Source organism: Lissotriton vulgaris, chromosome 11 (genome assembly GCF_964263255.1).
Source record: "Lissotriton vulgaris chromosome 11, aLisVul1.2, whole genome shotgun sequence".
Lineage (NCBI taxonomy): Eukaryota > Metazoa > Chordata > Amphibia > Caudata > Salamandridae > Lissotriton > Lissotriton vulgaris.
Genome location: NC_141699.1, coordinates 992937030 through 993009118, shown reverse-complemented (window position 1 = coordinate 993009118; position 72089 = coordinate 992937030). Strand labels below are relative to the sequence as shown.

The 72089-nt window shown below is 44.1% G+C and overlaps 1 protein-coding gene across 1 annotated transcript; it reads left to right on the top strand.

Moving 5' to 3' along the window:
* The first annotated feature begins 29745 nt into the window (after positions 1-29745).
* On the top strand, positions 29746-71239 carry LOC147683835 (uncharacterized). Its single transcript, XM_086944234.1, has 7 exons — positions 29746-30065; positions 39060-39167; positions 52094-52181; positions 52517-52680; positions 55414-55521; positions 64537-64632; positions 70316-71239. Exons 1-7 carry the CDS (start codon positions 29835-29837, stop codon positions 71063-71065), a joined length of 1545 nt encoding a protein of 514 aa, XP_086800360.1. The 5' UTR covers positions 29746-29834; the 3' UTR covers positions 71066-71239.
* Positions 71240-72089: the final 850 nt, after the last annotated feature.

Below are 72089 nucleotides of genomic sequence, written 5' to 3'. Positions count from 1 at the left end.
GTAAACGTATGGTCTTTATGAATGATGGCGGCAACACCTCCCCCAACTTTTCCTGATTTTCTATTTGCTGACAGGATGTAATAATCTGATGGTAGGGCCGTGAGTATATCTGGCAAGGAGTCTGTAGTGAGCCATGTCTCAGTGACAAATAGTATGTCAGGACTATCCGACTTCAGGAGCAGGAATATATCTAGTTGGTGTTTAACCAGAGATCTGGTGTTAAGATAGAGACATCGGAGGGTCCGGAGATTGGGTTTAGGGGGGGGCTTATTGGTTTTAGATCTTTGAGATAAGATAGGGGTCGGTTCTTGTATGTGATGGTGAGAAAGGATATTGCTTGCCTTTAGGCGAGCGTGTGTGGTCGGGTCGAGGGGTTGAAGAGCGGGATTATGAAGAGAATGGAAATCGAGGGAGGAATACCTGATGAGTTCTTCATTCTGCCTGGTCCCTGGGCCCGTGCAGGCGCGGACGGGCGCAGACGGGCTTGCCCTAGGCGCGCCTTCAGCGCGCAAACCGCGCTCCCGCTGCGCTCGTCCGCTGCGCTTCCTGCCCAGGCACATGATGAAGGGAAAGGAAGGGGCGTGGCCTCAAGGGGGCGTGGCTAGCGAGCACACCTGCGATGGCGGCCACTGAATGACAACAAACAATTACCGCAGCAGCGCTCAATCGGCTGCGTGGTATGAGGGTGGAATAGAGTGGTCAGGTAAGCTTTTAGAGGTTATCTATTCAACAAATTAAAAGCAGTTTGCACAATTTTAAAACAATATAGCGTACCTCCAGAACCCGGCTTCCGCCTCAGGTCTGGGAATCTGGTTTCTGTTGAGGCTTCGGATACGGCGCCTTATAACGGGGCAGGGGGCGTGACCTCAAGGGGGCGTGGCTAGCGAGCACGCCTGCGATGGCGGCCGCTGAATGACAACAAACAATTACCGCAGCAGCGCTCAATCGGCTGCGTGGTATGAGGGCGGAATAGAGTGGTCAGGTAAGCTTTTAGAGGTTATCTATTCAACAAATTAAAAGCAGTTTGCACAATTTTAAAACAATATAGCGTACCCCCAGAACCCGGCTTCCGCCTCAGGTCTGGGAATCTGGTATCAATTCTGTTGCCTCCTCCAAGGGTATAAGAATAGCCCTGGGGTGTTCTCAGCTAGGGTACAGAGTTACTTCAAAACTTTGATGAAGAGGCATTGTCCTATGTAGATGATATTTATCTGGCAGACGATGATTTAATGGAGCATTTGACCAGGGTGAGAAACATCATTTTGGGGTTCGCCTCTGAGGACTACAAATTCAATTTAAAAAAATCAAAAAAAGCCCACCTCAATGTCCTATTTTATGGATATGAGCTTTCAAGTGAAGGGAAAAGCCTGGCAGCTAATTTTTTAGAAAACTGTGCACTGCTCCAACCTCCTAAATCTTTACAAAACGTACAATCCACATTGGGATTCTTAAATTTTGGCAGAACTTACATTTTGGATTAAGCAAAAAAAGTGAAACCTTTCTAGGACTAAGACCTGATTTTTCAGTTAAGAAGTTAGGAATTGGACACTGGAACACACAGATATCCTTTGTTCCCTAAAAGCTGATACAATTGCTTCCAAACACTTACACACACATAAATACCACAAATTTGGTGATCCGTGTTAGAGCGGGTCAATCTGGGTACACTTACCTAACCTTCAATGAAGGCGAAATAACACCTATAGCATATAAATCACACTTGTACACAAACACGGAAATGAGTTTTGCTTCTACAGAAAAAATCCTGACAGCAGTACAAACTGCTGTAGTGAGAGAAAGAGCACTGGCTCAGGGAAAACAAATAATTGTCTTGACTCCAGTACGAATATGACTCATTACAACGAATGCTTTTTTCATGCATTCCATTACAACACAGTCGTTACAACTTCAAGCCTTAAGCTCGACTGTTGAACTGGAGCCGCGCCGACCGTGCCTCTACCTATAACTAGAACCTTAACCATAGAGATTCTTGACAAAACTCCCAATGAACTCCATCCTGGTTGCTCAGATTTGCTTGCCTTGATCTCCTGCAAAGAGAATAGTAGCCGTAATAATTCATAATCCATATGTCTTCCATAATAATCATGTTATTCAATAATCGTAACATTTATTATTCCAATATGAAAACGGTGGGAATCAAATCAAATCATCATAGTTAAAAGTACATGAAAACTTTACCAATCTTGCACTGAGTAATATATCACATAGTATACCATCATCATATTGCTAGGGCGGTATAATCCTCGCCTCCGTGTCCTTAATAGAATTGAAAATTCTTGTTGTGTCAACTAGAATTTCTTTATTCTATGTCAGTCCACGGAAGCTCAGATTATGCTAGTTTAAAGTTGTTCCATCACCGTCGAGGCCACATCAACAATTGGATTATGATAAAATGTCTTAAACGTTGAGTCAGAGGACCAGTCCGCCGCAGTCATAATATCTTGTAATCGGGAGCCAGTGGAAAAGGCCTTGGAAGCCATCGCTCCTCTAACAGAATGTGCTCCAAACATTGCAGTATCAATACCTGCTAGTCTTAATAGCCAAGTAACCCACCTGGCTAAAGTTGCTGCAGTGACTGGATGGAAAAGTCTCTGTAATGAAATCAACAATTGCCCTGCTACATCATTCCTGAACTCTCTAGTACAATCCTCATAGCATTTTAAACTTTGTACCACACATAACTTGCTCTGTTGAGGAAAAGCAGGGTATGAAATACATCTGGAATTTGTCTTTGTCCTCCTTGAAATTGGGAAAGATACTCCAGAAGGAATAAATACTCTACCTGCTATATCCAAAGCTCTCAAATCCGAAACACGTCTGCAGGATACAAGGCATAATAACACTGTACGTTTTGCTGACAATTGCCTACGTGATAATCCCTCCTTAGATGCCCAAGTCTTAAGGAAATGTAACACTACATTAACGTCCCACAAAGCAGAATACCTGGGTCTCGGAGGGTTAACCAAACAATGCCCCTCACCACTTTACACACAAGGGGATGTTCCCCCACTGGTTTACCATCCACGTGTGGATGTCCTGCTGAAATTGCTGACCGAAAATTGTTTATTGTCCGATAAGCCATGCCTGAATTTGCCAGTTCTGAAAGGATGTATACCGGATCCCAAGGGATCTCCTTGCCATTCAGAACACCAACTAACCCAACTACGCCAAGCTGATTCATATAGTTCGTGCGTAGCTGGTGCCCAAGATTGCGATAGGAAGAACAGAGACTCTGGTGAAACTCCAGGCACTTGCCATCATCGCCTGAAAGTCTCCACTCCATGAGTGATAATTGGCCTTGCAGTACCAACAGTTGAGTTAATCCCAGAGTGTCCTCCAGAATCTCTGGAAACAACCATAGATGCACTGGAAGTGCACTGGATAAGGCTAGAGCTACCGGAAACCACGCTTGCGCTTTCCAACATGGTAAGACCAGAATTACCTCCGCATTCTGTCGATGGATCTGTGCCAATACCCTCGGAATTATGGCAAATGGTGGAAAGGCATACATAATGCCCATCGTCCATGACTGTAGGAATGCGCCCAGCTGATCGCTAGAGGATCTGGGCGCCAACTGTAAAACTGAGATAGTTGTGCGTTGAGTCTGAATGCAAAAAGATCCATTGAACATGGACCCCACTTGTTCAGTTGCCTGAATATTCTGGGATGCAGCCCCCAAATCGCTGGCATCCCATAGAAACCGGGAGTTATAATCCGCTACCACATTGGAGGAGCCCAGGATTAATTCCGCCGTTACAGCTATATGATGTTCCAGGCAATAATGGCAAAAGTCTTTGGCTATCTCTACCAGAAGACGAGACCTTGTGCCGCCCAGACGATTGATGTATTGTACTGCTGACACAGTGTCCATTCACAGTAGAATACGGCAACTCACCCATTGCGGTGAGAGTGTCCGAATCGTAAATGAGCCTGCAAGAAGCTCCAGGCAGATGATATGGAGTTTCAGTTCCTCCTGGAACCACAGACCCACAGTCTCCGCCGAGCTGTATTGTGCTCCCCAGCCCACTCGCTGGCTTCTGATTCTATGACTATTCCGGACTGGCTGCAAAAATGGCCATGCGTCCATTTGGTCCAACCACCAAGTTACTGGGGACTTCAGCATATCAAGGGTAGCCCTTTAGTCAAACGTCCGTCAAGGGTCCTGCCCCGTAACAGCATCTACTTGATCTGTATCCCCTGGCCATATTTTTCTAAGAGCTCCCTGGAATACGGTTGACCCCACCGTGACCTTTAGGAGTCAGGGTGATCCAGTAATGAAGTATGACACTACTAGAGTGTGTGAGGGTAATACTAACAAAAGGAGTTGTTTCCTTCCCCACAATCTAGTGGGAAACAACTAGAGTGCTTCAAAAGAACCTTCCCATGCCTAACTAACCAGGGTTAGCTTTAAAAACTTGTGAACGTGATTCACAAGACCATGGGATGCATGTTGTGGAATAGAGTTTAGGACAGGAGGACGTACTCCCAATAGAGATCACCTCTTGGCCCTTACGGCAGAGAAGTTTCCCTTCTCTGAGTGCCATAGTTTTCTTGATAATGGTATGACCTCATTAACATCCAGGATTTATTCACTGGACAACACTGTATCTTTGGCAATACATTAAGTAGAACAGGATCTGTCCATACTACAGCACGGACAGTCTCAGTTACGTTCTATTATGTTATTAAGCTGGACTCTACAATCATTTTGCTCTGGTTATTTGTCTTGGCAATTTATCAACAGTACGTCCCTGTTCTTGGCGTACAATCTAACAAAAAAGCAGATAACAATGGCACAAAGAGGTGCAAAATATACAATGCTGCGTATTGAAAAACTGGACCAATTATCTTTTATTGTGGCAAACTCACCATCCACAGAATGGTTCATTCATGGCCATACAACGTTACCGATCACAACTTTCCAGTTTCAGTATTGTCTAGAACAACAACAGGCAAGCAGATATGAAGAAATGGGTAAGGAATTCATCAATGAGTCTTGGGAATTACTGTATAGATTTCAATGCAAGAGTGGGGACATGGTAATATTTTTAAGCGATACATACTGTGAGAACTCTTTAAGTAGAACACTCCTCTGCCAGGATATCATGCTTCACGGGGCCTGTAACGGTTACGTTGCAAACTTATTCTGTCATTTGAAAGGTTCCATAGCTGCAGTGATTAATCCAGCGTTCAAGTTGCTCTTGAATGGGAGTTACTTGATGCTGAATGATCAAGGCTGTCGTGGAATGCTTCCCGGCATCGCATATCTTGTCACTGTAAACTTCAAGGTTACTTGCTGTATGCAAGTACTGTTTTCACCGACCCACACAGTCAGGGAGGCGCGGTTATGGCATTCTTTGAATGTTTCCTTTGTCTTCCTAGCCATCTTGTATCCATACCCAGTGGGAGGGTGAAGCTACCCCAGATCTTGTTTGGAGTGACCGCAAAAGAGAGTTTGCCCATTATCGTACCCACACCACTGGGTGGGTACAGGGAGCGCTCATCAGGGGAGGAAGGGATCTGCCAATGCTGGCTTTAATTGGAGAAGTGCACTATGCGATAGCTTACACCAGAACACACAGGAAGTGCTGCAAAAGTGGGTAAAGTCACCAATTGGAACTTTTCTGCCATTGGTCAGAAAGTGGCTAGGAATTTCCCTCACCCACAGGTTGGCACTGGGCATAAAAGTGTTATCCCCAGTAATACCCTCAGAACAGACCTGGGCCTGTGAAAAATCAGAAGAAGGACTGCTTTGCTGTATGGAGAACCTTGGAGAAGACTAGTCTTGCTTGCCTTGAAACTAGGATCTCAGAATTTACTCCAAGTTTCAAGTTTCAAGTTTTTATTTTATGATTTGGAACTCGTGAGAGGTCCACATAAAAAGTGCAACAGCAAAACAGTACAAATATATAAAATCATTCAGTTGTTACAAAGTAAAGATGACCGACCTGATTAATATAAATTCAAAAAGCATTTAAAAAAGTTAAATATTCTAGAACAAAACATTTCATTAGGGGGGCTTATGATTGCTTCAGAAAATGCATTGGCAGATAGAATACCTAATTTCAAACAAATTGGTCTGATCCACTTACGCCGCGAATTTGACAAAACTGGGCAAATAAACAGAACATGGGAGAGGTCTTGGATCGAATGGTTACACAAAGTACATATGTTGGAAGAACCATACCATTTGGATAGGAGATTATTCAAGGGTAACAAGTCTTGTCTTAGCAAGAACCAAAAACGCCGAATGCCATGTGGAAGATTCCAAGATACATAGTATTGCATGGATTTAAAAACATAGGAATTAATCACCGGCAGACTGCTTTTCTTTGATACAATAGAATCTCTATCCAACATAAAGCTTAACCTCCACGTTGCTGATTTTAGTAATGCCTTTAATTGATAGGAAGAAAGTGAAAACAAAGAGGATTCTTCCAATCGCAGCAAAGAGACCGCCTTTCTAAAGTTTTTTACGATTGGAGAAAGTTCTTTTAAAGGACCCAGTAATTCCTTTTGAATGAGATGTCTTAACGTGGAGGGTTCCGATTTAGCTAGATAGAAGACCCATCTGACTATCCCAGCTAGTCCTTGGACCCAGCTACTTCTTATGCCAAACTCAAGCCTAAGAGAGGCCACAGAACAGGCGGAATTAACGGAGGATAGTTGTCGCAAGAGTCTACCTTCAATAATATGGAGGAAACCCCAGTTGCTCACATCAATAAGTTCAGTACCGTACAATAATGAGGCAGGGATTTTTGCTCGGAAAGCTTCTAACAAGTAGGGGAAATGACGTTTTCCTGTGGCTTTGTAGAGAGCGTTTAGACCCTTGCCCTGCATCAGAGCCTTGCGCATATTATTCTCAATATGGGCCTTGTCACTCATATTACCACAAATTATTTTCCCCAAAAATACGTATGAATTTACGATTTCTAACTTATGGCCACCTAATGTCCATACGAAACTCCCATGAGCAGATTTTTTCTTCCCCGACATGCACATAACTTTACTTTTAGAGATGTTTATCTCTAGAAAGTGCGACTCTGCGAAAACATGTAATGCCTGTAGACGCTTGTTCAACCCTTTCGGTGTCAAATCTAACAACAATATGTCATCGGCATACATTAAACACACAATAGCTTTATCCCCCAATACAGGAGCAATTCCACTGCTCAAAGATAGAACTTGAGGGAGATCATGAACGTAAAGGGAGAACAATAAAGGAGCCAGCAAACAGCCCTGTTTGAGTCCATTGGCAGAGGGAATGGATTCTGACAGGCCTCTTTCTCCTCCCAACAATATTCTGCACCAGGTACACGTGTGGAGATCCCGAATTAAATCTAACAGTAAAGGTGGGATGCCTAAAGACAATAGTTTCCTCCACAGCAGGTGGCGGTCAACTTTATCAAATGCTGTGGAAAAATCTATGAAGGCAGCATATACCTTTCCACCCCGGACTCTGATGTATTTGTCCATAATCACTTGTAAAGCTGTTAGATTATCCATAGTGCCATGTCCTTTACGGAAACCAGTTTGTTCAAAGGGGAGAATATTGTTCTGATCTACCCATTCAGATAACAGTTTCAAAAGGCATTTGGCAAAGACCTTGCCAACGGCATCCAGAAGGGCAATCTGGCGGTAATTTTGAGACGAAAGTCGATCACCCTTCTTGAAAAGGGGAACCAAAATACTCCCCTTCCAAGATGGGAGAACAGCCCTATTCAAAAAGCAGCAAGCAAATACAGGAAATAGAATTTTACTCCATTTTGTGCTACTCTGCTGTAAGACAGAGATAGGCAACTCATCTGGACCCATGGCCGCTGATGTACGCATTTCACGGATGGCCAACTCAATGGACTTTTCCGATGGGGGTTCCTCATGAGCCAAATGCACCACGTTGTAACTTCCCCGAAGTGAGTGTTCCCCATTGCTTGCATATAGATTTTTAATATGCTCAACCCAGATTCGTTCCTCAATAGGAATTGGGGAGGGGCTCGACCTTACACCACAACCCTTACCAATTAAAGACCAACAGACTTGGACCTGTGCAGAATCAGAAGAAGGACTGCTTTGCTGTGTGGAGAACCTTAGAGAAGACTGGTCTTGCTAGCCTTGAAACTAGGATCTCAGCAGTGACTCCAAGAGTCAGTTAGCTGACCCCCTGTTTGAGCTGCTGGGACACAACATGCTTCCAGAGGCCTTGTGCTGCAGCTGACCAGTTCCAACGAGACCCTGCTGCCGGCTTCTGCTGGAACAATTATTGACCCCCAAGTGCTGTCCTGGAACCTTGGCTGTTGTCAAAGTATACTCCTCCTAAAATTTCCTTGGACTTGGACATTTTTTGCCAACTTTTTGCCCAGAGAACAGATGAGGGGCGAGGACCAGCTTACCAAGCTGATCCAATGAAGGTGCATAAACGCTGGGCCAAAGATTCAGGTTGGTTTTTACATGTTCTTTTACGCATCAGCAAATCCGATCTAGCAGGACTTAGAGGAGAATATGTGTGGCCTTGTGGAGCCCTCTTTGACTAAAGCCTGCAGTCTTGCTCCACTGGAATAATCTGAGCTCCAAAAAAGTACCTAATTTGGATGGTAGAAACCTCTACCGGTAAAGGTGGGAAAAGTATCTGGCAGGCAAGGGGACTTCTCTGGGCAAGAAATGGTTAAGTTGCAAACTTATCCGGTGTCAAGGTATACTCCTCCTAAAATTTCCTGGGACTTGGAAATATTTTACCAACTTTTTGCCCAGAGAACAGATGAGGGACCGTGACCAACTTCCCAAGCTGATCCAATGAAGAAGCATCACCACTGGGCCAAGGCTGGGGGGCGTGGCTTGGATGCCGAGGAGGTAGGCAGCGTGAGCTCGGAGCTCCGCGCCCGATCCCGGAAAATATCCTGAAAATCTGATCGGACCCCGACGTAATTGATATCATCCGACACTGGAAGATACCACGGAGGATCCGGTGCCCACGGAGGACGACGTCGGGCCATTCCTGACCCGTTATTCGACTTCGAAAGTTGGACTCAGGCGCGAAGTCTTCGACCTAAGATGGCGGCGGTGGCATGAGACACGGAGACGACGGAGTCGCCGGACCGGAGCCCCACCGAGAGCTGCTGCCTCTACAGTTAGGAGGTGTTCGCGGTTGCATCGCACTCCTCCCTGGGTGGTGGACTGGACCTCGGGCGCACCTCGGGCGGTGGCTGGGATCCGCCCCTTGGTAGTGGAGGCGACAACATGGCTATGGCCCTGGGCCTCTGAGCACGACTGGCGCCATCCGATCTAGCAGCTGATCGGAGACTCTGCTCCCTAGAGACAGCCTTGGATCCGGAGCCCTGAACGGCGCCCAAGGCACGGAAGGGACAGGTCTTCCCGCTGCAGCTGCAGGGGACCTCCCTGAGGACGAAGTCCGGCAACGTGCGGAGAGAGAGCAAGGACAGAGTTGGAGGCCATCGCTCGTGCCGGCCCAGATGGGGAAGCCAAAAGGGAAGGGAGATGGTGCGACTGATACAGAGGCCGCGGAAGGAGCGGATCGAGACCAATCGGCACTGCAGCGGATGCAGGATCGTATCCTGGAGGCCATCGCCACCACAAGGGACGCTTTGCAACAAGATATAGCTCAGGTGGCGACAGGCTTGGGCCTCCTGAAGGCCGACCATGATAAACTTAAGGACCGAGTGACATCCGTGGAAATCACGGTTAAGGAATTAGCCCCGGGCCATGCAGCGGTGAAGGCGCAGATGTCGGAGGTGATGGACCGCTTGAAGGTGCTGGAACGGAGGGCCGAAGATGCGGAAAACCGGAATAGGCGCAACAACGTACGCCTTGTGGGCCTGCCGGAAAAAATTGAAGGCGACGATATGGTGGGCTACCTCGATAACTGGTTGCGAACGGAGGTGGCACCGGAGGGACTGTCCCCCTTCTTCTCCCTGGAGCGAGCGCATAGGGTTCCGGCGCGCCCACCAGCCTCAGGTCTCCCTCCTCGCCCAGTGGTGTTCAAATTGCTCCATTACCGGGACAGAGACTGGCTTTTGCAGAGGGCGAGAGAGGCAGGGCCCTTTCAAGTGGACAATAGCAGGGTCACTATGTTCCCGGATTATACGTTTGAAACGCAGCGGCTCAGAGCGAACTTTCTGTCCCTTAAGCGGGAGCTCCGTGCTGAAGGCATCAAGTACTCCCTGTTGTTCCCGGCGAAGCTGAGAGTGGTGGTGGATGAACAATCACTTTTCTTCACGTCCTCTGCGGACGCTTGGACCTGGTGGGACACTTATAAAGCGGGAACGGACGGTGCTAAGGCCAGGGAGGAGGAGGCTAAGGTGGCACAACCGGTCAGGAAATCCCAACGGATCAGAAGGAACCGCAGGAGAACCGGCAAACCTTCGGTGTCGCAGACGGAGGCGGAGAGACAGGCGGCTCTACAGGCGGTAGCGGACTTATCCAGGACCACCAGAAGTCAGTCCGGGAAGGGCACGGACTCAGAGGGCCCGGACACAGGCTCGGAGACGGGTCAATCGTAATTTGGCGGGGCCCGGGGCCCTATTGTGACACTGCAGACTTCGGAGGAGATACTCGAGGCGTGCTGACCTGGACTAGTGGAATGGACTCGTTGGTTGGACACCGGGGCATTGGGCCCGCGGCAGTGGACCGCTGTGATTTGAGGTTTTGGGGCGCTATAATGTGGGGATTGTGGGGTGGAGTGCGCGGGGTGGATTTGCTTTGAGGATCTATTGCATCGAGCCACGCCTTACTGGCCCCTAAGGTCACCGCAGTGGAGACTGCGGCCATTTCTGCCTTTCTTTGAGGGGTGGTTGGGAGTGTTAGTTTGGATGGGGGTACTTCCAGTTGCGGGGGGGCCTGTCCTGGGGGGGTGGGTGTTGCGAGCAGTTGGGGTTGCTCGGGGGGCGGTTGTTGTTGGAGGGGTTTGGCTTCCTGTTGGGAGAGGGAGGGTGGGTTGGCCCGTGGTCGCGGAGCACATGAGGACATTGTTCTTTATCATCTGGTCCGGTTGTGTGGGGGGGGATGGCTAGTACCGGGGCATTGAAATGTGTTTCCTGGAATGTGCGGGGTATGCAGTCCATGACACGCAGGCATAAAGTTCAGGCATACCTCAAGCGTAGGGGGGTCCATATAGCGTTCCTGCAAGAAACGCATCTTAATAAGCAAGAGGGGGCTGCTCTGCAGAGACGCTGGAGGGGGCAGCTGTTTCACACGACGTTCTCGGCCTTTGCGAGGGGGACACTGATTTGGGTACGGGCGGGGGTCCCCCTCCAGGTAACAAAAACGTTGGTGGACCCGGAGGGCAGGTATGTGGCGGTGGAGGGGAGGCTGAGAGGCAGGGTGATATCTCTTTGTAATGTGTACGCTCCTAATGTAGATCTGCCCGCATTTTTATCTACAATCTCGGGCAAACTGGCGGGTTATTTGGCAGGGCCGGTCCTTTTGGGGGGAGATTTCAACTCGGTCGAGGATGTGTTATTGGATAGATCCCATCCCCCACTGCGCGCGTCCCCAGTGCATAGAGTCGCCAAGCGCAGGTTGGAATGGCAGGAGAGCTGGGCCCTCACTGATGCATGGAGGGCGTTACACCCAACTACTAGGGACTACTCCTTTCACTCACACTTGCATGACCTACACGTGCGGCTAGATGCATTTCTTTGTTCACCATGCGTGCTCACTGCGGTGGGAGGGGCGGAATACTTGGCCAAGACGATATCGGACCACAACCCGTTGTTGATTTCCCTGAACTGGATGGTGACTGCTAACAGCGTGCCAACATGGCGCCTACAACCCGACACCCTGGATGACCTGTTGTTCAGGGAGGCTCTGGGGGAACGTATTGAGAGTTACTTTGAGGAGAACAGTGGCACGGCCTCCACGAGGGCGGTAGAGTGGGATGCGTTTAAGGTGGTGGTGCGGGGACACTGTATTGGGCACACAGCTGGGGCCCGCAAGACTTTGCTGGACGACTTGGATAAGGCTGAAACGCGGCTGAGGGAACTGGAGAAAAGGCGCCCGAATCACCCTGAGTTGCAGGAGGGGCTTAGTGGGGCACGGGAGGGGCTGGCTGTAGAGTTGGAACGGCTGCGCAGCTTTGACCATAAGGCGTACATGACGAGGGCGCATGCGGAAGGCGATAAGGCGGGGTCTATGCTGGCATGGCTCGCTAACCCAGTCAGGAGGGGCATGCCGATCATGATGATCCAAGAGATAGGGGAGGAGCCCTGCCATACTCAACCCGGGATCCTGAATAAGTTTCGTACTTATTACGAGGGGCTCTATGAGAGTGGTGAAACAGGAGGGGCGGATGAGCTAGGGGAGTTCTTGGACGGCCTCCAACTGCCGAGAGTGGAGGAATCGGAGGCAGAAGAGCTGGGTCGGCCCATCACTCTTGGAGAGATAGGGTGTGCAGTAAAGCAAATGGCCAGAAACAAGACCCCGGGACTTGACGGACTCCCGATCGAATTCTACAGTAAATATCTAGAGTACCTTGCTCCTCGGCTGTGTGAGGTGTACAATGAAGCGCAAACGAAGGGCCGGCTCCCGGGCTCCATGAGTGAGGCCCTCATGATACCGCTCTTAAAACCGGGCAGAGAGGGTGCGGCCTTGTCCTCGTACCGTCCGTTGTCCATGTTGACGGCGGACTACAAGATCCTGAGTAAAATTCTTGCCAACAGACTGCTGGTGCACATGACGGGCCTTGTTCACAAGGACCAGTGCGGTTTTATTCCGACACGCAACACTACCCATAATATCCGTAGGCTTACGAGACTGATGTGTGCGGACTGGCCGAGCGCCGTTTCCCCATTTGTCCTTTCCATTGACATAGAGAAGGCCTTTGACAGCCTTGAGTGGGGATACCTGTATGAGGTGATGCGACGCTTCGGATTGGGGGACGGATACATAAACTGGACCAAGGTCCTTTATACTGATGCGGTAGCGAGGGTCCGAGTGGGTACTCTGATCGCGAGGCAATACCCGGTCAGGCGTGGTACCAGACAGGGATGTTCCCTTTCTCCGCTCCTGTTCGCATTGGCTATGGAACCCTTCGCTGTGGAGGCCAGGCTGGGCCGCCACTATGCCGGTTTATCATTTAGGGGCAGGCCGCACCTAATTTCCTTGTACGCAGATGACCTGCTGATGTTTCTGGCCGACGCGGGCCCCGAGCTCGAGGGGGCACGGCGGCTACTGGAGTGGTTCGGCCGGTTGTCGGGCCTGAGGGTCAATTGGCCTAAATCCTGCCTGTTCCCCCTGAGACCAGGAGAACCGTGTCCACTCACCGCGCAAGAACTTCGGTGGGAGCCGCGCTGCCTGCATTATTTGGGGGTCTATATTTGTCACACCCCGGCTGATTTGCTGGAAGGCAACATCACCCGCTGTATTACTGCCCTACGGGGGTCCATGGACTTCTGGTCGACCCTGCCGTTATCCCTGGCTGGTAGGATTTCCCTGCTCAAAATGGTGGCCCTACCCAGGCTTCTGTATTATTTTAGGACACTCCCGGTGTGGGTCCCGAGCTCTATTTTTAAACGCCTGAGGTCTCTGGTCATAGCGTTCTTATGGGGCACGGGCAGAAGACGCATAGCGCTCGATACTTTGCTGCGCCCCAAGGATGAAGGAGGAATGGCGGTGCCGGATTTTGAAGGGTATTACCTGGCTGCGCAGCTGCAGATTTTTACTCAGGAGGTTGCGAGAGTATATAGAGGCCCTGAGGACGCGAGAGTAGAAGGTACCCCGCGGCATGTCCTGGCGTACATCTCGCTGCACCAGAAGCTCCGGGCGGGAGATTTGACGGTCGAGGAGCAGACGTTCCGACTCTGCTGGGACCGGGCCCGTAAGCGGGCAGGAGTCCGCCTTATGTATGCCCCTGAAATTCCGCTGGGTATGATCACGGCCCTCCCGCATGGAGGTGACTGGTCGCGCTTGCTAGGTTGGGAGGAGGCGGGGATACAAATGCTGGGTGATCTGTACGAGGATGGAGTACTGCTGCCGTTTCAGGCTTTGCAAGAGCGTTTCGACCTGCCGAGAGGCGACTACTTGTTGCATGCAGCGGTCACGGGTGCAATGCAGGCCCACTGGGGGGAAGGCTTGCAGGAGCCGGGCACCTCCATGGCCTGTCAGTACACGATGATGGCTGCGGGGTCCTTTAGGGCTGTCACTTGCTTGTACTCCAGGATGCAGAGGGAGGCCTTGCAACCATTGACGGCCCTAAAGGCCAGGTGGGAGCTGGACCTTCAAGTGGAAATACCTGATGCGACCTGGGGCCAGTTACTGAGGCGGGCAAGGAAGAGCTCGAGAAACGCCAGGTTTCAATTAATCCACTTCTATGTCATCCACAGGGGCATACCTCACACCGGGGAAAATACAACAGTATTTTGGGGTAGACAACGCTGCTTGCCCTAGATGTAATAAGGTCGGGGCGGATCTGGGTCACATGCTATGGGATTGCCCCGCTCTGGGAGACTATTGGCAGGAAGTGGGGCGGCCCCTTAACAGCGCGACGGACAGAGACATCCAGTATACAAAAGCGGTTGGCATCCTCCACTGGTTCCCACACACGCCTAGAAACAAGACCACTAGCAAATTTATAGACTTGGGACTTATTCTGGCCAAGCGGGAGATAACGAGGAACTGGAAGTCGAGAGTGGGGCCCACGTATAAGAGATGGTATGGGGAATGCCTGAGGTGGGCCGCATGTGAAAGCACCCTGAGGTACCAGGTGGCCTGGAGGATGAATGACGAGAAGGCTCTGGAGAGGGCTACTGCATGGGAAATGATGGTGCAGGCGCTCCGAGATATGGACGCTGAGGAGCTAGAAGGTGAGGGTGAGCTAGATGGGGCAGGCCCTGTCACTTTGCAGGAGAGCACACCTTAGCGAATGTTTGTTCCTCCTACAACGCGCCAGACACTCTTACACTGCTGATTCAACGCAGAGCGACCACGGGGGGGGTGGGAAGGAAGTCGGAATTGGCGAGCTGTTGGGGCACCGAAATTAGGGGAGGGGGAGGGGTGAAAATCACAAAAGCAACCCAGCAATACTTGACTACTACTACTGTCAGACATTGTAAGGTGTTACGAGAGACATTTATGGACAAGGCCACCCGCACCAGAGGAAAAGGCGGGCCCCCCGGATAATGTAGGAATGAATAACACCACTCTTGTACACTGTGAATGTATACTGCTGATTGTCTTGTCTGTACATTTATATTGGAGATGCAATAAAAATGATGTTAAAAAAAAAAAAAATCACCACTGGGCCAAAGATTCACGTTGGTTCCACCATGCTCTTCTCCGCATCAGCAAATCCGATCCAGCAGGACTTAGAGGAGAATATGGGTGACCTTGTGGAGCCCTCTTCAACTACAACGTGCAGTCTTGCTCCACTGGAATAATCTGAGCTCCCAAAAAGTTTCTAATTTTGATGGTAGAAATCTCTACCGGCAAAGGTGGTAAACGTATCTGGCAGGCAAGGGGACTTCTCTGGGCATGAGATTTTAATTTCTCCCACTTAGAGCTTTCCAGCTAAAAGTCAACAGCTTCACCGAGACCCTGTCCTGAGGCTATCCAACGACATGGAGCCCTCTATTGCCACAGCCTACTACCATGCCCCTCTGAGGATTTTCAACTTCCATCCCAGAGTCTAAGTCAGACGGTAACATTTTTCATCAAGACGAACCAGGTCTCTGTTTCCGACCAATGCTCAGTTGCGCTTGGCCTTAACTTTAAACTTTGAGTTGGTCAAGCATGACCAGGTAACCACTGTTGGCACCTAAGGCATTTTGGTGCAATTTTGAACCTTGAACGTTATAAATTCATAACTCTGGTTCTACTAATTGGATTTTTATATTTTTGGTGTCCTTTTTTTTGTAATTCTTTTTATTAAACATATTCGACAAAACGCACCATTTAAAATCATGAGCAAGTGACATTACCAATTTCACATTTCTGACCAAGCACACATTATACCAACTCACAGTTACAATAGAGGACCTTTCAAGGGGTCTCAAGAGTCTCAGGTCTGTCCTGGGAGAAGGTGGTGCACAGATATTGCCCCTGTACTGGTTCCAAGTCCCCCACACCCTGCTCCATTTACCAGGGCACCCTCTTGCTACATAGACCGATCTCTCCCTGAACATACACCAGTCTAGGTTCTCCTCCCACTTTCCTGGCATTGGCGGCTGATGTGCCCCCCACTGCTGTGCTATATTCCTCTTAGCTATCATAAAGGCCAGAGTCGCTCACTGAGTGGTGTACGAGTTGAGATCCGTAGGCTCCCAAATGTTTAAGAGACACCTGTGCTCCTCGGGCTGAAGGTCAATATGAAGCACCTCTCTCAGTGTGTGGTGTATGGCTTGCCAATATGACTGTACGTGCACACAGTTCCATAAGATGAGTATGAATGTCCTGTCCTCCCCACACCTTCTCCTGCATTCCCTGCTTTCTGCTCTACCCATCCGTACCAGTCCAGGCCCTGTGATGTGAATCCTGTGCAATTTTTTAAGCTGCACCAGTCGCAGGCTTGCCTGGATTGCTACCTCTCTCGGGGAGGTAACCGCCTCCTGCCAATCTTCTTCGTCTAGTTCCAAGCCATCACTTATCCATTTCTCATTCAGGGATTTTAGGGGATCTTCCATGTTATTAATCAATTTTTTATAAAACAGGAAGATGGTTTTCTCCCGTATATGCCGGTCAAGTATTCTGTCCTCCAGGGGGGAGGCCTCCGGAAGTGTAGATTTGTCGCCCACCTGGGTGAGTAATGCATGCCAAATTTGAAGATACCGAAATTATTCAGTTTCCGCCAGTCGGTACTGCTGTTGGAGGGAGGCGAAAGAAAGAATCGCCCCCCCGTCCCAGGCATCTTTAATCTGTGAAATTCCGATGAGATTCCATTTATTGAAGCCCTTGGTTTTCCATAATCCCCCCAGCTTCTCTGAGTTCCACAATGGAGTGGCCATGGTGAGTCTACCGCCCCATCCCAATCACTTGATGGCCTCATGCCAAACATGAATTGAATGTGCAGTTGGACCAGTGAGAGGAAATCTGCGATACCTGGCATACAATGCTCTACCGTATTCCCCCCTGGGAGCAGTCATCTATCCATGGCATAGCCGGGGTCGTCCAAACGATCGTAGACCCCATGGTTAATGGCTGTGAGATGGGACACCCAATGGTATTTCTGAATATCCGGAAGACTTATGCCCCCGTCGTACCAATTGAGGGTCAACTTGGTTAGGGCAATTCGGGGCCCGCCATCCCATAGGAGATCTCTTTGTAGAGTCTCTATTTCTTTAAAAAAAGACAACGGGACCGGGTCCATCTCATTTTGGAGAGCATACAGAAAGCGGGGCAGGGCCATCATTTTGAAAAGGACCGCCTTGCCCACTAGGGAGAGAGGTAGGAATTTCCAATGCTTGACATCGCTTTTCAGCCTCCGTATAGGCAGCTCTATATTGCGGGCAAAGCGGAGCTCCGGGCTCAGCGTGCTGCAGATGCCAAGATAGCGGAAACCGTTTGTCGCAATTTGAATCTGACAGTTCCTTTGTGGGTGGCTCTCCCTGTAAAACATAGACCACAGATTTCGACCAGTTTATGGTAAACCCAGAGAACTTCCCAAATATAGTAAGAATGTCAAGGAGGCAAATCAAGGAGGCTCTGGGAGAGGTCAGATAGAGGAGAATATCATCCGCGTATAACAATATCTTATCTTCCCACCCTGGGGACCACCTCATCTAGTGAATTACTTGGTCGGCTCGGATCCAAGTCACCAGAGGCTCCAGGGCCAACGCAAAGAGGAGGGGAGACAGAGGGCAACCCTGGCTCGTGCCACGGCTCAGTTGGAAAGCAGGAGAACTACGGTTATTCACTACAACCTGGGCCATGGGGCTGGAATACAACAAGCAGATCCAGCCCACAAAGACAGGACCAAACCCCAGTTTAGCCATTACCGCAAATAGATACGACCATTCAACCATAGCAAAAGCCATGGCAGCGTCAAGGGATTATAACAACAAAATGGTGGGGTGGGGTCCTAGGGAATTAAGTTTAAAGACCAGCGAGGAGAACTTATCCTATACATAATCATAAACACTATACTACCTCGGGTCTATATATTTGGCACGTGGATTCTGTATGGGAAACAGATAAATTCCCTCTATAAGAAAAGTGTAGAAAATGGGGGTATTATCCCTTGAGGACTAGAACTCTCACTCACCCGTGGGTAGATGCTTCATCATTTGGGTTCCTCTTCCCAGCAATAAATCCTAGTCCTGCTGAGGGCTACAACTCCCTCACTGTGAGGGAGTAGCTCAGGGATGTTTTCAAATGATGTTACCTAGTGTAACTAGGTTGCTAAAATCCCATACGTGAAAGTATAGTGTGGTGAGGGCACAGTGCAAAAAAAGTGGGGGGAAGGAGTAAAAGTGATCTAAAACTGACTAGGAAGATGCAAAAAATGATTTCTTTCTATTGGGTTGCTCTCACTGGCAGAGTTAAAAATGCAGTGCGTGGAACAGTATAGATTTAAAACTGTTCACTAAATAAGGTCAACATGATTCAGCCAATTGATCAACAATATGTATCAGTGGCTTTCTTCAGGACCGAATAGGTGTTGAAAAGCGCTGCTGCTATTCATGAACTAGTGCTCAAATTATAAGAAACAATGAAAAGTATATACAACACCAGTAATCCTGCGAGGCTGTATCAGGATCTACTGGGATCATCCTCAAATGTAGGATAGGAAACCTCACCTCTACCTGGCAACAGCTCAGGGGAGGAGGCCCCGCTTTGTCAGTCGGCACCTCGTCTCGGTACTGAGCTGTCCCTGGGGATTTTGACTGCTTTTGTCTCAAGATAGTAGAAGGTTAAAACAAGTTTATCTAGTGACTTGTGCGGTACACCCTGAGAAAGATTGTGGATATTCTTTGAAGTGTTCTGATTCTGATTCCCTTCAACAAATAATTTCGGGGCATATTATCAAGGCCCCGCAATAAAATTATTGCCGCTTTAGCGTCCGTTTTTGGGTGAAAAGCAACGCTAATTTTATTGCACTAGCTAGTGCGTGTTCCTATGCCTCTGTGTCCATTCCCTAAACACCCAGCTTTGCAACGTTAATGACATGTAAAGTGGGCGTAACTGTATAAAATAACATGGAAAATGTCGCTAACAGACATTTCTCCAATTATCAAGCTGCACGCTAACCTGCATAGGGATGATAAAAGTAGAGCTAACCGCGCTTATCGCAGGTTTCATTACGCCTGCAGGTTTCATTATGCGTAATGAAACCTGCGATAAGCGCGGTTAGCGCTACTTTTAAAACTGACTAATCATATGAACAACACAGGGTCTTGACTCTTAATCCAGCAAGGCTAAGTCAGATATAAGGAATAAACAACACAAATGCCAATACTGGAATAGACGTACAAATTTTTTCAGTAGCCCCTATATGAATGAAACACATCGGTCCGGTTTTTTTCAAACGTCACTAGTTTGTTTATTTATTTATTTCACTAGTCACTTTTAACTTTTTTGTTTCTGAGAAAAACTTTTTAGGTGCATATACAAAAACATACAATAAGAAGACAATCAATTACACTAAGATATAATCACTGTACATATTTACAACACATCCCACCCACACTATTGACTAGTCCATTCACCACACATTCACACACACTTGTATATAACAAAAAAACAAATAATGTGACCCTTTGCCAAAACAAATATATCAACGTACAATTTTTGTATCCTATTTGCTATCCTAATGTGACTATATTACAAAAATATACAGATCTTCCTCTTTATGTTTTTCTGATAACCAATGTTGGACCAAAGGTGCGTTGGGCACTTCTCTTCTTATGCGTGATTTGTGCTGCGTGATCCGCTGGCGTGCCTCCTGCGTAGTTTTCCCAATATATAATTTTGGGCACGGGCACATAATCCCGTATACCACATTCCTTGTCTGGCAATTGGTGAATTTATCATGTTTCCAATGGATTCCATCAAAACTGAAGACTGCGCCCTCCTCTGTTTGTGCACAACAGGTACAATTTCCGCACTTGTGATGTCCTGTAATCGGGGGTAGCCCCAACATTCCTCTTAGTGTCGGTTTAGTCTCACGAGGTAAATGTCTCTATGTAATTGTTTTTTTGTCTAGAACCTTGTGACTACAATACAAGACTTTCCAAGGGACTTCAATTCCTTAGACACAAGGTAGGCTGTTTTGAGCCAGCTGGTGGCTGCTTATTGATACACAAAGAGGCACTTTTTGCAATAGGTGACTTAATCTGGCACTTTTTTGGTCTTTTGTAGAACTTTATGGTCCTGAGGAGAACCCTACAACCAGGGAGTTCGAAACGCGTCGACCTTAATTGGCCCTGAGTCAATAATAAGGCTAGAAGGACTTTGTTAGGATAATAAGAAATTTTGTTCTAATCTGTATATTTTTGTAATATAGTCACATTAGGATAGCAAATAGGATACAAAAATTGTACGTTGATATATTTGTTTTGGCAAAGGGTCACATTATTTGTTTTTTGTTATATACAAGTGTGTGTGAATGTGTGGTGAATGGACTAGTCAATAGTGTGGGTGGGATGTGTTGTAAATATGTACAGTGATTATATCTTAGTGTAGTTGATTGTCTTCTTATTGTATATGTTTTTGTATATGCACCTAAAAAGTTTTTCTCAGAAACAAAATAGTTAAAAGTGACTAGTGAAATAAATAAATAAACAAACTAGTGACGTTTGAAAAAAAACGGGACCGATATTTTTCATTCATATAGGGGCTACTGAAAAAATTTGTAAGTCTATTCCAGTATTGGCATTTGTGTTGTTAATTCCTTAAAACTGACTAAACCATAATAGCCTATGGGTGGTGGATTATAAGGATGAGACTACCCTACCCTATCTACAAGGGTTTGCTTATCGCATTGGAGATGGAGATAAGCTTGGCTGATAGCGCGCTATCTCTGCGATAAAATCCATCGATAGCCGGCAATAATTATCCTCGCGCTAAGCGCGCTTAGCGATAATTATCGCCGGCTGTTGCTGATATGCCCCATAGTTTCTTACAAAACCACTTCTAACTTTTCAATTTGACCCTGCTGAAACCTTGGGCATGCTATGAGAAAACTGCTACTTTCACATCATGTTGGTGCCTGTTGCAGAAAGCCACATATTCAACTTGCATAATTTAGAATTGAATCACATACTTGCCACTTTGGAAAGCCCAAACAAGGAAGCTAAGTTGATGAATGCTGGGAGGGGGCTCCAGTATCTTATATCTGCCTATCCAACTTTCATGGAATCATTAGATTAAAAGGTCAACCAGAGCACATTTTGTATTATCATTGCGGGGGGAAACATGACAGACAGCCTTCTTTTTTTATGGACTCTGGTAAGATTGAGGTGGTAGACTTGTTCCCCTATTTAGGAGTCCTTTTTTTATAGAAGTTAATCATGGTCTAAATTATTAGAGGAAAGAGCATTGGGCATGCAGAGAAACCTCATGGCACTGAAAACATTCTCTAAAAGGCTGGGAGTAAAACCTCTGATCCCAATGAAAAAAAATTATCATCCCAAAACTAAGGTGGCAGCAGTATATGGTGCAGCGATATGGGGGATGGCTCCCTGTGAAACTCTGCAGTCCATAGAGAACAATTTTTTTTAGTCTTTTACTTCCGTTCCACAGTCATACTCAAACTATGTTTTACATATGGAATTGGCTTTACCATACATCATTGACACAATTAAAATGGCACCACTCCTACTGTGGCACTCTATCTGGTGCAGGGTGACAGTCCCCCACACACAAAACTTGATAACACTCATTCTAAAGTCAAACAATTAGAGTAGGTTTAAGTGGCTACAGTATGTGGAGTCGGAATTATCTGCCATTGGTTAAGGCGCCTTTTTAAAGATCCCTCTACTTGTAAGTCCATGTCTAAGCAAAAACTGGTTGAGATATCATTTTGAGGGCACAATATCTGAGAAAGGAAAAAACTCAACCACCCAGACGGCTCGTCTGTATGAACTAACACCAGTGTTGATGGAGGGAACTTTTCTGAATCTGAAGGATGTCACACTCTGACACCACAAATACATTTTACTGAGATTTCGCTTAAATATGATCCCATTGATGATAGGATTTCCAGGAAAGCAATATAAACATTCTGATCTCTCAGTATGTCCTTGTGACAAGTCCCCACAAAATAATCTCCACGTTTTGTTTTTTTGTGGTTTTTATTGTCAAGAATGATACAAATTTATTGTACCAATGTGTAAGAGTCACAATTTTAAATTTTGCCATGTAGCTCTGTTCTTCCTCAAATCCTTGCAGAACTCTTATGTTTGTTTTTCTCTAGCCTCATTTCTCTGGGCATGTCTGAAAAAGAGAAAGCAGTTGGGCCCTTAAGATATAGCAGGATGGCTTATCATGTTTTTATTGTATTCATATTCATATTGATGAATTAGAATGTATGATATAATTAATGTATGCATTATTTGTATACCTGGGTTTATGATAATTTTACTGTGCCTTTTATAAACTGTGATTGTAAACACTTTTATGATCTTATGAGTAAGATCAAATAAAGGACTTTGAGTTGAGTTGACACCATGAGAAAATATTGCTACAATAACTAATGAGAAATATTGAACACATCAGCACTATCAGCAAAAAGCTAGAAAAGTAGTTGCTGTTGAGATGATGCATGTGAAGTCCCATGATGGTGTTTGATTAGATATTAAGGGTCAGACACTCAAAGGCACATGGACATAAGATGTTTACTGAACATGTAAGATATGCTCTTGTGAATGCTTCATAAATATATTTGCTAATTTATACACAGAAGCACAGGACATTTTGTTGGAGGCACTGCTGGTTCATGGAAGTAATTTACTAATGAGAAGCATTGGAGCAAATCCCATGCTTCTGTTTTGGGAATCATCAAATCTACTATAGGATTTTCTACTATGTCACTGTAGAGAAGATTATCCTTTGCTAATCCTGCCTGGGTCAATCCTTGGACTATGCTTTATTGTTCCCTCAGGTGTTACTACTGCCGATGTTAGGCATTTGGAGCTTGGATTTCATATCTTATAACACAACTAACATTAAGTATATAGCTTTCAATCCATACAAACCGTCCAAGCAGGCAATATGTCTCAGAATCTGTATAATTCGGAGTCTGCTTAAGTGGTGATAGGATGTGGTGAAAGTAAACCGACAAAATATTTCTTTTAATTGTCTAAATCAGGCCCGTATGCATTCTACCCCTCCTGCATCTGTTAGTCATGTCTCTCAATCTAAACATGGCTATCTGATCAATGCTCGCTCTTTGATCAGACATGGGATTGAATTCCATGACTTTGTTAGTATGAGGCATCCGGACTGGGTCTTTGTTACCGAGACGTGGGCCTCTGACTCTTCTGGCCATGATCTTCTTTTGGCCATACCTGAAGGATACACCCTCCTGAGGTTAGATAGAGAACGCTGTAGAGGTGGTGGAATAGCTATTCTTTTTAAATCCACTCTCTCCTGCACCATAAAACCCCTATCAGTTCCTACTGACCCCTTTGAGGCCCTATACTTTTGTATTGTGCAAGCTCCTTCGAGCTCCTTTTCTGGTATTTTATTGTATAGGCCCCCCGGGTCCAGAACTAATTTTTGCCCAGAACTCTTTAGAATTTTGGAACCCTATTTTGGTAGACCACATCTAACCATTTTGGGGGACATCAATTTCCACTTAGAGGATATGGCCTCGAAAGATACTTCCTCTTTGCTTAACTCTTTGGAGGCGTGCGACTTTGTCCAAAAAGTTCTCCACCCTACCCATAAAGCGGGGCATATTCTTGATGGGATCTTTTCTAACGACCTCAGACTAGAAGTTGGAACGCCGGTACCGATTACCTGGTCCGACCACCTAGCTGTCCCACTGTCCCTTTACATCCCCCGCTCTGATGTTGATCTGAGCACTGGCAAAAAGGTCTCTAAAAGGAGCTTCAGAAATTTTACTAACGAGGCTCTTGCCCCTTTCATTTTTAACACCAATATCACAACTCAGCGGCAGGTTGACGATTCGGCTCAAGAACTTACTGATGCTATCACCAGAGCCGCTGATGAATTAGCCCCTTCCACCCTGAAATCTGTAGCTCGACAGAAGCCTACTGCCCCTTGGTTCTCAACTGACCTGAGGCTTCTCAGACAAAAATGCAGACAGAAGGAACGTGGTTGGCGTAAATCCTGGGATCCCAAAGACCGAGAAGTCTATAAGAGCATATTACGAGAGTACAAAAATAGAGTGATTAAGGAAAAACAGGACTATTTTACCAACCTAACTTGTTCTTTAACTTCCTCTAAAGAGCTCTTTAAAATAGTCGATTCGCTGTGCTCTCTCCAGGTACCTGATCCTGTGGTTGCCTCACAGGAGCTTTGCAACAATATATCAGATTTCTTCTATAAAAAGATAGATGATATCTACATAGCTCTCCAATCACAGAGGAACTCTTTGAGTTCTGAGGACACTTCTCGAATTAAACTACTTGAATCCTGGAGCAGAGACACCCCCCCGGCCCTTGAACATTTCCCTGCCCTTTCTCTGGAGGGACTTAATAGCCTGTTGGACACATTGAAATCGTCTTCCCCACTTGATCCAGTTCCTTTGAAACAACTAAAGAACTTTAGGGATATCATTCTTCCTCCGATGCTGGAAGTAATGAATGGAGCCTTGGAACAAGGCATTTTTCCTTCACTCTGGAAGAAAGCCATTGTAAAGCCGCTACTGAAAAAGACCACCTTAGACCCCGGAGTACTGAAAAACTTCAGACCCATCTCCCTTCTGCCGGCCCCTGCCAAGATGTTGGAGACCCATTTGAACCTTCATCTTTCTAACTTCCTTGATACCTCAGGTTTCCTGGACGGGTCCCAACATGGCTTTAGAAAGCTACATAGCACGGAGTCTGCCTTGACTAAAGTCATGGATAACATCCGCAGAAAAGTGGATTTGGGTCAAACCACCGTGCTGGTACTGCTGGACCTCACAGCAGCATTCGACACCCTGTCTCCCCTCACTTTAACATCCAGGTTAAGGGAGGCAGGGGTTGAAGGACCGGCCCTCAGTCTCCTAAGCTCCTTTTTACACCAACGAGAGCAACGTGTCATGCTAGGTGAATACCTCTCCCCTGCCAAGTCTTTGCAATGTGGGGTGCCACAGGGGTCGGCATTGAGCCCGACCCTGTTCAACATCTACGTGGCCCCCCTTGCAAGACTAGTAAGATCTCAGGGGATGGAGGTAGTGTCGTACGCCGACGACACGCAGATTATGGTATCCCTGACCCACTCTGTGAATGAGGCCGCGTCAAACTTTAGGGCCTGCATGCAACTTGTTGCAGAGTGGATGGTCTCCAACTCCCTAAAGTTGAACGGGGATAAGACAGAGGTCCTGGTCTTTGGCAAAGATCAGGGCATGTGGTCAGATGAGTGGTGGCCTCCCTCTTTAGGCATCTGCCCCACACCTACACAATCTGCCAGGAACCTTGGTGTCATCTTTGACACCCAACTCTCGATGGAGCTTCAGGTCAATAGAACGGTGGCTACCTGTTGGGGCGTCATTAAGACCCTGAAAAGGATCGTCCATTATCTTTCCCCACAGGCACGGAAACAGGTGGTGATCGCCCTTGTTGGTTCAAGACTCGATTATTGTAATTCACTTTACGCCGGGGCCAACAAGGGCCTTCTACAGCGCCTGCAGGTTATACAAAATGCGGCAGCACGTTTTGCCCTTGCCCTGCCTTGGTTGTCATCTATGACCTCGGCAAGGAAGAATCTCCATTGGCTCCCTATTCCCTCAAGGATCACGTTCAAACTCCTCTGTCTAACATATAGAGCGTTAACTGCAGGTTCGGCTGATGCTCTTGGATCCCTACTGACCAGATATGTTCCGAACAGATGCCTACGCTCCAGTGAGCTCAACCAACTGGTAACCCCTCGAGCCAAGAAGGCTAGATGGGGGAGCAAAGCTTTTTCCATACTGGCACCCCAGATGTGGAATTCACTCCCCCTGGAGATTAAGTCACTGCCTTCTCTTGACCTTTTCAGGAAGTCACTGAAAACTTGGCTTTTTATCAAAGCATACCAGTAAGCTCTGTTTCTGACTCTGACAGTCTGATATTTGATTTAGGCGCCTTGACGCCCATTGGGCATAGCTGCGCATTATAAATGCCATTTCATTCATTCATTCAATCCCTTTTGATTCTTGATTCATAGATCTGATGCTTTAAGGAAATATATGGAAAGGTCCTCCTTACTTCTCTGTCACAATAAAGAAGTAGGGTTTAAAATCGTATTCTCTGTTTATCTGACTTGTGTAAAAAGCCTCTCTATTTTGTTTTACCTTAGAAATATGCATATCCTTTTGTGTGCTACCAATATTTGAGGGACTCTGGTGACATCCTGGCCACTCCTCTAGAAGAACAAAATGGTCTTTAATCGTAGGTATTTTCCCAGTGATCCCACCCTGAATATTCAGGTTTCCACCAGAATAAGCAGCTCTACCCATGTGGCTTCCTCCATCACATGCCCAAACACTGGTTGGCCTATGATCACGACATTTGTACTAAGACACCCTTAGAAGGGGAGGCTTGGGAACAATATCCCAACTTACATCCAATACTGCAGGGACTAATTATCCCACCCCATCCACCCAAGGCTGGACAGGGAATTTGAGACACTGGGAAATTCCCCATAGGTTGATTGCCAGAGGGTACTTTTAAGAGAGGATGGACAATCCAGCCTAGCAAGCAGCCCTGATGGAAAGAATAACATTTTATTTTAGACTTGTATATAATGTGTGCCCCAAATACTCATGGAGACGGTCCGTCTCACTTGTCACACTCCTGCTACACATTATGGGCTAGCATTAAGACATTTCCAGGGTTGCATTTAACTACAATACAACACACATGTGCTGTCTAGGAGAAAAAATAGACCAATCTACTACACCTCATCAAAAGCATGAGTCTCCAGAACTATACTTATTGATGTGGGGGTTCGCTACGTCAGCCCGACTTTGTTTTTATATGTAATATTTTTTAACTGCTCACTTCCTGCACTAATTTGGATGTTTGTGTCGCGGAGGCTGAGAACTGTTGTTCTACTCCGTGGTACTTAATTTCTATGCATATTCACTCACCGCACTGGTTCTGGTGTGGTTGGTGACCTGCTTGCCTTTCTTGACATGGGGCGCGCTGTGCTCCGTGTTGGCTGGGTCCGTCCGTGCGAGCGGACCAGCCATCTTAACGCTCTAGTCTTTTGCGCCGGGAGCATATAAAACCGGACGCTGGCGCGAGCGCGCTGCTTACATTGTTGGCTCCTGTGAGTTTTGGGTGCTTATTGATGTGGGGGTTCGCTACGGCAGCCTGACTTTGTTTTTATATGTAATATTTTTTAACTGCTCACTTCCTGCACTAATTTGGATGTTGTTCTACTTCGTGGTACTTAATTTTTATGCATATTCTCTCACTGCACTGGTTCTGGTGTGGTTGGTGACCTGCTTGCCTTCCTCGACATTGGGAGCGTTGTACTCCGTGTTGGCTGGGTCCGTCCATGCGAGCGGACCCGCCATCTTAGAGTTAGCGCTCTAGTCTTTTGCGCCGGGAGCGTGTAAATCAGACGCTGGTGCGAGCGCGCAGCGGACGCACGCAGCGGGAGCGTTGGCGGAGCGCCAAAGGCAAGCCCGTCTGCGCCCGTCCGCGCTAAGGACGCGCTCAGTGCCAGCCATGCTGCTGGTTTTTCCAGTTGTCAGAGTCCTACTAAAGGGCGCTACCCAGTCAGCTATACCAGTGAGGAGCTTCATTTTATTGGTAAGGTGGGCAGGGGTAAAGGGGCCCTTGATTTTGTTCAGTCTGCCTTTCCATTGTCTAACTTTATCTAGGGAGATGCGTCACGTTGTAAAGCCCTGCATCACATTATACCTGCGTCAGGTATAATGTATGCAGGGTGGGAGTTCCAAAGCAAAATTGCCTCGTAGAAGTGATGCAGTGAAATCTACAAGATTTTCCTGCGCCACTTCTAGGACGCTGCTGCATCAAATTCTTGCGCCTGCTTGAAGCCGTTAACCGCATCGCTGCGGCGGCTTTTCCCGCTGTGTGCGGCAAATTTAAAAAACCTGCGTTACATGACGAGCCCAGCTCGTCATCCGCACACAACCACCGTGGCTGATGACGAGCTGAGCTCGTCATCAGCAGCGGAGGGGTTAAGGAGTGACGCAGCACAATGAGGATAGGCATCCCCCTGCATTGCTCGAGTTACGTTGTGCCTCCGACACGACTTAAGCAATGCATGACTTTTGCGTCAACAGATGCGTCAGAATTTTTGACGCATCTGTCAATCCTTTAGACATGGTACGCCGTATTGTAAATACAGCGCCTCCATAGTGGCGCAAGGGTTTCTCAAAGTGGCGCAGAGAAAGTGACGCATGTTCACAGATGCGTCACTTTCTTGTAAATCTGCCTCCTAGACTTTAGGTCTAAACTTAGACTTCAGGTGTAATGTAGATTTTTGGTCTAGACCTAGATTTCAGGTCTTAACTTGGGGCCAATTCACAGATGTAAAGTTAGAACAAAAGTCTAACTCACCCCAAAAATTTAAATTTACTACTTTTCAGTATTCACAAAGGTATGTTACTACTAGTAACTTTACTAATACTATTAGTAACTTTACTACCAAATAAAGTTACTAATAGTAAAGTTGCTAATAGTAAATTTACTAATAGTAAAGTTACTAGAAGTAACTTACCTTTGTGAATACCAAAAAATAGTAAACTTAGACTTAGGTCTAAGTTTACTACTTAGGTCTAAGTTTACTACTTAGATCTAAATTTACTACTCAAGTCCAAGTTTACTACTCTTTGGTATTCACAAAGATAAGTTACTATTAGTAACTTTACTACTAGTAAACTTACAAGTAAAATTACTAGTAGTAAAGTTACTAGTAGTCACTGACTTTTGTGAATACTGAAAAGTAGTAAAGTTAGACTTTTGTTCTAACTTTGCCTTTGTGAAGCGGGCCCATTGACTTTAGGTGTTAACTTGGACTTCCAGCCTACAGTCAGACTTCGGGTCTAAGTACACCTTTGTGAATCGGGAAATGGACTTTAGGTGTTAACTTGGACTTCCAGCCTACAGTCAGACTTCGGGTCTAAGTACACCTTTGTGAATCGGGAAATGGACTTTAGGTGTTAAATTGGACTTCCGGTCTAAAGTTAGACTTCGGGTCTAAGTTTATGTTTGTGAATAGGGCCCATGTAAGAGCATGTAAAAGAGTACGATAGGAGTACTATTTAGGTACTTTAAATACCTTTGTTAATAAGCCCCAAAGTAAGGCAAAGGCTCGCTTGTCCCTCCTCGTCTCCTGAACCGCAGGACATCCGGTAGGCACAGTCCTCTCATTCACCTGGGATAACCTGTTTGAAAATCATAGGTCAGGTCCTGACTTTGGAAACTCAGAGAGAACAGGTATCATGATGTTCTAAGAATATATTGATGGGACACTGATACTGGCAGCTGACCCTTTGCAAGGAAAAGGCCTATTGCCCAAATGAATTGGCCTTAGCTAAGCACCACCCATCAATGATTTACTCCAAAATATGCTGATTCAGCCCACTTTATGTTCAGATAACAGTCACGATTGATGAACAGGACTATATAAATCATGCTAGTTTGAGTTACAAGTGGATTTTTCCAACGTACTTGGCATTAAAGTTCAGCTAAACCCAACCAACTGCAGCTCAGAGAGGGGGGCGCGTCATTTAAGCTAGAACAATGAAGCAGCTGGCTGCAGTCCTGTGCCTCGCGCTGCTGTCCCTGGCCAATGCCGTCAGCCCGGTGATCCCCGTGCAGCCATTACCCATCCCACCGCTGTTATCTGAAGACTGCAACGCCACCGAGCCCCAAGCGTCCTGGGCCCTCGACGAGATCAACAAAGACCGGGATGAAGGCTTCGTCCTCAGCCTGTACCGCGTGGTCGACGCTCACCGCCAGCCCGCGGTAATGGTAAGTGCTTCCCCGTCACCTGCCTTGCAGCACTGGAAAGCGTCACGTGACGCCGCCGCTTGCTCATTTGGACCAATGAGGTGCTGTAAAAGCTCCGCCAAAGGGATTCTGTTTGCGTTTAAGCGCGTGCATGTTAGAAGGTGAGTAGAAATTGAAATTGCTCTGGTATTAAGCAAGACATTTACTACCATTCTTAACTTGGTAAACGTGCTTGTGCTAGAAGTAGAAAATTAGATAAGAATGAATGGATCAAAAAACAATGAAAGGGAAATAGGTTTGTCACGTTACCGTGCATTTTTACTTCATAATATAATATTGGGGCAGGGCTTTAAGTGGGCCGGGTCCTGCCGGTGTTGAGCACTTGCAATTCTTAAAAAACAGGTGCTAAGACGGGTCCCTTTCAGGCTCTCCCTTTTTGCCCTCACTCTCGAAGGTAAAAAAAATATCTTCATTCTTCAGCAATACCACACTTCACTACCTTTGAGGTAATTTCAAAGAGACTCGTTATAGTTCTTCACAGTCTCAGCATTACAGAAAGGAAGCATTTTTAATATTATATAAACCAAAGCCATAGTTGTTGCTTATTTATCTTATGCAACTAACAGCCATTGACAAAGCCAATGGCTCTGGCTTCTTGTAGGTGTAATGTTACTTGTTGTATTATATATCTGGATTCAATCACAGAAGCAGCAAAATACCAGTGGGGCGGCACACTATACTAAGCACATATTTTTAGTTTAGGCATATTTAAGCCACGCCCTTAACTTAATCGGCCTTGCGAGACCCACCAGTTTTTTCATCCCACTTAAAGCCCTGATTGAGGGGATAGACTTCTTGAACTGCTGCTGATTATAAATTACAGCCACACTACCCAGAGTACTCTTTTTATCACCCTCTGAATGTTGAGAGGCTGAGAACATACTTGGGGGTGGACGGAGTTCGCGAAGTAGCGCTACGCGCAGCTACGCGAAGTGAACTACGCGAGCTACGCGTAGCACTACGCAAACTGAGTAGTACCCTGTTCGCACTGTGCAAGATGCCGTTTTCAATGAATGCACAGTGCGGATAAGCATCCGGCACTGTGCAATCATTGAAAACGGCATCTTGCACAGTGCGACCTGTAGTTTTCTGCTGCTCGAGTAGATTTTTACTTGAGCAGAAGCTTTCTCAACGCGGACTGGTAGTTTCTCATCGCGAGCTGTCGCGAACATATGCGACCACTCGCAATGAGAAACCTGACCTCCCCGTGTCGAGAATCTCGCCGGGAGGTTTATTTTCCACGCTCGCGATCGGCAACTTGATGTTGCTGATCGCGAACGAGGAAAAAGTCTCGCTGGGATGTCATTTTGCTTGCTCGCGGTCGCCAACTTGACATTGAGGACCGCGAGCAAGCAAAAAATGACAGCTGCACTACGCTACGCGTATTCGCTCTGTGCTACGTGCAGTTCGCGTCGTGCGAAGTAGCTCAAACTTCGCGTACTACGCGAGCGTAGTGTAGTGGTTTGCCCAGGGTTACTTTAGATTAATATGCTGGCTGTCCATGCTTCATGCAAGACTTTTCAGCAGACAGACTCAGAACTCACATGGGCTATCACCAAGCCCAAGATGGTCCCACGCTGTCTCACGTTGTGCCGGTTGCCTCACGGCACGCGATATGTGCAAAACGTCTTGTGGCAGGCAGTGAAGATTCCGGAGGACGGCACACAAGACAAAAAAACATTCAGATGACGTCACAGAAACAGCAGCTTTGCACAGCAACATGGATCAGGTAAGATGCAGGTGCTGTATTTTAAAACAATAATGTGGCAGTTGCAGAGATCAGGTCTCAACGTAGACCAACAATCAAAATTAAATGACATCTGTCACCTGACTCTGCCCCTTGCGATACCACAACAGTAAGGGGCCAAACATGTACAGCAACATGGCACCTCGCTGTCAGCCAGTGCTGGGTAGAAACAGGAAATGCCCAAAGCTCGCCAAAGAGGCTCAATGTTAAATTCACAGCTCTCCCTCGTGTCAAGTCCAAACACTGGAAATGTCCACAACAGTTGTTACACTCCCACAAATCCAAAACTTCATGTGAGACACACATTGTAGACACTTGTAGCACAGAAAACATTTCCATGCACAAGCAAACTAGTGCCAACATCCAACAGCTGACAAACTTCGGGTAAAATAGATGAAAACTGATCTCCTTAAATTAGTGTAAATGTGTAGTGAAGGACACTTTGAGTGGGACTGGCACAGAGATAGTTTCCTTCAGAGCTTTGCTGGCGTACACATGAAAAAGCACACTTCTTCACCATACAGTGTAGACGTCAATGTGTGGCACTGAAAACAGTAATACATGCATACCCTCTCTGAAGGCAGAGCACAAAACAAGCAGTCTCTGGAGAGTAGACGCCCAAGACTGGAAGGGCAGCTTATGAAGTAGCACTTTTCCAGACACACAGGAACAACCGGCAGGCTGCTGTGGGCGACCGATGTAGAGGTCACTGGTTGGGTCAGAGATTTCAGTTCCCTTAGGTTAACTTAAATTGATCTGTACCTGAATGTTGTTTGAGGTTTGATGAAATGAGGTTTGATGAGGTGACAGCTGCAGGTTCACTTCAGGATCGATGACACATTTTGTAGTGATCAAGTCCACACAGGTAGAAGTAGTTCTGAGAGATTTATTCAAGATAGTTACAAGATCACATCAAGACCCCACCAGGAGCAGCCAGCATGCCGCTCAGCCTAGCCAACTGTGTCTATTTGACTCCAATCATTCCATGTTATGTAATTACGGGAAACATCCTTTACAACGCAACTTTTACCACGCAGTGCCTTTACGACGCAACTATTACAACGCAAACCATTACAACGCATTGCACTGGGGGGCGCTCTAGGATAGGGAATAGATTTAATTTACTATCCAACACCTTCCCTAGTGTCCACGGGGACTGGAGTTGGAATAGTAAATTAAACTATTCACTATCCAGCACCCCAAAGCACTATGCGTTGTAAAGGTTTGCGTTGTAATACTTACGTTGTAAAAGCATGCGTGGTAAAAGCATGCATTGTAATGTCATACATCCTGTCATTACAGCAAGATTCCATTGGCAGGGCAAGAATAACATTAGAGTCAAGATACAACACTATTGATTTTGCTAATGCTTGTTTAAATACATTTTTTATTTACCATATCTGTAAAGGAGTTTAAGAAATGGTTTAATCATGCCTTTTAATGTAATTGGTATCTTGGAGCAGAGGACGTTTTGTATTGGAAGTCATTAATGTCTACTTTGTTCGAGGCTTGTCCGGCACGCTCCTGCATCTTAGCAGCAGTTTGCTATGCCCCCTGGTTTCAGAGAATAGATGGTACCAAGAATAACAAATAGGAATCCTGTAAATAAGTTAGAAATAAGGTACACGTGGAGGGGCAGATCTACAAGAAACTAACGCAGCGCAGTGCCGCAAGTTATTTTGCTGTGCCACGCTGCATTAGTTTCGAAGCACAGGGATGCGACATATTTACAACAATATGTCGCATCTCTATGCTTCCCCCTGCGTTGGCACATAAACTGCTGCTATGCGCCAGCGCAGGCACCCTTACACCATGGTGCAAGGATGTCTATGTTGTGGAAAGATTGTTTTTGTGCAAGAAGGGGCACCTTCCTGCACAAAAACAATCAATTGAAGTGATTTCCTCTTCCAATGTGTGCTGTGGAATGCAGCACACTTTGAAAGAGGAAAAAGACGAGGAGTAATGAAAACATTTCTCCTCGTTCCACCTCACTACGCCACCCCTAGGGTGGAGTAGCAGTCTGACACATTTCTCGATTTACAATTTCTCGTAAATCTGGAAATGCATCAGTGGACATGGGTGTTGCGTGGGAACACCCACAGCAACACCCATGTCATGCCCCTAACACCCATAGTGTCACAGGGCCAATATTTACAAGCACAGGTTAAGTCACGCAGGGTGACTTTACCTGTGCTTGTAAATATCACTCGATTCAGAAAAGGGGGTGGTGATGAACAGAGTGTCTGGATTAAGCAGACCACTCTTACCCAGTCCAAAGATCAGGGCTTGATCCATCACCATTATTTAGCTCACTGCACCATCCCAGCTCAGAACCTGGCTATATGCAAATTAGTCTGTTCCTGTCCCAGTGCATGATGGGAACAGGGCAAACCAAACTACCAAGCCAATTCTTATACTGGGAAGGAAACAAGCTTCCGGGGACCGGTTTCTGGCATTTCAGCCATCGTCGGCCCGGCTTGATTGAATCCTGATAGTGCAGTGAGCAAAGGACTCATATCTGAGCATACCCTGCCACACCTATAGTGGCCAAAAACGATTCAGAAAAGGGGGTGGTGATGAACAGAGTGTCTGAATTAAGCAGACCACTCTTACCCAGTCCAAAGATCAGGGCTTGATCCATCACCGCTATTTAGCTCACTGCACCATCCCAGCTCAGAACCTGGCTATATGCAAATTAGTCTGTTCCTGTCCCAGTGCATGATGGGAACAGGGCAAACCAAACTACCAAGACAATTCTTATACTGGGAAGGAAACAAGCTTCCGGGGACCGGTTTCTGGCATTTCAGCCGTCGTCGGCCCGGCTTGCTTGAATCCTGATGGTGCAGTGAGCAAGAGACTCATGTCTGAGCATACCCTGCCACACCTATAGTGGCCAAAAACGATTCAGAAAAGGGGGTGGTGATGAACAGAGTGTCTGAATTAAGCAGACCACTCTTACCCAGTCCAAAGATCAGGCCTTGATCCATCACCGTTATTTAGCTCACTGCACCATCCCAGCTCAGAACCTGGCTATATGCAAATTAGTCTGTTCCTGTCCCAGTGCACGATGGGAACAGGGCAAACCAAACTACTAAGCCAATTCTTATACTGGGAAGGAAACAAGCTTCCGGGGACCGGTTTCTGGCATTTCAGCCGTCGTCGGCCCGGCTTGCTTGAATCCTGATGGTGCAGTGAGCAAGGGACTCATGTCTGAGCATACCCTGCCACACCTATAGTGGCCAAAAACGATTCAGAAAAGGGGGTAGTGATGAACAGAGTGTCTGAATTAAGCAGACCACTCTTACCCAGTCCAAAGATCAGGGCTTGATCCATCACCGTTATTTAGCTCACTGCACCATCCCAGCTCAGAACCTGGCTATATGCAAATTAGTCTGTTCCTGTCCCAGTGCATGATGGGAACAGGGCAAACCAAACTACCAAGCCAATTCTTATACTGGGAAGGAAACAAGCTTCAAGGGGACCGGTTTCTGGCACTTCAGCCGTCGTCGGCCCGGCTTGCTTGAATCCTGATGGTGCAGTGAGCAAGGGACTCATGTCTGAGCATACCCTGCCACACCTATAGTGGCCAAAAACGATTCAGAAAAGGGGGTGGTGATGAACAGAGTGTCTGAATTAAGCAGACCACTCTTACCCAGTCCAAAGATCAGGGCTTGATCCATCACCGTTATTTAGCTCACTGCACCATCCCAGCTCAGAACCTGGCTATATGCAAATTAGACTGTTCCTGTCCCAGTGCATGATGGGAACAGGGCAAACCAAACTACCAAGCCAATTCTTATACTGGGAAGGAAACAAGCTTCCGGGGACCGGTTTCTGGCATTTCAGCCGTCGTCGGCCCGGCTTGCTTGAATCCTGATGGTGCAGTGAGCAAGGGACTCATGTCTGAGCATACCCTGCCACACCTATAGTGGCCAAAAACGATTCAGAAAAGGGGAAGGTGATGAACAGAGTGTCTGAATTAAGCAGACCACTCTTACCCAGTCCAAAGATCAGGGCTTGATCCAGCACCGTTATTTAGCTCACTGCACCATCCCAGCTCAGAACCTGGCTATATGCAAATTAGTCTGTTCCTGTCCCAGTGCATGATGGGAACAGGGCAAACCAAACTACCAAGCAAATTCTTATACTGGGAAGGAAACAAGCTTCCGGGGACTGGTTTCTGGCATTTCAGCCGTCGTCGGCCCGGCTTGCTTGAATCCTGATGGTACAGTGAGCAAGGGACTCATGTCTGAGCATACCCTGCCACACCTATAGTGGCCAAAAACGATTCAGAAAAGGGGGTGGTGATGAACAGAGTGTCTGAATTAAGCAGACCACTCTTACCCAGTCCAAAGATCAGGGCTTGATCCATCACTGTTATTCAGCTCACTGCACCATCCCAGCTCAGAACCTGGCTATATGCAAATTAGTCTGTTCCTGTCCCAGTGCATGATGGGAACAGGGCAAACCAAACTACCAAGCCAATTCTTATACTGGGAAGGAAACAAGCTTCCGGGGACCGGTTTCTGGCATTCCAGCCGTCGTCGGCCCGGCTTGCTTGAATCCTGATGGTGCAGTGAGCAAGGGACTCATGTCTGAGCATACCCTGCCACACCTATAGTGGCCAAATACGATTCAGAAAAGGGGGTGGTGATGAACAGAGTGTCTGAATTAAGCAGACCACTCTTACCCAGTCCAAAGATCAGGGCTTGATCCATCACCGTTATTTAGCTCACTGCACCATCCCAGCTCAGAACCTGGCTATATGCAAATTAGTCTGTTCCGGTTCCAGTGCATGATGGGAACAGGGCAAACCAAACTACCAAGCCAATTCCTATACTGGGAAGGAAACAAGCTTCCGGGGACCGGTTTCTGGCATTTCAGTCGTCGTCGGCCCGGCTTGCTTGAATCCTGATGGTGCAGTGAGCAAGGGACTCATGTCTGAGCATACCCTGCCACACCTATAGTGGCCAAAAACGATTCAGAAAAGGGGGTGGTGATGAACAGAGTGTCTGAATTAAGCAGACCACTCTTACCCAGTCCAAAGATCAGGGCTTGATCCATCACCGTTATTTAGCTCACTGCACCATCCCAGCTCAGAACCTGGCTATATGCAAATTAGTCTGTTCCTGTCCAAATATCACTCAGCAGGCTGCGGCACCGGTGCGTCACGCAACGTGATGCACCGGAGGCGCAAGGGGCTTGTAAATTTGCCCCCAAAGTTGCTTTTGGCGTAGGCTAGTATGGCTGTAGAGAAAAAATGGCTGGGGACTGGTAACAAGTTACAGTGACAATCATCCACTTGCCTATAAGTGTCTGTCATTATCTGTAGGTCAATGTCAAATCTACTACTAAATTCCCGCTCTGTCCTTACCTTTCAGCAATGTACGCTGTGCCCATTTACAGCCCTTTGCCCCTGTGCAATCTTAAAAGTATGTGATATGTGTATATGTATTCTGAGCAGTAAAGAAATTTAAAAAAAAGAAAATGTGAAGAAACAGTTTCCGAGGCGACTCAGAAGCTTTTGTGCAGCTCTGGTATTAAAATCTTTAGGGAGGCCCCTAATCCTCGTTTTAAGTAGAAAGAAATCTGGGCACCACACACCTAGAGTTGGGAGGAAGGGGAGGCACGCCATGCTGACTTCAGTTGCATTGGGCACAGAGTAGGGACTTTTTCCTGTGCCTACCACTGAAAGGAATCCACCGCCCACTCTGGCATATACATCCAGGGTTAAGTGGCTGGTGCAATGTGGCAGAAGTGTGCTGTCGCTGAAGGAGCAATGCAAAACCATGGACCTGATTAGGTGAAAGCTGGTGGATGTGAGGGGTAGGAAAGGGCAATGGAGGTAAGATTTGAGGTAAGGAGGAGGGCTGGTCCAAGGGCGCGCAGGTTTGGCAAGAATATTGCGGATTTCGGAGCTAAGACCACAAGGACTCATTGTACATGTACATGTATTTTATATAGCGCAATCACCGACCCAGTATCTAAGCGCTTGCTAAGGGAACCCGTCCTGGTATTCCCCTGTGAGATAACCCCAGCAGGGTATCCTGCAAGGTGAAAGCCAGGCATCCCGCCGCGAGGGGCCGTTGTGGAGATTAAGCAAGCTATTGCCCAGACTGGCAGAGTGTGAACCCATGAATTGAGTAGGCACCGGAGCGAGAATTGTCGAGTCCGTGGACATTTTAGGACTCAAGACCCCGCCGAGCCGGGAATCGAACCCTGGTCCCGGGCTGACCTCTGCTTCCAGGTCTGCCTCCTCTAACCAGTGAGCCACACTTCTCTCATTGTATCATTAAAGGTTGTGTGCAGTTTCAGAAATGTTACATGGGGTGGGATGTTGTGGTGGGAGCTGCCTAATGGATGAATTAGAGGTTTATGTTAGTTCAGTTGGCAAGGTCATTTGTGTGGCTCAGCCGAAGGGTTTGATGTGTAGTTCTCACTAATCCACAGGACCTGTGCGTCTGTTGGACAACATAAACTTGGGGCGAGCTGCCTAGACTGATTCCAAGCACCCCACAGAATATGTTGACCTAGAGATCAGCTAGCTCACAGTGCCACCATAAGCCCCCCTAACCCTACCAGGGAGCAAATGGTTTCTGGCAACCACTGAACATGACAACATTGACCCCTCAGGGATCATGGTTACAGATCAGAACTTGCTTTTAAAGGCGTTCTTTGGCACTCAAAGCAAGCGCATTAGAGTGACCATTCTCTCCTAATGTTCTCTGAAGAAGCAACTCCAGTATCTTGCAGCAGGTAGTAGGGTAACCGCATTAATTGCCTCAGTAGAAACAAAATAGCTAAGCCTGCTTTGTTATTATATAAATAAGTTTTGTGGTAACAACTTAAGGACTTAAAAGTGCGTGCCCAGGTCACTGAGCTCCCCATGCCCCTCCGTTTTGACCACCCTGCTCTACCAGAGTAAATACTTAGAAATGTAGGAAGTTTTAACTTTTAATCTGAATATCAAATTTCTAACATGCCAATCAATCTAGAGGGTACTGCAAACCGGGAAGGTGAACGCTGTACATCATATACTGCTACACTTGTCACAAATTGCAATGGATAGTTGCATTCGTGTTATTTTTCGTGGAAAGGGTTCTATGTGGTTGGAAGTGTAAGTTTTTTGTGAATATTAAGAATTTGATCAGGTATTTCATCAAACTGTGACACTCACTTTGTGAATTACATTTGTATTCCTTTTTTAGGGTCCTGGGAATATCTTTTTTCTAACAATTGATGTCCTGGAAACAGATTGCCATGTCCTAAGTGGAAAGAGATTTAAAGATTGTCACATCAGGTCAATTCATCGAACGGTAAGTACTTTTGCAGCAGCAGAGTTATGATAAGAATGTAAACATGACCTAAAGTGTTTTTGAAATATACATTTCGCAGCCAGGTTTGAATTATGAAACTGCTTTTATGTATCCTCCATATATAAGTCACACATGCAACAAAAAAAACTGATGCACAGGTACCTGTCCTGCTAGCTCCAATAAAAAACGTCTCCATTTGATCATCATATTCAAGACTGCCGTCTTGCAAGCAAAGACAGTACATTCCGCTGTGGGTCATCACCTTCCAGAGTCTAGTGTACAAGTCATCAACCACTTATCTCAGTGCTCACCCCATCAAGATATTTGTATCAGAGCACACATTTCCATACACCCAACTCTAAACTCTTTCAAGTCTTTCGTTACCTACTGCAGTAGATATCCACAAAGTCTACATTGCATAGACCAGAACAAAGAATGCAAAGGTGCTTGATTCTCTACCAAAACGTTAGAGGGTCTAGTCACAAAGGAATTTTGGTGTATATAAACTAGTTCTCTTTTAGTATTCTTTTTTTATACACTTACATTCCTTTGTGAATTGGTTCCAAACCATCTAAAATGGCAGTAAAATGGAAATAAAACAGGACTATTCCATAAATATATGTATACTGTAGGTGCAAATGGAAATAACTGTGTCCTGTGAACACAATCAGGGCTATTCAAAAAGGTTACTTACACTTTTGAGTATCTTTGCTACTTTTGGCTATTCGCCATTTACAAGCGTAATGTTATTCAAAAGTTTCCACCTCCTGTAAAAGTGTAAGTTACAACTGCCAAAAAGGAGCAATAGTAAGTCCAACACTGATACTATAACACTATCTCATAGAAATGGTGGAGATCTCCCTATGGTAAAATATAGGGAAAAGTTAAAAAGTATGGTAAGCTTGAAAACTATAAAATATTTTGTTAAATAAAAATGTCAATTAATTATATATATTTTGATTTTAAATGGAGAAGACGCTAACAATGTAACAGCACTAATGACCTAATTTTATTTTTTCTTTGAAGTTTTAACAAAAATCCTACCTGAAGAAATAAAATTATATATTTTTTAGTCTGTATTAGCAATTTTTAAAAGTGATGTATAACATTAATCAAAAGAAATCTAACTATATTTTTAACAAAAATCAATGTTAGGTAAAATAATAAATGTTTTATTGTTAGACAAAATATTAAACATTAAATTACATGTATTTATATTTTTAACTAGTTGCAGGGTGTTGCAGTACTAATGAATGCCATGTGTGCTACTGGACTTACTCCATCTCTGAGCTGGAGTACATTTACTACTGTTCTGGTTCCTTTTTGGCTATTGTTAATTTAGAAGGACAGCCTGTGAATAGCAACAGGCTTACTGTGTTGTGGGTGGGTACATGCCCTTTCCTAAACCCCTCACTAACTCTCCATATGCCCCTCCGTAAACCTCTCCCATTTAGTATTAAGTATTCTTCTTTTTCCAACCAGTTCCGTATGTCTATCCCACATATACTACTAAGAGGTATGCTTACATATGTGTATATTGCCCCTTAGAAAAGAACGGAGAAGTAGAGGTGGAGGTTTATATTCCAAGCTTTGAGAAATGCATTTTTTTTAGTAAATAGTACTACTATACGTATTACAAAATGCAGTTTGTGTATCAAGTCCAATGTATATAACACTACCGGCTTAATATGTCAACATTCAGCTAATGTCCGCCATGCCATTCTTTGACTTTTGTTGCAAGCCACCAGTAAATTGGCTGAGTTCATATCACCATTCATTCAACACCCATAAAATACAACATAAACAAGTGCCTAACTAAACCTAACTATGCAGTTATTCAATGATTCCCGTAATATTCTTATTTCTCTCAAATCTTTTCTAACCGGGCATCGGAGAACGTAGAAAAGCAGAATGTTCCCTCTCTGAGAAGAATGTTTGGCATACTTACTCAGTTCTCAGGAGTAGTAGATTAGCCTTTTTCTCTGCCTTAGCCCTGGCTGATCTATCCATCCATCCATCCATCCATCCATCCATCCATCCATCCATCCATCCATCCATCCATCCATCCACCCACCCACCCACCCACCCACCCACCCACCTACCTACCCACCCACCCCCCCACCTATCTATCTATCTATCTATCTATCTATCTATCTATCTATCTATCTATCTATCTATCTATCTATCTATCTATCTATCTATCTATCTATCTATCTATCTAACTATCTGTCTGCGTCTGCCTGCCTGTCAGTCCGTCATCTCTGCAAGAAGGGAACTCAACAGCGACATCTGGGGACTCAAAGTAAATTAAGTTTTCAGGAAGGACTCTCTGTCAAAAGCCTGGAGACACGTTCTGACATTGTCTGATTTGAGGGATGATCAGCTGAAGGACCAACTTTAAAGCACCAGGATTAGCTTACATGTTAATACAATAAACATGGAATCTTGGAAAATGGGTTGAAACTGATGTCTGAGACATCACTGTGGAAATGTGTAAGAGAGGTGACAAAAAGGAGTCATTCAATACGTGTTAAAAGGTCTTGAATGCATTTGTAATGAATTCTGAGGAATAGTTTCAGAGAAAACTAAAATACATTGTTTTCAACATTAATGGGTGTGGGCAAGATGGCCGCTGGTGGTCTGTAGTGAGAAGTCACATCTCACTCCTCCTCCCTTCCATAACAAATGATGGTCTAACTGCGCTCCCCGCAGGGCAATAAGATCGGGTCCCTGGGGACGAGGAAGCTGTGATACCAACACCCCAAGTAGCCAACCGTGGTGCCTCCACACCGGCGAACTATTGAAAGTAATCCTGAATCGAGTCCAGAAAAGGTTTACGGACTTCACCGCTCTGGCTTTTAAGGGGACTTTCAGCATGCCACCTTGCACAACCAAGATGGTTAAGGAGCAGAATGACCAGAAGGACTTGGCATCTCAGAATGACTTGGCACCTACAGATAAGAATGAGCCTAAGCTGCTAGCTGGTTCCGCATTGCAACGAGGTACTACCACTAGCGCTGCAAAGAGATCCCTGGGGAAGAAAACAGGCGAGCAGCGGGGTAACAATGATGTGGCGCCTACCCCTGAAAATGTGCGTGATTCCTTAGCGCTGAGGTCTGCTCAAAATATGGGAAAAATTAAAGAAATGACACTGCGGCAACCTACGGTCACAGAAGTCTTTGTGCCCAAACCTGTAGAGCCCTCGGATGCTGCGGCCGTCGGCGCGAGGAGCAGAGATGGGGATTCCAGCTCACTGAACGGCCTCGAGGACGTCGGTAACCAGGCAACCGGAACAGGCGCTGATGCAAGGGCTGAAGCACTCTGACGCAGCCGGTGCTTCATCGGAGAAATTGATGAGAGGTGCAAAAAGAGCTGACCCAGAGAGTGAAGGCACAGATGGAGCACCAGGCGGAGGCAGTACCGACACCCAGTTGGAATATTGCAATACTCCCACAGATGAAAGACAGGGTGAGTCAGGGGGCTGTCTGCGGGCAGAGGGAGCACATACTGGAGGCTACGTGGTGAGCACCTGGACGAGTGATCTGGCCCTGGCATACCAGCAAAATGCTAGTGAGGCCAACCCAACAAGGTCCTTAGAGAGTGGGGTTTCTGGGGGGGGTTGCCTCACCGGACCGCTTCTTTTCAGTGAACGAGGACTCAGAGTCATTGAGTTCAAGTGAGGTTAGCCCGGAGGAGAGTACTGACTCTGGGAGTAGTTCAGCTGCCCAGCAGAGCACCCAGAAAAAATGAAGATCTAGGAGGAAACCTAACCCCTCAGGAAGTCCGTCTGACCCTTCCAAAAGCTAAGTTGGGATTACTCGGCCACATCTCAGACTTACCAAGACAATGGAGGTATACCACTGCAGCCCGAGGAACAGGCCTCACCTCACCCCCCCACCTCAGCCTGTTTCAATGGACTTATTATTCAGTACCCTTAAAACTATGCAAAGCGAGGCAAGAGTCAAAAGCAGAAGGGCTAGGCAGGGTGCAAAAAATATCCAAAACTCATTGAGGAAGATGAATAAACTGTACGAGGAGGTTGCAGAACGGGTCTCCCAAGTTAAAGAAAGGACTTGGAAACTTCAGTAGCTTCCAATCCTTCAAGCAGGAGCAACAGAAAATGGCGGAGGACATGCAGTGGAAGCTTCAGGATTATGAAAATCGCCAGCGCCGCAACAACATTAGACTACTGGGTGTGGCAGAGGGGCTTGAAGGGCAGGACACAAGACTGTTTGTGGTTAATTTATTAAAAGGGGCTTTTCCTGAGTTACCTTCCTTGCAATGGGAAAATGAAATCCAAAGGGCACATCGCTTCCCCCTGACAATTAGGAGAGGGCAGAACGCATCACAAGATGGTAGGCCTAGAGCAATCCACTTGTATGTAGGCAATTATCTGCTGAGACAAGAAATTCTAGAGAAAGCAAAGCCGGAGGCCAAGCGATCGTTTAATAATGTTACCTTTTTTGCCAGGCCTGACTTTTGTCACGTTACAGTGGAGCGTAGGTGGAGGTTGAGGCAGTTAATCGTCCCCATACAGGCCCTCGGCTCAGAAGCCTTTCTTTTATGAAAGTAATCACTAAAGGCCAGGTGAAAATGTTTTTCTCTGAAATCAAGGCAAAAGAATTCATGGAGGAAGTACTGGGCTACAAGGGTAGGGGGCGATAATAACAACACATTAAGGCAAGGTAGTAGTATGGTAGAACAGAGAACATAGGTTCAGTTGACTCCACATAATAAGGGGAGGACTTTGTTTACATTTCTTGGGGGAGGGAGAAGGAGGCGACAGCTGCATTCTAAGTGACAACTCATAGGTCATGTGTGACCTATTTGCCTGTATGGGAGGAGGGAGGGGCAGGGGGGGAAGGAGGCAGGGGAGGGATGGGGAGGGGGATCACGCACTGGATATACAGCACATACAGCACATACAGCACAACACAATATTTTTCTTGGCTTTACTTAAGAAACTGTTAGCGAAGGCATGGCATCCATTTGATGTATTTTAATGACCTGTCGAATTGCCTCAATTAATGTCTGTGGGCTGAACGATGTTAACAAAAGACTGCGAGTCGCTGCATTATTAAAAACACTGCGTTTGGATCTTGTTTGCCTGCAAAAAGTACATATAGAGGTGGCAAAGGGGTTTCTGCTGGAGCAGTTGGGGTTTTCACTGTTAGCTCATACTAAGCATGGCTCAAAGACCAGAGGGGTGGTCATATTGGGTAAGGGTAGAGATATTGCTGTAAATAAAAAGAAAGAGGACCAGTGGGGCAGATGGGTGATGGTGGAGATAATCTGCAGGGGAGAGAAGTTTACGCTGGTTTCATCATATGGTTCCAACTAAGTCGACCCGACACCTTCCAATTTTTAGATGCAGAGCTAGCCCAATGGCCCGAACCCCCCATCTGCTGAGGTGATTTCAATATTAACGGACCATCAGGGTCATATACATAAGCAGGGGGGGGGTTATGCTGGCAGAAAGAAAAAAACTTATAGAGCATTGACCGCTATGGCACAACACAACTTTTTAATAGATCTGTGGGCCAAATTGCACCCCCATAAAGACAGCAGTACTTTTTTCTCCACTCCCCACAAGATCCTGGTAAGATTGGATTATTTCTGGATATCTAACTCCCTTCTAGGGAGATCCCAAATAGAAAAACACCCTTGGATTGTATCAAATCAAAATCCACTGATATTAACTTTTAAAGTAGGCCAGGCATGCTGGACTTTCAAAAGAGCTTTGCTTAAAGATGAGGCATACATAAAGTATATGAATACCTGGATTAAACATTTTTGGGAGGTGAATAGAGGGAGTGCAGCTCCCGGCATGGTAAGGGATGCATTCAAAGCGGGAATCCGGGGGGAGACGTTGAGCTTTACGCTCCATAAACAGAAGGGGGAGAAGACTAGAGCGGAGGAAATTGTAAAAAACCTGACTAAAGCAGAGGAGGAGCTGACTAAAGCAGAGGAGGAGCTGAATCTAGCAATTCAGCAGCAAAAGCTATTGGAACAACAACTACTTAAAATAATCTCGATTAAAGCTGAAATAGTAGAATGCATTGCTTGCAAAGCTGCAGTTAACTACCTAACTAAGAAAGAAAATTCCTATGAGCTGAGCGAGAGGGTGGGCCATATACTAGCAATTTGCACCAGGCAGAAACTCTCAGCGGGTGATATAAAGGAGCTCTTAGATGATCAGGGTAATAGAGTGTCCGAATCTGAGGGCGTAAGGGAAGTTTTTAGGCATTTTTACGCAGATCTTTACAGCTTAGACGTTGGCGACGAGGCGGCCGACATATCAGGATACCTTAGCAACATCCCATCCCCGATACTCCCAGAGGAAGAGAAGAATGCCCTGGACTCACCGATTAAGTTTGAAGAGGTTGCTGCAGCACTTGAAAGTCTCCCCTCAGGAAAGGCGGTGGGCCCGGATCAGATCCCCGTAGAATTTTATAAAGTTTTTCAAGAGGCACTGGTCCCTGATATCTTAAACACCATACTTCAGGCACAACAAGGGGAGTCTATTCCAAACTCATGGGGAGGGGCGGACATTATAGTAATTTTGAAGAAAAGTAAACCTCCTTTAGCACCAGGGTCCTACAGACCCATTACCTCAATGTACTCTGGCGCTAACATGTTTTCCAAAATACTCACTAAAAGACTAGCCAGAGTAATCGAGAGCTTGGTCAGCCCCTCACAACATGGCTTCATACCAGGTTAAGGCACTACACAGCATGTTAGACAAGTAGTTACATTGTTTGATGCCACGGGAGTCCCGGGAGACCCTATGGCAGCATTATTTTTAGACGCGGAAAAAGCGTTCGATAGGGTCTCTTGGGACTACCTGTGGACAGTAATGAGATGGTATGGTATAGGGGAGGGTTATATTAAGGCTATCCAGACCCTGTATAGTGGGCCAACAGCCAGGATTAGGATCAATAGAGGATATTCAGCCTTGGTGCAGATCAGCAGAGGGACTAGGCAGGGATGCCCTTCCTCTCCATTGTTGTTTGCACTATATATGGACCCCTTACTGCGCAGATTAGAGGCTAACCCAAACATCCCCCCTCTAAGCATAAATGGCAAGGAGTTTAAGACATTGGCCTATGCGGATGATGTGGCGATTCTAACACCAAATCCTGCCCTTGCTATCAGTGAGGTTGAACTTGAAGCCCAGCAATTTGGTCAGGTCTCAGGCTATAGAATCAACAGGGCTAAGACCCAGATAGTTAAAAATCCCCATACAATTTGCAACAATAGCCGCGTAGTTAGTTCAGCAGTGTACCTAGGGGTCAAAATCTCTGCAGATTTAGACGGGGTCGTGGAGCAGAATATGGCTTCTTTATTGAGTAAAGTAAGATCTGACATAGAGAGAATGCAGAACCTTCACCTATCCCTAGTCGGCCGCACCAATGTTATCAAAATGTTAATCCTACCTACGTTTCTTTACTTTTTCAGAGCAATACCGCTATATTTTGAGGCTAGATGGTTTCATGCATTAGAGTTAGTATTGAACAGATTCATTTGAGCCCACGGTAAAACAAGGAGCGCACACAGGTTCATCACCCTTCCAAGGGATAGAGGTGGTTGGGGGGCCCCGGACTTAAGGATGTATTACTGGGCCGCGGCACTGCAGTACATGCAGGGGTTGATTGGGGTGGTCCAAAAAATTACCTGTATTTCTTCAGATGTGTATGCAACGGTTCTGGGGGCAGATGTAGAGAATTGTCTTCTAAACTGCACTGACTTTTCCTACTACAAAAGGACATGGTCTAAGACAGTCGGTGGTGCTGTTAAGATTAGGGCTGCTTTCTCGAAAAAATTTGGTTTGGGTAGATTCAACAGGTATACTCGTCTGTTTAAAAATAGGTCCCTTCCAGAGGCCATCTTCGCGGACTCGGTTATAGCTGGGTGGACAAATAAAGGGATCATGAAGATTGGGGATATTGTTGGGCCAGGGGGGGTTGTCCAGTTTGTGGACTTAGAGACTAAATTCCGTATTGATAGGAGAAGCTTCTTCAAATACCTACAGGTTAGGAGCTTTTTGAGTAATAAACAGGGAGGGGCTGCAGGCTTCAGTAACAATGACATTTTGGATAAAATAGAAAAAGGTGGCGATTGTACGATTCGCAGCTTCTACGCATGTCTAGCAGCGGGAAAGCCAGATGATCTAGAAAAATATGGAACTAAATGGGCTGGGAAACTGGGCATTGAGACATGCTGGTTCCAGGAATCATTAGATCTAGGTTGTTCGATACTCTGTTCAGCCCCACTCCAGGCCCAGCATTACGAAACACTATATTCCCTGTACTTTACCCCAGCTAGAATAGCACAGTGGGGTGGCAACTCGCTGCAACCTACCAGAGGCAGATATAGTCCACATCTTCGTCACCTGCCCGCAACTTTTTACACTTATTAGAGATATAGAGTTGTTGTTTTTAGATAGAACTATAGGGATTAAAGTCACACTTACCCCAACCCTGATACTACTTGGGGTGATCCCAGACACGGTCGTCTCCCACGGGGAGTTCATGTACGTTGCTATGGCAGTTTTTAGACTCGCAATAGCCAGGGCCTGGCTGGATGAAACACCTCCTGTAATGCAACAGTGGCTCGCAAGTGTTTTGTATGCTTATAATTTAGAAAAAATAATTTACGCGTGGAAGGCTAGGAGGGGGAGGCAGCTAGGGTTGAGAATCTTGGATCCAATTCAGAGATGGAAGGAGGGATTATCGACGGGTTGAATGTTTACAATAATGTCAAGTTTGTCCTGCGATACTTGTTTTCTATGTGTATTAATGACTTGCCCATATGAGACAGAAGTTTGCTCATGTTGATACTATTTTATTTGTTATTACTGTTTTGTTTTTCTATGTGTGTTAATGATTTGCTCACACCAGACAGAAGTTTGCTCATTTGATATCATTTAACTTGTTAGTGCCTTTTCTTTTGTGCTGTGCTGTATTATATGGAAATAGGGGAAAAACCTTTTAATAAAAAGAAAAAAAAAAGAAAACTAAAATACATGATGTTATGGAATAAACAATAAGAGATGCTAAAATAAGCAGGATGTGACATCGATTTCTTGATTGACTGCAATGCAGTTACATACTTTGTGAAAGTGGCAAGGCATTTTGATCATGGGACCTGTGCATGTAAAAAGGTTTCTTTTGCTTCCACCTTCTGGATGCAAGAGAACCATTAATTCTCTCTCCTGGTCGTTTGTAGCCTGTCTCCCATTTGATCGCTCCAAGTTCCTCAAGAATATATGACGTTACATTGCGTGCCAACACAACGCATGCCTTTGCAATGCGGGTGTAACTACGCAAGTGCTGTTATAACGTGTTACAATTACAACGCATACTTTTACATCGCATATGCCTTTGCCATGCATGCATTACAACGCAAAGGCATTTGTAGTAAAGGCATACACTTTGTAAAAGTGGTTAAGCTAAGAAATGGTATACCGTAATGTAAATAGAAGGGATCTTCTATTTTCAGAAAAGAAAAAAAGCAGACACAAGAGAATAAAACTGTCCCCAATATGCCAAGATTAATCACGGGATACAATGCCTATCACAATCACGTGAGAAAGATTTTGCAGAGACACTGGCCTTTGATACAAAATGACCCAGTAATAGGGCAGTGGTGTGACAGAAGTCCCTCAATCACTTTCAGGAGGGCCAAATCGATGCGCAACCAGCTTGTAGTCAGTGCACCGACTATCACCAAGCCACCCATTTGGTTAAACAATCAAAGAGGCTTCATCAAGTGCACAAAATGTAAAGCATGCAAACAAGGCATTAACACTAAAGAGGTTCCTGTTCCCTTTAGAAAAAACCGTATACCATCAGAGGCTGCTACTAATGTAAAACGGAGTACGCAGTTTACGTCCTTGTTTGTAAATGCGGCAAACGGTATGTTGGCAGCACTATCCATCCGGCACATGTCCGCATATTGCAGCACCTGCGAGCAATAACTAACAATGATGAAACCTACCCTGTGGCCAGGCACATACACAAAACACATGCTGGTAACAGTTCTGACATCAAATATTTTGTCATCGATAATGTTGCAAAAAGCATCAGAGGGGGTAATCGCAGACTTGCCCTAAGACGTCTGGAATCAAGATATATTATCTTGTTGGATTCTAAGATTCCGAATGGGCTTAATGCCGATGAAGCATTAACTGTACATTTATAAATTAATGCAGTATACTCCCGCAAGTCCCCTTTTCCCACTCATGATACACCTACACCATTACTTGTTTTAATACTTTGTTTCCTCTGTAGCATTTTAATCAAATTTGGTAACTATCTAGTTTGGCAACGTTAAGTTTCAAACCAATATGGGTGAGTTATTGGGGTCATTAACGGTGCACGCTTCTAGGGACGGTAGGATGTTAATCATAATTAGGCTTATGACTTTGGCTAAAACTTCATGTAACATACACATATATTTTGCTCCACTTGGAGACGAGGTTTGCGTGAGTAACCTTTGTGTTTACTTTTAACATGGTGAATGGAATTTCTTATCTTTATGGATATTATTTACTTCATTTATGTTTAACCTATTGTCATTTACATGAGAACATCATTGTCTTGTATGAGGGAATGTACCCACAAGCTCTAGATGCTGATTTACCCGGACTATGTTGATCACAATCATATAGGGTACTACGTAGATTGTCCTGAATTTCTGTCAGTTATTATAGTATTTTTGCCATGACTCCATATTCACTCTCACCCGGGTTTTGTTTACATACAATGCTATGCATCGCCATCGTAAAAAATTATGTATTGTAAATATGCACATGATATTAACTTGTTCATTTGATTCTGGTGTATAGGAACTTTTCTATGTCTGTTGCCTTACCACATGACCAAACTATGTGTCACCATGGTAACTAGATACCAATCACAGTGAAGCAACGGTGTTTGTACAGAGGGATATATGTTTTGCAATCACATTTGGGTAGGTGAAGTGAGCAAGGCGGAGGCTTCCGCCGAAACGCGTCTTCTAGCGCTTTGTAAAATAAAACTTCAACCTTGAGCAAACTCACGGAGTCGGTGCCATCCTTTATCTAGAGGAAGTGTGCTTGGTAATAAATATATATATATATATATACATGTGATCAAGGCCGTTTTGTGACGGCCGAAATGCGTCATGCCGATGGCGAGGGAAAAATAAAGCCACCTTTTTGAATCAAACCTTTGGTGTTTTGGAGATCTGTTCCATGGTGATGTGAGGAGTCGCATTGCAGGACTTTGTTTATATATATATATATATATATATATATATATATATATATATATATATATATATATATATATATATATATATATATATATATATATATATATATACATTCTCTAAACAGTCATGATGTGTATACCACAAATGTCTTTCTTTCCATCAAGATAAGATTCTAGATCCTGCAGGTCCATTTTCTGTTTTCTTGTCCCATCTTAGTTCAAATACTTCTATTAATTATGAAAAATATGGTATGGTCTTTCAATATTGATACAGTTGCCCAACACCACTGACCAATAAACTCAGTAAATTCCATCTAACACTGAAAATGCAAGACTCTCTTAAAGCAATGTGTTGTAAATAAATAATCCGAAGTGTAAACCAGGTGGTAGTTCCAAGTAGTTCCTTTATTAGTTTCAGTTATAGTTGTAGAAGATGAAGGTAGGATGGTAAATAGGATAGAAGTAAGATGTACAGCAGCCCCACCAGGAGCAGTCTCCCTCTGCTCAGCCTCTCATCCTCCAACTGACGCTCTCCACCAGTCCACACACCAACATTCCATGACATCACACATTATTCTCCTGCCATGCAGGCTGAACAGAGAGAGCATTGATGTGAAGAAAGAAGAGGGGAATTAACCATTACAACATAATGTCTGTTACCATTTCAACTAACACAATATGTCATAAGCCAGCTAACAACATATTAGTGGTATTTTATAGCATGAACAAAGCTGCGTCTATACTGAATGGTTCAGCTACATTTACTGGATCACTTACGAAAGTTTTAGAAGTTCTTAGGGTTGCTGACCACTTGGCAGTCCCATTGAAGATTTTCAGTTTTGCCTCTTTCTCCAATGGAGGCTTCAAGGAATGACAATTGGAACAGGAACCTTAAATGCTGAAGACGGAACAAAGGGAAGCTAGTTTTGCCATTGAAGCTACTGTGATATATATTACTTCCTGGTTGACCCCAATTATTCGTGCTCTCTCCCCCATTGCCAGGGGAACACAGCAGCAGCCGGATCTTGCATATGTGTTCCCCCCTTCCTTCAGGTCCTACTATCATTTAATGGCGGTGGCAGCTGGAGATGGTAGTGCATGGGACCTGCTGTAATGGGTCTACAGTGAAAGCAGGAGAGAAGGCAGAGACTGTGGAAGGAAGGATTTTGATTTTGAATCAGCCCAGGTCAGGGTTCTTGGAGTGCAGCAACAAATTAAAATGAGTGCCCACATTCTAAGTACTTTGAATGGCTGTAGAAGTGCCAACCAGCTTTCCTACCGGTTGGCAATATTTTGAAAGATAAATATGGTTTTTAATAGGACCTTTGCCAAAAGGTAGCAAATTGTTTGCAGAACAAGTGTGCGGTACAGCCTGTTTCCCTTGCACGATCGATGGGAATATTTAATTGCAAAAGACCTAAGATAGTGCAGCCGTGCTGCTCAAGACTTGGGTCCCACCCAAAATAAAATCTGTTGTTAAATTGCCGGAGAAATCTGATCAGATACATGGTTCATGTACTTCATTTCTATGGGCTGGAAAACTCACATTAATGATTATCTTGATGACATAATGCTGCATACCATTAAAACAGATAGGACTATTGCAGCTAGAGAATCACATTAGAATTTTACTTGTGTCTGGGTATAACCATTCCATATCTTTTGCAACAGGTGTTTGGTCGGTGCAAAGCAATCGTTTATATAAATTTACCCTGGAGAACAGTCAAACTGTACAGTTACAGCTGTACCCTCAGTTCAGGTACAGTGTTGTTTTACAGTTCAAGATATAATTTACTTCTATGTAACAGAACATGCATGCCATTTAAATGCATTCAATAATATGGATCATCGAAATTAGGCTGTGTATGCAAAACTGTTAAAGTAAATGTGTACCTTACAATTCCATGAGTTATTGTGAACTTAAGCATATGAACTGCAATCTAAAATAAATGACCACAGTACATGTTTTACTATACACAAAGATATAAAAAAAATGGTGTGTAATTTAGGTGGTAAAAATATGCAGCTGGGCATAAAATAATATGCAAAATTGTAGTCTATAAAGAGCTTTAATCACCGTTTTTTCTTTCACAGTTCCTCCGGCGATAATTTCCCGCATGTGCCCAGACTGCCCAGTTTTCACCAGAGATACAGATAGCTATACAGCAAAAGCTGAATCAATGGTTGCAACATACAACAAAGAAAGTAACAACACCCACTACTTCAAACTTGATGACATAGAAAGGGCAGCTATGCAGGTAATCATACCATATCACCTTATGAGACCCGATAGGCACATAGAAGGATGATCCAGGAATTTAGGCCACCATGTATTACTATTGGTTTTTGAACTTTAGCTCAAACCATTCTCTTGTTCTCTCTTGTCATAGGCTTTAAAAGTAGATGATTTTCCATCATATTGTCTGTTTCTATTAAGTCTCCTCCTATATGTGGAATTGCCAGAATGGGACCATGGTTGACTATACATAGGGGGCCCATATTTTATTTCAGTGATGAGGTCAAAGCTCATCAGAGATTGCTTGGTGTCTAGTCAAGAGGGGGTAGTGGCCTAACTGCTTGGGTGGAAATGTGCGGCCTAGTGTGGGATTGAACTGATTAGATTGGTTGGTCTTGCTTGGTAATAGCACAACCTAGTTATAAAATGGTTGAATATGATACCCCAACACTCCCAACTGTGAAAAAGCTTCAAATGAAGGATTTGCATGTGTATCGCAGTTCAAGTTCAAAGAACTGTTTTACATTTAGGGTGGATCAACCAACAGACATCAATAAAATCAGCAATTTAAATAATCTTCACCCTATTTCTTTCAAAGCAGATTTTAGAGAGCAAAGCATGAATCGGTGGGGTGAGTGCTTACTGTGGGATTCTCTGTGTGGCACACATCTCATACATTTGAATCTTGGTAAGACCAGACAATCTCTTCAATTTTTCACAGTAGATATATTGAATACAATTCAATTGAGTAAAAGTAACACATTTCATTTAAAGTGGTAGTACGTGGAGAAATTAGGGTGTTAAAAGTCATATCAAATAGTCAACATTTCCTTTTTAAGTCACAGATGCAGTTTTAAAGTTTGAGTGGATAGGATTTCTATCAACATTTTAATAATATTAGCTTAATTCAAAGGTTCTTGAACTTTTTTTAATGTGGGGAACCCACCTGAATCATTATTGGAATTTGGGGATACCCAACTGGGTCAATATTGGAATCTGGGGACTCTGCCCTAAGCAATTTCGATTATTTGTTGCACAAAACAATACAAAAAATATGTAAACAAGCATTCATCAAACAAATACACAAATGATTAAATGTTGTATTTGAATCACAAACAAATTTATAAAAAACAATCTTTTTATTGTAAGACAAAGGGTGAAGCTTCTCTAAACGCAACTGATGCAACCCTTTGTCCATACTATATTCTGTTTGATGCACTTGCACTGCTCAAACAAATCAGAACTAAGATATCAACTTTTGTTTAGCCTCCACTTTCGAACTCCTTCACATTACAGTACATTATTTTACATTTTCAGTTTTACATTTTGTTATTTCATTATTATTTTCTAAGCAGTCGCAGACCACCTGAATAGGCATCTTGAACCCATAAGTGGCCTTAGACTACTGGTTAAGAATTGTTGGTTTAATTCACACCTTACACTTCTTAATCTAGCAAGCAAAAACAGCTCTTTCAAATAGTACCTTTTCTCAGTGGCACGGTAGGAGCATGCAAGGCAATTTTGCATCCTGAATAATTTGTTTGCAGTTTTTACCTAGGTTCATATTGGGCACTTCGGAACACCTGCTCCAATTATGACTTAGCTTCATTGCTTAGGTAAGCACACTTGTAGCCTTTAAGTCCAGAAAATCTCATAAAACATTAGTCAGACTAATACATTCCATATATTGCAGGGTTACTAACACTTCACCTTCAATTTTACAGCCAGTGAATTATTCTCAAAGCTCGCCTCCAGTTATTTCAGTTTATTGTTTTCCAGAGCCTCTTCCTTTCTGTGGTTAGATTGGAAACCCTATGAATCCCAACTTTTTAATCAAGGTGGGTAGACTTTCTCAATAGTGAAATTTCTCCCCAAAACCGTAGGCATAGGATTTTATCATTTTCTTTCCTAAAATGTTAACAGAACGTCTATCTGCCATATGTGCATTGGCCCCACATTTAACGTTAGAACAATCATTTAGTTTTCAGACCATGCCATTCACACTGACAACGTTGGTGGGGTTCTCTGTGGTCTTTGCTGAGACTGCCATTATGAATGGCTTCTTTCTAAAATTGTGTAGCATCTTCATTAGCACCTACTAAGGATGTTGCATGGTTTACATAGTTTTATCTAGACTGATTTTAAATAATTGATTGAGTCCAATTTTTAGGTTCTGAGTTCTGATTCAATCAATTCCATTTTTATTGAGATGCTGCTACTTACAGGTCCAGTCAAACCAAAAATATATTTTTAGATCAGATTCCTCATAGTTTGAAAGAAGTGGAGGGATGATGGAGTACCAGGCATGCAGGTAGGCTTCATTAGATGTCTATCATTTTGGGTTAATGTCAAGAATGATAGACAAATGACTTTTATTTTTTTAATTCACCAGACCCCAAGGACAAATAAACAGTTGCCTACTAAGTTAGTAATTATGTACAGAGTTTCCAATTTTTGGTAGATAGAAGACTGTGTAGAATCGTTGATCATGGGCAATTTGAGTAGGCATTACTATGGAAATTAAAAAAATCCCTTCGCTATAGAAGCTGTAGGGCCAATAGTTTTTTCACCAACCAACCAATTTTTATTCACATTGGTAGCATTAGTGAATTTATAATTTTTAGCATGGCGAGGCCTTGCCTAAAGAAGTCTTTATCATTTGAATGGATGATGTATTTATACTTTTGCAAATGAGGATGCATGCAACATATTGGTTATTATTTGCTTAATATTGGATTTTTTCCATTTCTTTCAGTGGGTTTTTAAAGCTTCATACTATGTAGAATTCACTGTCAAGGAGACCAACTGCTCAAGGTTAGAAACAGATGTTACCCACTGTGAGTTCCTGGACGATGAGCATGCTGTAAGTGCACAATTTATCTTACTGTATTACTACTTCTTCTGTTACCTTTTTTGGATATATTGTGAACCTTTAAGAAGTTTCCATAAAACAGAGTGAACCCTTTTCAAATCTTGTACTTCCATATCTTTATCGAGATACTCACGTGAGGTAGCAAACCATAGCTGCAAAATATATCTGTTTTGTCACAGATCGGCTGTTAAGAATGTGAGGTGTGAATGATAGCATGATATCTATAACCAGTCAACACTGTAGGCCATTTCCTAGTAGTTTTTAGAGAGGCATGACTGCCTACAGTCAGGTGGAAATGTGTGAAATGTGAATGGAGAAATTCATACCTAAAATCATACTCACAGTGATGCAAGAACATTATCTATGAGAAGGAAGTGATGTGTCATTTATATGGTTAAGAGTCAATACACATGACGTAGCAGTCTGTTATGCCTACATTAGCAGACTTAATTTCAAACCCTGTCCTCAGACTCATCCAAAGTGCCTGCAAATCTTGCACTCAAATCCTGCACTGTAACTACTCCCGACCTGCTTATACGATCTGGGGTTATAAAATGAGAAACTGCGCAGTCATGACGTGACGTGATGGAGGTCCTCTTGTCTACAAGTAGATCTCACTAGCTTCGGCTGTCACTGGCCTTGGCTACCGTCCCACAGTGGGAAGATGGTGATCCGGTGTATGCCCAAACGACACAGGTACAGGCCATCCTGCACAATCAATATATTGTGCCACCCACAACCGGTCAAAAGTGTTGTCTGTAGAACTCCATTACTTCTGGTTGGGGCTACTACTTAAGGCAACCTTGTACAGTTGGACCTGATGAACCCTCATTGGGTTCTGATTTGTACAAAAGTATTCAGATGAAAAATACAATGTTAAGCTATGATAATAATCTATCTAACGCAACGGAGTGGTGGCAAACAAGAAAAGATAATTGCTCAACCCATCACCAACTGGCATTATTATTAAGCAGTCAGCAAGACCTGATGCCCATGTAGCAAAGGAGTGAGCTTTTGAGCTTGTGCTTGCAGGCTCATCGGCAATCGATACGTCTTTTATTTGCTTGTGTCACATAGACTATCATCACTCTATATGCACAGGCTTACATCAACACTTGTGTCTTCTCTATGAACTGTGATTGGTTACATTCATTGATGTTACAGTCAAAGCTGATGCATCGAAACTACTAGTGCATAGTCGCAGTTTGAGCCAATCTTAATGCAAGCCTTTGCGATGCAATTTATCAATGGGAAAACTAAATGATTTGATTGTCTAAATGTTGGAGACCACTGTAGACTGATTGGAATTATATCACTCACACTACTGTTGGCTGTCTTGTGGGTCTCGTGGAGCATTGAGAGCCATTTATCACCCAGTCCCTCACTGACACCACTCAAAAAGGAATTTGTGTTTTCAAGTGGATAATAATGGGACCATAACTCCTCAGACCAGAGCAGTTGCTAGAAGGTGTTGCTTTAAAATTACTCGAAACAATGACCCCCCCTTCTAATCATTAAGGGCCTCATGTAGGTAAATGGTATTTACCGATTCGTAAATACCGAATTTTACCGATTCGGTATTTACAAATCAGTTAATGCTATGTAGGTAAATATTCGGTAGAAATTACCGAATCGTTAAGATTCGGTAATTACCGAATCAGTATTTACCGATTCGGTAATTGCCACTGATTCCTATGGGCCTTGAGACCCATAGGAATCAATGGCAATTACCGAATCGGTAAATACTGATTCGGTAAATTACCGAATAGTCAAGGGTGGCAGGGTGTCACTTTGACACCCTGTTGCACCCCTGATCAGTGCTTGTGTGCCATGTGACACACATACATGCCCTTAGGGCATGTATGTGTGCCACATGGCACAGGTGTACATGCTCAGATTTGCATATACACAGGTATTCGTTATTTACCACCAACTAATAATTGGTGGTAAATAACGAATCCTTAAGGCCCTGTGGCACTGTTTACAGTGCCACCTACATCTCAAATTACAGATTTGGTAAATACCGATTGGGTATATTACCGAATCGGTAAATTTACAGAATCTGTAATTTTTAAGGCCCCCACATCTCAAACTCCAAATACCGGTTGGTATTTGGCCACCTACATATTAGCCCCAGACGCTACAGGTACATGCATGGACTTTTTCAGTTTCTCCTGTACAGTTTTTTAGCCTTCATTATCCACAAACATGTGCATAGTACAGCATGAGTTCACTCCCAAAGTCTGTGCTCTTATGAAAAGGGATCACATAGCTGCAGCCAGATGTTTTTTTGTGGCCTTTTGCAGGAGATAGGATCTACTTTAAAGCTGCTGCCTTTCCGGCATTCAGGAGCTGGTTACTCCTAGCATTAGTCTAGCAGAACTGTACTTTCTATTGTTATTTTTATTGAAATGTCTCGGAGAGAACAGATGAAAAGTTAGGGCGAGGATGTAATTTTTTATAGCAGTGCACGATAGAAATCACCATTACAATGCAGAAAATTACAATTAAGTATTTAGGACAGTGAACCAATAAACCTTCCTCCATTTTGTTATGCACATTTTCTTTATATTCCCCTTCTCAGTGTAGCGCTAGGACGCCCGAGGGCAGCTACCGCGCTTTACAAATGCTCTTTTCATTTCATTTCATTTCAGTGTCAAGTGACCACCTACTTTAAGTCCTACGTTCTTAACTTTGGAAACTGAAGAGTGGAAAAACTCCTTCACAAGAGAGTGTAACCAAAGTGGACCGCTCCATTAAGCCCAGCATGCCTCAGCTTCTCATTGAGGCAGAATCTAATGTTTTTTCAGAATTTACTGAGTTAGCAGGATATGTGATGGTTCAGCAGTACTCACACAGGCATAAAGCAGTGGAAGTTTTCTGAGACCAGCAAACCACTTTCACATGTTTAAGGTCAAGATTGGACTTGTGCACCTCTGATATATATTTATATATTTAATATTTATAAGGCGCGGCGAATCATCCCCAAGGGGATCTCTCTGCACCTGGGAGACTGATAACAGGATGGACAATGCCACATTTTGAGATGTTTCTTAAATTGTGCCAGGTTAGGGCATGCTCGCAGATCCTCTGGTAGCCTATTCCAGTGGACCAGGACTAGGTGAGAAAATACATGCTCTCCCATCTTTGTTTTTCTGATTCTGCAGGTGCGAAGCAGCCTTTGACTGCTAGATCTCAGGAGGCGCCCTGGGGTGTACCATTTCAGCTTTTTGATGAAATATGCCAGTCCATGTCCTTGCAGAAATTTGAATACCAGACATAGGAGTTTCAAAATTTATCTTTTCTGCACCTCTGATGTACTCTAATAGCGAAGGGAAGTAACTTCAACAAGTTCCACCTCTATTACTGCATAGCTGGTTCCACTAAAATATAAATACATTTCCCAAGAAGTTTTAAACCAGGACCTGTATTGGCAGAGTAGTCTGGATCATTACCTAGCTATCCCAAAACCACACTGAAAAGGACAAAAACAATTCCAATACATGTCAGTTAATTGGGAAAACATGGATGAGACAGAATGGACAAAATAGAACTAATAAAAATGAAGTCAACTTTTCCCTGCTCTGGATTTTCTTCTACCGGGGACCCATGGGGACAAAGAAATAAATGGTGATACAGGAGTTTGGAGAATAACATGTAGGAATCAGTATTTCCAGTTCAATTCTTAAATATTTCCCTCAGGATTTCAAACTGTGATTTCAGCTGCTTTTAGCATGTTCTTAAAATTCTAACTTGTACTTAATATTGTATAGTAAGAGCAAAACAATGTGAATTATGAACTCTTCCAATCTAAACAAACTATACAGCTATATGCAATGTGTGAGAATTTGGATGTACCATATGATGTGGCTCTGGGGCCTTATCGTGGAATACACTCGCAAATACTGTCTTGGGTTAAGTTAGGCTCGTTTACTTAACCATCGCTCAACCCAGGGTAGCTGTGGCTTTGAGCAGTAAGGCTTGGCAAGGCAACTTACTGTAAGCATTGAACATCACCAAACAATTAAATAAAGTCACAAAACACAAAAGAAATTGAACACCAATTAATAAAAATATGGTATATTTTTGGAATTTTATAAAGAGACCTTGATCAGCAAAATCCACTTGAGGTTTATGGCGATACAGAATTTAGATTTTCTTTAATCACTTTTAAATGCATTTACAAACAAGCATTGTTCAACAAAAAAGTTTGTACACTTTTGTAAAGCTTGAAAGAGTTAGTGCAAGTACTCTGGGATGGGTTGGGGGACCAAATCCAACTGGGCAAAGGTCTGGGATACCAGAGGGAAAACCTTGAAAAGTGACCTGGCCACAAGAGCATTTGTAAGGAAAGTTGTAAACTTTATGGGATGACTACCATAGACCTCACTGGAGTGGTCCAGGTGCTGAGGATACATGCAAAGGATTCTCCTGGATCTGTGAGGTCGATAGCGGTGAGTTGCAGTCCTTGGTTCACAGGTGAGGTGATGCAACTTTTTCCAGGGAACTCGAGGTCCTACGACATCCTCTTTGCAATGGTAAAAGGCAGATGCAGCTGAGGTACCAATCTCGCATCACTGTGGTCACTGTGAATATCTTTGTGGAGGCTAGTGTCCCTTGGGTGCAACAAATCCAGACTTTGATAGCGTCCCTGGATCCGACAGACACAGGTTCAACTTTTGGCTATCTTGGATTTGTCATCTTGGGCCCCCGGGGACAGGTAGTGGCAAAACATCTGCGGTAGCTACAATCTTGGCGATTTAGGCATCTGCAGCTCTTGTGTACCAGGAGCTGGTTCCAGGGGATCAGCCGACAGATCGTTGTAGTCACTGTTGTGAATGAAGGCTGGAAATCAACATTTCCTCGTGCCAGTCCAACATTCAATAGCCCAAGGTGTAGCAGGTGCAATCCTCTTGACAGTGCATTCTCTTCTCATGCAGTTTCAAGGGCAGCAGGGCAGTCCTTCTCTGGTCCTTTCTTTGATTCCAGCATCTATGGGGCAGGGTGCCAGGGGTGCTATATTTATACCTTGAAAGAGCTCCAAGGGGACCATGCAGTCACTAGCTAATGGGCTACTGGGCCTCTTCTTAGCCAGTGTTGTGTTTCCTGCAATGTGTGGCATCTGGCTATGCCAGAGTGCCCCATTCTTGCCCCTTTCAAAATAGCACGACCATGGTCATCAGGAGTGTGTTAGCCCACCCTAGAAGTGTGGGTACCAGTGGGCTACATGACCACATGAAAACAGGTTTGGTGACAGGTTTTTGCTCCCTCACCCTGTCTCCTAATCGTCTGCAGAAATAAAAGGCACCCGGCTCAGAGTTGGTGTTGCAGTTGGCCCTTCAAAGGCGGCTTCCCCTGTGAAGCTCTCCTTTTAGTCTGACACCCGAGTGACCATCCTGTGAGAGGAGGTAACTCCTCACTCTGCAGCAACTGTCTTTCTTCCTGGGCCTAGGAGTGGTTCATACATCTCCCCCGGTGGGCAGAAATCTGTCTGAGTGCCAGGGCCTTTGTGAGGTCACTGGACGAGCTGTAGTGCTGAGTGGCAATTTTAAAAATTACTTAACTGTAATGGTGACATTAGATTCGACTGGGGCATCAGGTCAGTTTAATGCCATGATTAATTTTATACCATACATGACCCTGTTAGGTAGTCCCATTCAAACGTTAGCCAGGCTGGGGTGCGAGCCGGTTACCCTGCGTTAGTCAATGCAGCTACTAACCTTTTCACAGCAAAATGACAATTTGCAAGTGTGGCTGCTTAGATATATGAAAAATATATGTCTTACTTAGTAATACATAGCTCCCTGCCATAAGGCTCTATAGGCCTTCTTTAGGGGAGACTTAAAAATGTCAATGTCAAAGTTGACCTAGTAGTGTAAACACTGTCCTGTCAGTCTGCAGTGGCAGGCAGGAGTCTATGTTGTTCTTTGCCACATTTCGGGTGGCACAAAGAGTACTGCACCCCTAGGTGTACACTCTGCCTTCCTTGCCCTTGGTACCTTGGGTACCATATACTAGGGACTTATAAGTAGGTCAGTAATTGCCAATTGGGTGTATCCATTTAAACATATCTTTTGTATAGGGTTAAAACGCTGGCACTTCCGTCTGGTTAGTATACCTCAGTGCACTCTAAAAGCCGAAAAACAGCACCATAAGTTCAAAAATGTAGGGTGAACATGCAAAAAAAGCATTTCTATACCTAGTGCCTTTCACATGGCCTCTTTGCTGAAGTAAAACAACTTTCTTACAGAACCCAATGAGAGGAAAATTGTTAATTCCTGCCTACTGCTACTCTGTCAACACTGGAATTTTATTTAAAATAGAGATAAACTCTTTTTGGTCAACCAGACACCTGCCAACTTAAAGTGCACCTCGGAGGTTTCCTCCTCCTCAACCACTCTCGGCACCCAATCGTACTTTGCTCCCCTGGCTTCTCATGGAGACATCCTGGTCAGAGAGTCAAACTGATCTTGAAGCAAGGACAATGCTGATTACCTGCTGCTTCATTTAGTCATTTAGCTAGCCAACACATCTACTGTTCTTTTACTTTTTACCAAAACAATCAAAAGCATTTTGAAAAAATTATAATCTAGCGAGAGGAACCACATGTTTTGTCGGAAACAGGAGGATGTCCATTCCTTCATTTGGCCCTAATTCTTGAAACAAGGTCCACCTACATCCGCAAAAGCAGCACAAAACATTATCTTAAGGACACCACACAATGTGAGATAATTGAAGCCAAACAGCTGCAACTTGCACACCTGAACATTTAGGTATCCCATCACCATTCTTCCATTCATACATTTGGGTAAAGAATTAAGGAATATGATTAAAGTGCAATTGTGCATTAGTAAATGAAAGATTCCAATGCATAGGTGCCTCGCCTCATCTAAGCATTACCGTTCAAAGCAGAATACGGGAAAAACAGAGAACGTGGCTCTCCTAAGGGCCAATTAATTTATTAAGTAGTGACTTATAATTCACCACATATTGCTAGAGAGCCCCTTTAGAGTGCCATGGGGAAATGGGGAAGTGGGAGGCAAGATCTGACCAGAGTATGTAAGTAACAAGAAGAAAGACACTTTATCAGCTACCAAACTGAAGCATTCTATTTCCTGTTGTGGAGGAGTGTAATCTAGTCATTGATTATGTTTAGTGATCTAAAATAAGAAAGAAGGGATATCATTTTGCCGGTAGGGAGCATCCAACTAACTAGTGAAGTAAACTCATCCTTGTGAAGCCATGTGGCCAAGAGATTTGAACATGGGATCTGGTTAGATCTACTGAAATAGGATAGTCTTAAACTTGAGGTAGTCTGGTTGGTTCCTATGTGCACAAGTCAGCTAGTTTTGTGTTTTTGGACCTCAGGTTCTCAGCATTTCTCTCAACAATCTTATTAAAGGATGCAGGAGGGATTGTGTTGTCAAATATAATTGTGAGATTGCAAGAGGGTAGGCACTTACAGCTAGATGCATCAAACAAAAATCCGCTCGCAAATTGGCAAATTCTCAGAATCAGCATATGTGCACAAATTGAGATTGTCTTCCCATTCATTCCTATGGGCCTCTAGGCCCATAGGAATGAATGGGGAGGTATTCCTTAATTGCGACTCGCAATTTGCGAGTCGCAATTAAGGAATTCTAAGAAATCGCTATTTTTTAAGTGATTTCTTGATGCTTTCCATTTTGCTATTCCTTAATAGCGAATAGGTATTTTTCGCTATTAAGGAATCGCAAAATGGGTTGTTGATGCATCTGGGGGTTAGAGAATAGTTGAGTTAGATATGTTGGATCTCAAAGACCAATTTGCTTCGCAAGTAATACAAAGCATCTTGAAATTTACCCTAAGTATGTTGGGCAGCCATCAGGAGCTTCAAATGTTTGGGGTAATCTGACTTTTTGATCCTTATGCTAGTCTTGCTGCTTGGTTATGAACTAGTTGCTATAAGTGAAGCTTTTAAATCTGCATGTCTGTATGCATGCTATTGCAGTAATTAATGAATAATAAAAGCACTGTGTGAACGAGCACCACTTCGTGCTGAAATAGAAGCATATTTAGGTTGAAGTGTGCCCTCTAGGTCACTCCATTCATGTGTGGAATAAACAAGAGTTCATGGTCAAGGATGAGACCTACATTTTTGCTTTGAGCGCAAGGATACATGGTACAGCCATTGAAATGAAGGCAGTCTTGGGTTGAGTATGCAAAGAGGAGAATTTCAGGTTTTCAATCTTTAAGGTACAAGCTACTTTTCCTCATGCTTTCCTGCAGATAAGGAAAGCGTATGATGATGTCTGTCCTTTTACTAACATGTTTGTCTATGGGAACCATGACTTCCATATCAGTGGCATAGCTTTGAAGTTGTATACTGCATTTCTCCATGAAATCATGAGTTATGGAACCAGAATACAGTTGTCAGAATATCCTTTGACAAAAAACATAGCACCATAAAATGTTGTCCATTTGGAATTAATTGTATTGAATAAACATTCATAAAAACTATATTTGTATAATTAATTGAGGACGTAATATTTTTGTCTTACGATATTTCTTCATGAATATTTTGCTATAAAACTGATAGAGAGTATAGGCATACATTAAAGAGCCATTAGGTTATAGATGCTTGTGGGACTCCACATGGAATGATTTGGGTGTCTGATGTAAACTTCCCCAGTCTTATTTGCTTAGTTTGATTATGGGGGAATAATTTTCAAATTGTGATTTATACTTCTTTATTGATACACTACTTCGATCTGGCTCACATTATTTTATTCATGGTCATTTCCACTAGACAAGAATTCCTAAGAATGGCCTCCAGCTTGGACATGTGCTTGAACATGTGCACGCTGTCTGTTTGCATCGGTTGGCAATGTAAGCAATGACAAAATTCACAACTGGAGCATGCAGTGATCTTCAAAACAGAAAAATGCACAATAAAATGGATGTGTTGATGGAATATAGTATAATGAAGTGACAATTATGTATAATAATGTTTTCTTTTCTGATCAGCATGTGGGTTTTTGCAAGGGCAGCATGCCTGAAGTACCTGACGGGCCTCGTGAGGCGTTGAGAATCTCTGTAACCTGCGAAATTTATGATCCTAAGGTACAGTATAATATAAATGAATGTACATACTTGTCTCAGATCTGTAAATCTTCAAAAGAAGGCTACAGAAGCATAAATTCAAAAACCGCATAGAAACTCACCCATTGTTTGTATAGAATTAATTTTCAGACTCAACTGGCGCTACGCCAGCTATAGTCATCCTAAGGTGGTTAAGATATTGGTTCCAGATGGAATACACCCTAGGATACTGATACTCTGTTAGCACTGGGAAATTTTGATATTTATCACTGGCAGTTTTTTGCAGAAATATCTGAGAAGATTTGGTGTTTCCTACCTTTGAAATATCTAAGCAGTAATTATGGTGAAAACGTTTATCCTGGTCTATTGAAAAGTGGTGAAGTTGATTAAAACAATTCCCATGTTTCCATGGCAGCAGAGCAGAACTGACCAAATTTAAGCTATGCCAGTAAGTCTAAACAACACCTGTTTGTTGTGGGGTTTAAAACAGGAAAGAGTGATGAAAATAACCTACATGAATCTTACCAAGGCCTAGGATTCTCCTCTACATGGAAGCTCCTAAAACAGTGGGTGGGGTTGACTGCCAATATCAGGCAAACTCTTTGCACAATTGTATTTAAAATGCATATGCATAGAATGTGGTAGTTTACCCCCACAATGGTGATCTGTATTGGTGACTTTGAGGTGATACAATAAGGGTTCTTAGTGAAGAAACCTATTCGCAGGAGATTGGGTGACCCTGTGACCCGCAGGAAATCGCAGGGACTGATAGTATGCCCCTTAAAATATTTACAAAATATATTGAAGGGACATGGAGGGCATGTCCCTTAGGTATATGGAGGGTATTCACTTTTGTAGTTGACCACAAGCCCTACCTCGGTTTCGCTACATAATTCATTTCAAATTGCAACAAAGTTATAAATTTGGATTGCAGAATTTTGTATCTTGACTGAACTGACTATTAATGGTGAGCCAAATGATAATCTTATCATATTGTTTGTACATTTTTATCACCGTCAACATTTTTTTGGTGCCTTGAGAAAGCTTATAGGCCAACCCTCCCGAGTGAAACAAGCGTTGGCTGTACTGAGAATGTGCGTTGAGAAAATTTATCGACAATACGAATAGCTTTTTATGCCAACTTGGACTACAATACACATTGTGTGATGTTGTGCTGGATTCCTATGACTAACCGCAATCATTACAAACATTCAATGCAAAGTCCAGTTTATAAGTGGGATTTTGAGCAACATAACGAGCGGTTTTCCTAACAGGAAAATTCTATGTCATGAATTTAGACAGAATTACTGAAAAAAGACAGCACGAAAAAGAGCAAAAATGGCAAAGGTTATGGTTAAGGGATTCATCCAAGAAAGATAGTATATACGAATGTCTATAAAAATGAATGGTGAAAATAGAGGAAAGAAAAAGTCTCAGGTGCATAAATAGGCAAATAGGCCTTAAAAATCTTATATATACAGAATCACAAGGTAAAACTATTTTAGATATTTACTGCAGCAATTAAAATGGGCGGTACATACCTAGGCTCGTGATAACAGCATAATTGGACTGAATAAAAGTCAGCTACAGCGCTTGCAGGTGGTCCAGAACGCAGCAGCCAGATTTGTTTTTGATCTACCCCGACGTGCCTCTGCCACCGCTGCCCGGAAGCAGCTTCATTGGCTTCCCGTTGTGGACCGTATCCTTTTTAAGTCCATGTGTATGGTCTATAAGGCTTTAGCTAAAACCAGCCCCACTGGCATTGGATCTATTTTGTCCCACTATAATCCTGGCAGGAACCTTCGTTCCTCAAACAGACTTCTTCTTTCTGTCCCTCGTGTCCGGAAGACCAGATGGGGGGGTAAGGCTTTTTCCAATCTGGCCCCTATATGGTGGAATGCTCTCCCTCTTGAAGTAAGGTCTCTCCCCACTCTCCAAGCCTTTAGATCCGCCCTAAAGACCCACCTCTTTGTACGCGCGTACCTGTAGTGGTGCTTTGCAATTTTTTGACCTTTTTTGATAGGCGCCTTGACACCTTTGGGTTTAGTTTGCGCGATACAAATTGCATAATAATAATAATAATAATAATAGGCCCCAGTGAGGCCAAGGAAAATTTGCAAATTTGTGACTTTGGTTTGATGGACCTTCATCTGAATTCACATGTGCATTAGTCTCTAGTGCAGCGCCACCCTATATTTACTCTGAGTAGCAGAAATGGAAAATGCTTGGAGAATTCATCTGTATATGAGGATTCCATTCACCTGCAATTGGCAGGACAATTAGTATGTGAAATTCTGGTAAGACAGTACCCCATTAAGAACTTGCCCCTTACCGGTGTTGGCTATGTTATGTCCTATTATACCAATGCCTGCAGCCTGTTGCACCATATTTCGTAACAACAGCAGATGAAGCATGATAAGGCATCAGTATTAACATCAGTGTTGCTATATAATGCAAGGATACTGCACACAGAAAATAATAATAGGCACATCTCCAGCTATTACCAGAAGGAGTGTAGTCTTATTATATGACCAATTGTCATTGCCATTTCAAAAGTCCTAAACTACTATGATGCTGAGGGAACAAGATCACTTAAACCAATTATGTGTTCCTGTCCAACTAAGCATTTCCCACAGTTAAGATTACAAGTAAACACTGACACCATTGTGTTTGGTTGTACTGCAAACATGATAAATAACATAAGTAGCTCATGAGTGTGTGGAGGACTTGTGCACAAGCAGAGAATCCTGCTTGCATGTCATAGACTTTACTCACTGTGCCTATTGAATACCTCGTATGCTGTCTTATTGTGAGGCCCATCATGACTCATGGTACCATCATGCTACAGTGGAGTGCAGAATTATCCCAATGATTGATTGAATTTTAATTTAATGAGTTGCGTAGTCAGTAATACTCATGATGAATTTCTTTTAATGTTATTCCAGGGACACTGCAGGTAAAGATAGCTAAAGTTTTAAAACAGAACTGTGACTTTTATTTTGCCCATTCCCCTTCTCTTGTATCCATTCCTTCCACTCCAACCTCTGTGCACCCAGCCATAAGAGGAGTTTTGAGCTATTCCTCTTGTGATCTAAGCCACAGCAATGTGCTGGTCTTCTGGGAGTGGCCAAGGTGTACCGGCGATTGTCACACTAGAGGCTTTTAAATCTCTTCTTGAGATCATTGCACCTCTTTAGAGGTCCTTGTGGCACTGAATTGATACTGACCAGCATTTCATGTCAAAGTAAATGTCTTGTTTGTGGGGGATGTTGAGAGCCAAAGCTTAGATCCTTTTTTGTAGCCGAGTGTATGGCCCCAGTGTATGCTAGGCCTTGCTCATGAATATTTTGCCATGAGACAGACAGGGGTTGTGCATACATTTATTTAATGTGACACCAGATGACCATAAAGCCGGTCCAAATCCCTGACAAAACCTTTGGCCTAGATCTCTAAGTCTCCATCAGTAAACTAGAGTTTACCTTGCTTTTCTATCATTTTCACAAGTTTAAGTTGGAGGAAGGATTGAAACTGGTCATCAGGTTTTCAAAGTGCTTCAAACTTTAAATCAGATGCCCTCGTAAGTAGCAAGTGTTGTGACGTTTGCACCCAGTATTACCAGATGCAAGATCAGCAGATTAGAAGACGTAGAATAACCTTTTTCCGTAGTATCTTTCTTGGGCGAGTAGCTTACTATAGGTCATTAATGTAGCATACACTCTGAAATGATATTCAATTGTCAAAACATTTTTGCTTCATAAATTTCATAATCAGGTCTTAAGTCTTTGAGGGTTTTATTTGCTGCTTCAATGAAAATTGTATCATTTCCATAGACATACTTTCTTTTATTAAATGTTACGTTTTTCACCTCAAATATTGTTCTTTATTGGGAATCTCGTTTGCAATGAGAGTTTGTTTCAGGAATTCAGCACGAGATCTTAGCATAATTTTTTAAGTTAACTTAAAGAAGGAGACTTGAGCCCAAAGTTTTAATTTTGAGTTTTTAGCTTAATTATTTGAAGGCGATAAAGCTGCATAGATCTTGGATAATATGAGTTAAGTTTGATGTGAATCAAAAGTAAATATTAAAATTCATACAAAAAATATTGATGATACCATTCTTAGGGTATTTTGTCATCCATTGGATTCATTTTATATTTATCTAGGGTAGTTGTTCTGTTGAAAATTAAATGCAACAAAAACAACCAAGGACAACTAGGGTCGGCTAGGACCTGTAAAGAATCTGAAGATATTTGGAGTAGATGCCTCACCCACTTGTGTAGTGGCATGCTTCATCAGCAGCGCCTATCCACACCATGGTAGGATAATACCACCATGGTGTACTCAACCAGACCTGGGAGTTCTTACATAAATCTCTACTGGATTTAATGCAGGGATCCAGAGAAATGAGAAAGAGTAAAAATGTCTCAGGTTATACCCAAAGGACTCTCCTTTATTGTTTGAGTAACCCTAGACATGATTAAAATCTATTTTGGGAGGTAGAGTATTAATAACTCAACTGCCCGTAAGCCAACATGTTTCAGGCATCATTAAAAACCCATACAGGTCTAAGGCCTTCTTTATGGCTGATAGCATCCCTGCCTATCTACTCATTTGTACCATGCAATGTAATGAGGCCGAAGGCTCTCACCTTCTATTAAAACTCTAGAGGGGGAACAGCGTTTACAACGCAACTTTTACAACGCAGTACCTTTACGACGCAACCATTACAATGCAAGTCATTACAACGACTTGCGCTGGGGGGCGCTCTAGGATAGGGAATAGTTTTAATTTACTATCCAACACCTTCCCTACTATCCACGGGGACTGGAGTTGGAATAGTAAATTAAACTATTCAATATCCAGCGCCCCCCAACGCAAGTCGTTGTAACGATTTGCGTTGTAAAAGTTGCGTCGTAAAGGCATGCGTTGTAAAAGCATGCGTTGTAACGACGTACATCCTTCTAGAGTCATGTGTCTCAGGCAGCAGGCATGCACCTGTAGTCACACATTCATCAAGGTTGCTGTGCGTGTGGAAAAACCTATACCATTCCTGCGAAGACCGCAGATGAAACTTACATACATCCAGAGTGATTGTTAGAAGGCTGATGTAAAAAACACAAATAAAATGCCAGAACTGCAGTATTATCTCTATGGTCATTTAATCATTAAAGAAAACAAAGAAGCAAGTGACATGCTTGGTAAACATGTGCAGTGGACCATTAACCTCAGATTTCATATGAATATGGGAGATTTGCTGCTGATAAGACACTGATGAAAACATGATTTTGAGTGATGCTATGATTAGTTGAAGAAGCTACAGTTAAATAATTGATTGCTATCAGTTAATGCCCTTCCTTTATATTTTGACCAACTTCGATTCAAATAAAGTAGGGCCTTTGCCTTTCTTAGTTAAAATGTTTTCCAAATGGATTTGAGCAAATATGAGTTAGATGATCCACAATATATTCAATAATGAGCATTCCATATGAAAATGCTTCTCTGGAATGAAAAGGACATAAAGTGCCCTTTTCAATAGCTTGTACAGAGTCCTGCTGGCTGAGGTTCAGGATTTATAGATTGGATTTTCACATTTTGACCGAAGAAATGTTGAAAATGAAATGAGAAAAAAAATAGTAATGGCATTCCTAAGGATGCATTGTATCTCACAAATTATATTAATATTTCCTATCTTCTCTTATTACAGAGCACTGGCCATCCTCATCATAAACACCATGATCACCATGGCAAAGGTCATCATGGCCCCCATGGCCATGGGCATGGCCATGGACATCATCATCATCATCACCACCATCATCCCCATGGACACAACGAAACTCATTCAGAAGATGGGAAACACCATCATAAGGAAGATCATGAGCAGAAGCATGGCCACGGACCTCCCCCTGGAGAACCTCACAATCACCATGACCAAAAACATCATGGGAGCTCATCGGAAGAACACACTGGGCCAAAGCCAGCCCACCCACCTGCTAGAGAACCAATCTCAACAATGAAATACTATCAGATGGAGAATGCAACAGATTTCTTCCCAGATCCAGTCATTACTGACCCCTCACCTCCAGTAGATCACCCTGAACCTCCTGTTGCTGCCCCAACTCCATTTGATCCATTTAAAGAGCCAGTGCCATACAAGTTTCCCCTTCACCCTTCAGATTCCCCTGGATGCCCCGCAAAGCCAAAGCACAACTTGCCACTCATTGAGCCTTTATTTCCAGTGCCTGCGCAACATCCAACCCAACACCAGGAACCTGAGCAACATCCAGCCCAACACCAGGAACCTGAGCAACATCCAGCCCAACACCAGGAACCTGAGCAACATCCAACCCAACACCAGGAACCTGAGCAACATCCAGCCCAACACCAGGAACCTGAACAACATCCAGCCCAACACCAGGAACCTGAGCAACATCCAGCCCAACACCAGGAAAGATAAAATCTTAACATAGTTTGAAACCTGCATCAACACAGTTTCTCGGGAGCAAAATATAATTCCAATGCCCTGCAACTTGTGGTCAGTATTAGCACGATCAATAGTAATAAAGTGATGATAAGGACATCCTTTTATAGCTTCTGTATTTTTGCTGAGATTAAATATTTCTCCACCATTGCTTATCTATTTATTAGATTTTCTGTGTAGACATTAATACCACTTTACTGCTTTTACAACTGAGTTAAACACAGGATAAGAAAGGGGTGTGGAATAGGTATGATCAGATTAGTTTTGAAAATAAAGCCAAAAATGATGGCGCAGTCTGATGCTTATCCTCAAGCAGTTAGGGTGTGCTGAACTGATACCAAATGTCTCAATTACGTTTTACCTCTTCTGCTAAGATTGGACACCACCCACGTTTAAAAGAAAACAAATCTCAGCATCATTTTCAACACTTACTTTAAAGGCACTATTTACATTAGTAGTTCTATGCTGTAGTTCACTGCTGTTTTTCCAGTTCTGCACACAAAAGGTGTTAGTGCTACCCTTTTGTTCATAGCACCACAAGCCTTTAGTAGTAGGAATGACTGTTCACTCGAATGGACTATGCCAACAAGCTGCAAGTCGGTGCCGCTAACATAACTATACAAAAGTTAAGTTGACCAAAATGCAATGGTCATTCTTTTCAATTCACAAAAGGGTCATATTTTAGAAGCCCTGGAGGCACTACGCCGGCTATTGCTACATTGCCCATCACATCTGGAACCCAACTACCTAGAATGTAAAATTAGTTACTCCAATTCCCTTCAGTTTTTAAACGTTTTCATGGCCATGATATTGAAATCCCAGGATTCAAGCTCATGTTGTTTTTGTAAATGTTTTTTGTACTTGTAAAGCGCACAGCTACCCGCAGTGGGTTTCCTGGCGCTTGTACAAATACCGCAAGGGAACCCTTCCTGGCTTTCCCTGTGAAGTGTCCACTCCTGGGCAACCCCATGGTGCAGACCAGGCATCTCTCACGTTGTGG

Excerpts from the sequence above, each read along its gene's own strand:
- LOC147683835 (XM_086944234.1), top strand. The coding sequence starts at position 29,835 with ATGAAGCAGCTGGCTGCAGTCCTGTGCCTCGCGCTGCTGTCCCTGGCC. Across the intron at positions 30,066-39,059 it reads ACCGCCAGCCCGCGGTAATG|GGTCCTGGGAATATCTTTTT; the intron begins GTAAGTGCTTCC and ends TTCCTTTTTTAG. Across the intron at positions 55,522-64,536 it reads TCCTGGACGATGAGCATGCT|CATGTGGGTTTTTGCAAGGG; the intron begins GTAAGTGCACAA and ends TTTTCTGATCAG.